Genomic DNA, 72,089 nt, shown 5'->3' with positions numbered 1-72,089 from the left:
CCACACAGAGTCTTTCTTTAGTAAATTGCTTAAAGGCTTACAAAGTGAAGCGCAATCTTTAATAAACTTTCGAAAATAGTTTATAAGTCCCAGAAATTGTCTTAGCTGGTGAACAGTTTTTGGGGTGGGAAACTCATTTATTGCTTTCAATTTACGATCACTAGGCCGCACCCCCTCTTGTGAGACCAGATACCCTAGGAAAGTGACCTCTGTTTGAAAAAATTTACATTTTTCCATATTTATAGTTAGGCCATTGTTTTCAAGGAGTTGAAGCACATTATCTAAGCAAGCGACATTTTCCTCTAGAGTCTCTGTGGCAATGAGCAAATCATCCATATAGCTAATGACACGCCCAAAACGCAAATTACCTAAGATTGTATCCATCAGTCGTTGGAAGACCGCAGGACCATTGCAAACCCCGAAAGGCATACGAACATACTCGAAGTGCCCATCACTCGTGACGAAGGCTAATTTATGGACCGATTCGGGTTTGACAGAGATTTGATGATACCCACTTTTCAAATCTAGCGATGTATAATATTTACAACCCCTAAGCCTATCAATGAGATCTTCGATTAACGGCATTGGGTATTTTTCTTTGACCGTGATCTTGTTAAGTTGTCGGTAATCGACGCATAAGCGTTTGGCTCCTGACGCCTTATTAACAAGCAGTGCGGGACTTGCGTAAGGTGAATTACTGTTACGAATAATACCACTTTTCAATAAATCATTACATATCTCGCGAGTGGTGGCTCTTTCAGACTCAGACATTCTATACGGTCGTTGACATACTGGTTTATCAGTTGTCAATTCAACATCAAGTTCAACACTGCTTGTTTTACCCAAATCTGTCAAGTCATTGGATATACATTTAGGGTATTTCGAAAAAATGCCCTTCAGGATAGATTCGTGCTCCTTACTGTTACTACTATTCAATGTATTAGTGTCAATATTGAGCACCTCCAATGACTGGACCGATTGAAATATTAAGTTATCGCCGAATCGAACGTACATAATCCTCTTATCTTCTGTAAAATTGCGACCTATTATAATATCGCCACCCGACAACGTGTCAATTACATAAAACGTCGTAATCAACGCAACTGAATCGACTTTTAAATTAACCGCCACCGCGTGAGTCACCTGAGCCGATAAATCATTCCTAAATCCGTAAAGATTGACAGGAGCATTTAACAGGAATGTATGCAAATTATTCCGTCTGACGAAATCTTCCGTTACAAGAGAACAAGCAGCCCCCATATCAAAGAAACCTTCACATTCGAGTTCGTCCAAAAATATTTTTTTGAAAAATTTTTGCTTAGAATCATTAATCATTTTGACTTCCGCATCCTTTTCGACTTTCATACTTGTTTTGGATTTGCAAGCTTTTTCTAAATGCCCCAATTTATTACATGAAGTGCATTTGACATTATCTTTAAAAGTGCAGTTAATTCTTCTATGCCCCGGTTCACCGCAACGATAACACGTAACACCGTTAGTTGCATTCTTGTTACTACTTGGCGTAGAAGTATCAGATGCACTACTGGAAACTTTGTTTTCTGTGACGGTTTGACTTAGAATCGTGTTATTCGATCGAAAAGGATGTTTGGTAGTCGTATTATTTTTGCTAGGAACGGGTTTCTCGAGTTCTGTGTAGGTTTTACCGTGCAGGAATGAAGCGAGCTCGTCACAGTATTTAAAACTACCCGCTTCCGCAGCGCTTATAATGTTTACATCGCCTATCGACCCAACGATAATTGATATCACGTCACGTTCTCGAAAACCTAAATGTAACCTGTCAATTTTGGCTTTTTGTTGAAAGTAAAATTCATACAACGACTGCTTAGGCAACGGCTTTGATTCTATCAATTCTTTGAGAAGTACATAGGTATTCCGTTTAACTTGAAACGTGTCTGATAACATACCACTCCACTGTTTCCATGTCCAATTTGTCCATTTACACTCATTCTTTTGAAAAGAATCTAACCAAATTTTACCGGTATTTTTCAATTTTTGTAGTGCTTGATATGTTATCATACTGTTTGACCACCCAAACGTACGCGCATTAGCCTCAACTACATCTAACCAACTATCAACGTCATCGATTAACGGATCGAATTCGGGTATCACTGACGATAAAACAATGTTTTGACTCACGGGCAGTGCATCTCGGCTTCGTTTGTTCTTTTGCCGTCTACGCCGCTTCCTAGCGCGGCTGTTGTCACTGCTCGACGAGCTGCTTGAACTGCTGTAGCTCGTAGATGATGATTCAGAGCTAGTAGACCGATGGCGCGATCTTCTTTTCTCCGCCTTTCTCTTCCGAGCACGTGGCATTGTGGAGGGCGCACGAGGTACGCAACACTTCTGATAAAATAAAGAGAGGCACAGTACATATTATATTTCCCGACTTCCTTCTTCGCAATTAGGTTTACTATTTGTAGCTGGTATCCCACGCTATAGCCTTACACGGATCTTAAGAGGGTAATTTAAAACGTTGAAATGGCAACACTACCCTCACCGCCATCGGGTCCCGACGGCCCGCAGCCCTCATTCTGTTTTTTCCGTGCATAGCCTTAACACGTCGTATCGAATATTCAAGTTCTCAAGATGGCGCATAGGAAGAGGAAAAGTGATTTGGATTCAGAACAAGAAATACGAGAAAAAATCAGAAGACTAGAACAACAACTTTCGCGTAAAAAAGATCGTCGTCGAGTTATTTTTACATCGTCATCGGATGACGAAGATGAACAAGGTTAGTACCCGTGGGTTAATCTACCCTCATTGTATATTTTTTTCTTTGCGATTCGGCGTAAACTGAGTTTTACGTAAATTAAATATATATAGATAATGAGTGTTACGTTCTTCCCGTATGGGGTAGATACTTTTACTCAAAATGTTCTTTTATGATGCGAGATATCTGAATGGGATGTCTTCTTCATATAATATAAGAACGTTTCATACCTACACGCATGGTGGTTTAATTGGCCACTAAATATGAAGAAATGTGATGCGTTCGTCCTGTATGGGGTCGATACTTTCACGACTATACTTCTTCGTTAAGAAATGCCGTTTTATGTTGCGAGACATCTGTATGGGATGTCTTCTTCATACAATCATAAGCACGCTTTGTCCAACTGGGGCTAAGCAATATAAGATTTACCTAAAAGAGCATTCGCCTATCGTTGCAGAACAAGTCTGTACTCGTTCGGCTGGAGCGGTGCGCACCGACGCGGCGCCGTCTACGGGGTCACGGGATTCGCGGGACGAGGTCGCGGCAGGAACGAGCGGCGTGTCGGCGGAGCCCGTGGCCGGCCCGAGCGGCGTATCGATGCATCGCGCGCGCGCGCACCCCACGTCTGCAGCACGGAGCCCCTCGCCGGCACCAGCGCGGGAGGCAGCGCCTGAGGTTCCTTGCACGTCAGAGGTCGCCGACCTTGCGCTTAACGAAGACGTTCTTTTATTACTGGGTGACGCGCCTGAACCGGAAATTGATTTCGGTAAACCCATACATAAGGATATAGCCTCCAGGTGGCAGGAAATCCTTATCAAGGGCCTACCTAAAGAAGTAATGGACAAATTGCTAAAGGAATATTTAATTCCAAAAAATTGTGAATATTTGGTCTCTCCTATTCTTAACCCGGAGGCTAAAGTAGCTTTATCAGACTTTATGGTAAAAAGAGATACTGCATTATCGGCAAAACAAAAACAAATAGGTATTGCTTTAGCTGCCTTGTCCCAAGCGGTTGAATTGGTAGTAAACAAGGAAACTTCGACACAAAAAATCCTTAAGCCATTGGGCGACGCTTGTCGCATTCTTTGCGATAGTCATTTTTGTGAAACAAAAACCCGTCGTGGGTTCGTTACTGCGGCCATTAATGCTGATCTTAAAGATGTTATTACCGAAAGTTCACGCGACAAATTTTTATTCGGTAGTAACATAACTGAGCAATTAAAATCTGCTAAAACTATTAAAGAATCAGGATCTGTTTTAAGGCAAGCTAAAAATGAAAAATCTCAGAAGTTCAATATTAATAACTTCACTAAACGTAAAAACCACAATAGCAACCAGTATAGCAGCCGTTTAAACTGGAGAGCAACGCCTCGAAGAGCCCCCAACAAACAGGAGTACCGGAGACCTTCGACGCGGCGTCCAGCGACGAGAGGGAGCTTTCAACAGCGGGAGAAGTCGGAGCGGTCACCGGCCCGGAGGTCCAGGAGGCGCTAGAGCCTGAGGTAAAATACTGCGGACGACTTAAGCATTTCGTTACGAACTGGTCCAAGTAACCGATGATCCTACAATCTTATCTTGGTTAAAAGGTTATAAAATACCTCTTACCACCACACCTGATGACAACTGCAAGCCAGTAGTGTATCCTAAGTCGTCCCAGGAACATTCGGATTTTATGAAAGCCATTAGTTCTTTAATAAAAATAAATGCCATCGAAAAATGCTCACATCGTTCTGATGAATTTCTGTCAAGTATATTTTTGGTTCCAAAACCTAACGGCGACAAACGGTTTATTTTAAACTTAAAACGCTTAAATAAATATGTCACTACAAGTCATTTCAAAATGGAAGATTATAGGACGGCTGCTAAACTAATTACAAAAAATTGTTATATGGCAAATATAGATATGAAAGATGCTTATTTTTTGGTACCAGTTCATCCTAGTGATAAAAAATATCTGAGATTTAAATATGACGGTACATTGTATCAATTTAATGTACTTCCTTTTGGGCTTTCAGTGGCATTTTTTGCATTGGACGAACTTATAATGAATGTTATGAAAATATCTCAAAAACAATATCGCTATTACAAAATCTGGGTTTTTTAATAAATTACGAAAAAAGTTGCCTTGTGCCTCGTAGAGAATGCAAGTTTTTAGGTTTTATGTTCAATTCAAGGGACATGATTATGACCCTACCTAAAGATAAAGTTATAAAAATAAACAAAGCTTTATTAAACTTCTCGCACCTTAAAAAATGTAGGCTCAGAGAATTAGCGAAATTTATAGGACTTCTCACTTCTACCTGTCCTGCCATTCAATATGGATGGCTTCATACAAAAAATTTAGAGCGTTACAAATATCTTTGTTTACTAGATAATCCTAACTATGATCAAAAAATATCGTTACCTCAATATTTAAATGCAGATATCTTGGTGGTTACATAACATTCAACATGGTCACAATCCATTGCGTCTCAATGAATTCAAAAAAGAAATTTTTTCCGATGCTTCTGGAACTGGCTGGGGTGCTTTTTGCAGTGGCCAGGAAGCATCAGGTTTTTGGAAAACAGAAGAAATCAATTTACATATAAACATACTTGAGTTAAAGGCAGTTTTTTTTCGCATTGAAGGTCTTCGCTGATAATATGTCAGACTGCGAGATTTTGTTGCGAATAGATAATGTCACTGCAATATCGTGTATTAACAGAATGGGTAGTATACAATACCCACATCTCAACAAAATATCCAGGGACATATGGAAATGGTGTGAAAGGCGTAGAATAATGATTTATGCGTCTTATATAAATACTAGGCATAACCATGAAGCAGATTTTTTGTCGCGAAGAAAATTTACAGATACTGAATGGGAATTGTGTAGTTCGGCGTATGAAAATATTGTGAACCATTTTGGAAAACCAGATGTTGATCTTTTCGCCAGTCGGTCTAATGCGAAGTGTCACACGTACATTTCATGGAAAAATGACCCTGATGCTTGGGTGGTCGACGCTTTCACGGTTTCCTGGTCGAATTTATCCTTTTACGCCTTTCCACCGTTTTCAATGACTTTAAAGATGTTGCAAAAAATAATATCAGATAAAGCTGAAGGTATTGTCGTTGTACCATTTTGGCCTACCCAACCCTGGTTTCCGTTACTGCAAAAATTAATAATTTCTGAAACATTACATTTTGGACCAAACATAAACCTTCTGACGTCTCCTTTCAGATCTGCTCACAGTCTACACGAGACTCTTATCCTGGTTGCCGTCAAATTATCCGGCAAGCGTTACTAAAGCAACAAATGTCTCCTAATGCTGTAGACATTATGATTGCATCCTTAGCGGAAAATACTTATAGACAATATGATTGCTGTATACGTGCTTGGGTAGATTATTGTAATTTGAAAAAATACAATTATTTTGATTGCTCTGTTATAACTATAATAGATTTTTTGACCCTTAGCTTTGGAAAAGGTGCAAAATATGGCACTATTAATTCATATAAATCAGCTTTAGGACTTATTCTAGGCCCTGTTGTTAATGATGAAAAAATCAAACGATTTATGCGAGGTGTGTTTAGATTAAGACCTACTGCTCCAAAGTATTCTTTAACGTGGAATCCAAATATTGTTTTGTCTTATTTAGCCGATAAATGGCCAAACGAAAGTCTTGATTTGAAAAATCTGTCAATGAAAACTTCTACTTTGTTAGCATTGGTGACCGCGCACCGCGTCCAAACTTTATCTTTAATTAAACTAGATAACATACAAGTCTATGAGGATTTGGAAATTATCATAAAAATCCCTGACATCATAAAAACATCGAAACCTAATGCTTTACAACCTGTGCTCAAACTCCCTTTCTTTAACGAAAGGCCTGAGATTTGTCCAGGTCGAGCTCTTGTATGTTATATAGAAAAGACAAAGTTATTACGCCAACGTAACCAAAACTTTTTGTTTATCAGTCATAAGAGACCACATGGAAAAATTTCGTCTCAAAGACTTAGTCATTGGATAAAGGACACTTTACATAACAGTGGTATAGATACTGCATTATTCAGCGCCCACAGTGCCCGGCACGCGGCCACTTCTGCGGCAAAGAAACTTGGTGTTAATTTAGAAACAATTAGAAAAACTGCCGGTTGGACTGATACGTCGTCAGTTTTTGCAAAATTCTATAATAAAGAAATCATTGATGATCCTAATCAATTTGCAAGGTTCATATTGTCCGGCAATGATAATGATGATACATTAGAATAAATTGTTCGTTCGTTAGTTTCGTTACTCACGCCAAATTTGATGTTAATTAAGATTAAATTCGTCATATTTGAGAAATAAGTAATATAAGTTTTTTCTCCGTGTACATTTTTTTTTATGTTGTTATATCCTCAACATCCTACAAATAGTAAACCTAATTGCGAAGAAGGAAGTCGGGAAATATAATTAGTGATTAAACGAACTTACCTGTAAGTGAAGTTCGATCACAATTATATGACCGACTTCCTTCGAAGCAATTAGTAATAACCCTCCTCATTCTAGTTTACATTATGTATGCCCACCCCTACACAAAAAAAAAAAAAAAAAAAAACAGAATGAGGGCTGCGGGCCGTCGGGACCCGATGGCGGTGAGGGTAGTGTTGCCATTTCAACGTTTTAAATTACCCTCTTAAGATCCGTGTAAGGCTATAGCGTGGGATACCAGCTACAAATAGTAAACCTAATTGCTTCGAAGGAAGTCGGTCATATAATTGTGATCGAACTTCACTTACAGGTAAGTTCGTTTAATCACTAATTAATACCTTTTATTTGCAACCATAAGTATAATACAGGGCATATATGTGAAGGTATGTTCTATTTAAATTAACGTATATATTTAATCACTTAGTGGTCTTCTAATATATTTATTTATTACAGTTACATATTATATCTGAAAAACGAATTACTAAAAGCAATGGGTACTTGACTAGATCAATGATTTACTAAATTACTCAAAGTTACTTTACCACAAATCAATATAAGCTTAGCTTAGGAAAGTAAATCAATTGGAGGATACAATTGTGACCGCTCACGACGCTGCTCGATGGCAAAGTGCTGGCCCGGGTCTTGATCATCACGTCCCCACCTCCGTTCCTCTGCAGTAGCGCCGCGTGGTGACGGAAGTTCGAGTGGTGGGAGGCCACTTCGTCGGTCCGATGAGTTACCACGTCCAGCTGTACTCCATAGATGGCGCTGTCGTCCAATAAATATGCCGGAAACGCTTGAGCGACAACAATATCGATAAACTATCGACATTTCTTGCAATTTTAATTTTACTTCAAAGGTTTAACGATACCTCAAATGAACAAAAATGCTTTTATTCTTTATTGTGGTTATCAGATCACAATTTTATCGTCACACCCCAGCAGGGAACCAAGGGAAAGTTCAGATATTTAATTAAAATACATAAATACCTACTAAAATATGTGTTCCGCAATAATAGAATTATTTATTATATTATAATATATTCATTATCCATTAGCATTTCAATTATGTTTATGTTTAACGCATGAAGTTATAAGATGGAGTGAACTGTCACTTTTTTTGTCATACTAAATTTAACCTTATCACCGAGCCAGAAAGACGTTCTTACCAGACTAGAGAAAACGGTCCACTTGAGATAGCAAAGGTGGGTCGCGGTGTCTCACTCGCACATGTTGCCAATGTTAAAAATATACCATTGTGTTAGTATTTATATCAATATACTACTGAAGTTAAATACCTTTAATAATGACGATGATGATATTTAGAGTAAGGATCTGATAGCTTTTAAGAAATCTGTATATAATTATGATGTCAATATTATTACCTGATTTAACCAAGCATGTGCACAACAAATAAAACATTAATTTTGATATGGTAGACATTGTAGTAACTTTGAAATTAATTGGTATCCCTAACGTGTGATGACATGTTATCAAAACACGTGAATGAAAAATTTCTTAAAAATGGTGAATAAATGTTGCGTTAAAGGTTGTAGGAGTGAAAGAATTTCTAATTGTGGAATATTGTTTCACAAGGAAGCCACAATTATTACATTTTGCGATAAAAATACAAGTCAACATTGTCAAACTCATTAGGGTGACCATGATGTCGGCACGATGAGAATCAGTGTTACACAATTCTTATTACGTACTTGAAAGTAAGTTTATATGAATAGGTATGTATTTATTTCGGCATGTTTAAATTGGTGAATTGAGAGCCAATACAGAATAAATAATTGCCAAAATTGAAATCCAAAGTCCTTAAACATTACAGACACATTTATACATTGTTATAATAATAAAAAAACACATTGATAATAAAAGAAAAATAGAACTTTATGGTAATTTACTGACTTTTGGGACGATACCAGAAACGTTACTGGGAATTTACCCTCTTTGGAAAATTTACTGGGAACGGCACATCACTAGTATCTTTACATTTCACGACTCTTCTCTTTTCGCACAGATAGTCTACCACCGTGAACACCGAGGTTCGCAAATTGCGGGCATCTTTCTCTTTTACTCCTATAAAGGAGTAATTACAGAGACAGAGAAATATGCTCGTCAAACGATGCAAACTTCGGTGTCTATGCTCCAGTGACAAGCGTCCTAGTTAAAAACTATAGCAAACGGGCGTAGCGGTCCCACGCGACCCTGTGGCAGTGGCGGATTTGCCCTAAGGCCGAGTAGGCCCGGGCCTAGGGCGGCCAGATATTTTAAGCGGCAGTCTATATGATGGGTGCTGAGAAAGGGGCGGCTAGTGCTTGCTATGAAGGGCCTGGGATCTAACGCGGCAAAGACTGTAAAAAGCTCTCAGGACAGTGGGGGTGTCCTGAGAGCCTACCCCGAGCCGCTTTCGACGTGTTGCCTCTTTGTAGCACTTTCGTACGTAAGTGTGACAGAGGGGCGGCACGTCGAACGCGGTTCGCGGTAGACCCTCTGGTTCTGTCAGCATATTTGTCTCTCTATCTCTCTCACTCATACCTGTATTCTTGACAGACGTTACGGCGGACCACCTTCCTGAGGATCGACCATGTTCGTGGTCCAGCATCTACGCCTATTAATAACAGTTTTTAGAACAACTAAATTAAGTACCTAAGGTTGTGTGGAGCGTTGTACAGAAGAGAAAACTACATCCATCCCTTTTTAGGCCATAACACTAGTACAGCGAAAATACAATATGATTCTTTATAACTGATATAACTATGCATGAATAAGAAAAGATCCTGGCCAAACTATATATTCAATGTTATCCTAATATCCCACATACATATGACTTATGGTCACCCTAATTAGAAAGTTCAGATATTTAATTAAAATACATAAATACCTACTAAAATAGGTGTTCCGCAATAATTGAATTATTTTATTCTATTATAATATATTCATTATCCATTAGCATTTAAATTATGTTTATGTTTAACGAAGATATTGAAGCTTCAATTAATCGCTATTTCGTTCCGCTATGTAGCGTTTATCGATATACGAGGGGTGTTCAAAATATTCTCGGTATGAGAATGAAAACAAACAAGTACGAAAAGTTTGATATTTTTATTTTTCAATATACTCCCCCCCTATGTTAATCCCCTTAAAAGATCGATCAATTTTTTTTTTTAATCCCTCATAAAAATATTTTTTATCTTTGGTGTAAAAATGCTCCTCCACTGCAGCCTTCAATGCTTCATCGTCAGAAAAAAAAATTCCACGCAGATCCTTTTTAAGATTGGGGAACAAAAAGAAGTCGCTGGGGGCTAAGTCCGGACTATACGGTGGGTGAGTAACAGTTTCAAACCCACATTCAACAATAGCTGCCTTGGCAATATGAGCAGTATGGACGGGGGCGTTGTCACACAGAAGCAGAACACCTTTGGTTAACTTTCCTCGCCTCTTTTCTTTGATTGCATCCTTTAATTGACGTAGAATGTTAGCGTAGTACTGTCGTGTGATATTTACACCTTTTTCTTTATAATCGATTAGTAATATTCCTTCACAATCCCAAAATATCGTGGCCATGACCTTGCCAGCTGAAGGGACGACCTTGAACTTTTTGGGATGAGCTGAACCCTTAATGTGCCACTGCATGGACTCTTGTTTACTCTCTGGGTCATAATGATGAACCCAGGTTTCATCTCCAGTAACTATTCTTTGCAGCACCTCATTAGGATTTTCACCGCACAGGTCAATAACATCGGAACAACACGCTACACGCATGTCTTTTTGAAGCCGAGTCAGCATTCGCGGAACCCATCTTGCACTTACTTTTGACATATTAAGATGGTCATGGATAATATCATGTACGATACCAATAGAAAGATTGGTTACTTGAGCTATAGATTTTACCTTCACTCGACCATCTTCCAATATAAGTTTTTCCACTTTATCAATATTTTCTTGTGAAGTAGCTACTACAGGCCGACCAGGTCTAGGGTCATCTTCAATACTCTCCCTTCCACGTTTAAATTCGCTTGACCACTTTTGAATGGTAGATAGAGAAGGAGCAGACTCACGGTAAACACAATCCATTTCCTCTTTTATGGTTTTTTGATTTTTACCCTGTTTTGTCGAGAATCTTATGACGCATTGATGTTCTAATTTAGTTAACATTGTCAATTCGCACATGATGTTCATGTTTGTTCAGCAATTGCAGAAAAACAAAAGAACATCTCGGTTCCAATTATATTTTTTTTTAATGTCAATGAATAAACCTTAGCGGCCAGTAACGAAAGAAATTTAAGAAGAGGTTGTAAGATATCAATACCGAGAATATTTTGAACGCCCCTCGTATAACATGATTAAAATCGACTTTTCACATACCTAAAAGAGCAAACATATACGTTTTTACGCACACATACACAACCTGGGTCTACCTAAAAAGGGGACACCAGAGGGGCTACCGCGAAAACCGATATTCGCAAATTGCGGGGATCTTTCTCTTTTACTCCAAGAAAGGCGTAATAAGAGTGACAGAGAAAAATGCCCGCAATTTGCGAACTTCGATTTTCGCGGTTATAGCCCTGGATTTGAAGTCCATCTTGTCAACAGTATGGTTGTCCTTTTTTGACAAACCGCATTTTTAAAAGAGCGAGGAGAGAAAAATGATACTAGTTGCTGCGCCGTCAAAGAGAACCAGCGATATGACATTACAGTATACATAGAAGGTAGGATTGTATAGAACTGGTATACGCGTGCCTCCGTGAGAGACAAAACATACGCAAATGCGACACTGTGATTGGTCGAATTTATTTGTTGCCCACCATTATCCATACTAAAAAAAAGGTGGGGAACAAATAAAACGTGAGACTGTGACAAGGACAAACAATAATAGCTCTTTCGCTGCTACTCCTACTGAAAGATACATAAGACTATCCCGTTCTGTCAGTTACCCCCACCACTCATGCCAGATCCTAGATTCATGACAGCATAGCTGGGCATTAACTCGTTAATCCGTTAATCGTTAATTAACGAAGTTAAGTTTTCGAGTAACGGATTAACTTTTAAGTTAACTTTAAAAACCTGTAACGGACTTGTTAACTTCCGTTAACTTTTCTTAAGTCCGTTAATCGTTAATACCTAAGTACCTACTCACACCAAGGCCGCGCGCTGCCTCAAATATAACACTAGTATACCTTCGAGTGCTGCTGCGGAACGCCTGTTTTCGGCGGGAAAAGTTATTATTTCTCCAAAACGGGCGTCGCTATCAGACGACAATTTTAATATGCTCATGTTCATGAAGGGGAACATGCACCTTATGGCAGATGCTAGCGAATGATAGTTTTATTGGCTATGATATTATTAATTAGTAATGATTACCATGTTAATTAGTAGATTAGTCTTAATAAAAATCAAAAGGCCATAGTCGGTTTTCCATAGTAAGTTGGCCCTTAAGTCAATTTGATTCGGGTTTTTTTTGTGAGTACCTCTTATGGTGAAGGATATTTTTGCTGAGTATCAACATCCTACTGGTGACAGTTTTTGACTTATGATTTTATTAATTTTTTTCTTTAATGTATTGTTTTTCGGGATGTATTCAAGCGATTTGCTTTAATTTTTTAAATAGTGTTCTTTATTTAAGTATGCATCGATACTCAAAAAACAAATACCAGTTGTCATATAAAAAAAAGGAAAAAAAAGTAAAACAAAATTTAAAAAAAAATTATGTCGTGGTGAAGTAGTGACACCTCTAATTTTTTTTTCTAGTTGTAGGCCTGACATTGGCCTACTAGTTGCTGAAATATCAAAATTTTCCAAACGGTACTTCCTGTCAAAAATTAGCAATGTGTGTGAGTTCTGTTCTCAATCGGTGTTTTTCAATGTAGTATACGAACTCTTCGATTCTGTTTGCGATTTCTTATCAGGTTGTCGTATTTAAGAGTAAAATGCCAATGACAACTTAATGTTTGTATACTACATTGAAAAACACCGATGGAGTACAGAACTTGACCACACACATTGCTAATTTTTGACAGGAAGTACCGTTTGGAAAATTTTGATATTTAGGCAAGTAGTAGGCCAATGTCTGGCCTACAACTAGAAAAAAAACTACGGGTGTCACTACTTCACCACGACATAAAAAAAATGTTTTATTTTTGTTTTACTTTTCTTTCCTTTTTTTCATATGACAATTGGTATTCGTTGTTTCAGTATCGATGCATACCTAAATAAAGAACACTATTTAAAAAACTGAAGCAAATCGCTTGAATACATCCCGAAAAACAATACATTAAGGAAAAAAAATCATAAGTCAAAAACTGTCACTAGTAGGATGTTGATCAATGTTGATACTTAGCAAAAATATCCTTCACCATAAGAGGTACTCACAAAAAAAAACCCGAATCAAATTGACTTAAGGGCCAATTTACTGTGGAAAACCGACTATGGCCTTTATGATTATTTCTCCTTGTTTTATTTCTTATTGCGTATATTTACGATTTCGAGTTAAGGCGCTCTTATACTCGAGTTTTACGTTTTCAAGGGGGTGAAGCAGACGCGTGGTAGAACGGGCAGGCGGGCGCCCCGCGCGGCGCACCGCACCATTCCCGCGCAGCACGTCTACGTCCTTATTCTGACGACATCGGTATTCTGAATTGTCAGTTCCGGGATTTTTTCCGGCAATTAATATTGAATAAGATTTATTAGCAAATTCGTATTCTGATGAGTACTTAATGAAATTAAAAATGGTAGATAAGACGGGGAGTGTAAATAATTATTAATTATAAACAATATGAGTGTATACCGCGACAAACTGAGAATCTAGTCAAATGATGCCAAATTATTATGAGACAAAAACTAGTACTTACTAATAGACCTTAAAAATGTAATAGAGTTAGACCAAGAAAAGTCTGCAACGATTTTGATTGCACACGCAGTGCAAGTGTTATTTTAAACGTCAAACTTCTATGAAATTGTGAATAACACTTGCACTGCCTATGCTATCAAAATCGTTGCAGACTTGGTCTAACTCTAGCAGTCAATTTCGGGCAAGTAGGTAGGTAGTGAAAATAAGGTAGAATACTAGCAAAGCTAAGATAATTTGTGGGACTATTGAGTTATGCATAGCTGCAATAAGTAGATAAAATTAGCTATCTTCACAAAAAAGAATTATAACTCGAACTGTAATTACTTACTATTTTTCTAATTTTGAATTGACGAGTAAAAGTCAAGCATTTAAAGATTGTAATGGCAAAAAACACTTCTACTTCAACATTCGAGTTAGTTAATAGCTCAAGAAAATAAAAATAATCTGCGGAAATAATTCGTATAATTTTGAAAATTGGCACAGTTATACCTTGTAGTGTCCAGATAAACATACTTAAAGTCCTCGAGCTTAGCGGGTGTGCTGAGGGTGTAGGGGGGAAGGGGGTGAAGGTACCTTTTTCATATTTTTGCTCATATCTCGAATATCTGTACGAATAGCATACAAAATAATAACAAAAGTTTTAACATAAAATTCCCCCCCCAAAACACTTTATTGTACAAAAATCAAAACAAAACAGGAAAAATAACATTCATCATTAGTACAAAGGCGAACTTATCCATTAAGAAAAAAAAATCCTACAAATTTGGTTATTTTTATTTTTACGTTACGATCAATACTTTAGGGTCGTTAAAGTTAACAAAGATATAAAAAAATCGTTTTAAGAAAACGTCGTTTTTTCGTAATTGTTCATCATAAATCAAATTTTTAGTTTAGAATAAGCAAGAATATATAATTCAGTTACGCTGACAAAGTCATAAAATAAAAACAAAAAAAAATGTTTAATAGGGTAATAGCCAGCCTATTAAATATTTTAAAAGGGCCTTATATGAAAAGGGCATGAAATTGTTTTTCGCTTCAACCCTATAGTGTGACATGTCGTTGGATAGGTCTTTTGAAATAAATACGGTTTTTTACAAAACATTTTTTGATAAAGTAAATATTTTAGGAAATAATCGCCTCGAAAGAAAATGTACGTGAGGATTTTTTTTTCGTGTCAACCCTATGGTGTGGGATGTTGTTGGTCTGTTGGAAAGGTCTTTTAAAATGAATAGGAGTTTTAGAAGAACATTTTTTGATAAAGTGAATATTTTCGGAAATAATCGCTTAGAAAGAAACAAAGTGTGTGTGAAATTTTTTTTATCGCTTCAACCTTATAGTGTGGGGTGTCGTTGGATAGGCCTTTCAAAATAAATAGGGGTCTTTAAACAACATTTCTTGATAAAGTGAATCATTTCGGAAATAATCGTTTAGAAAGAAAAAAAAAAGTTTTCCCTTCTAATTTTTGAACCATATGTTCAAAAAATATGGAAAAAATCATGAAAATAGTGCTTATAAAACTCAATCAAATAAAATTAAAACAAATTTGATCAGTTAAGCCGTTTATGAGTTATCGCTAAAAGTCTTCCCTTCTTATTTTAATTAAAAGCCTGGCAACCCTTATTTGTGACCGGATTTTCGCAGGCAACCCTATACCATTGTACTTGTAATAAAATTACCATCATTTTGACGTATTCAAGCGTCAGACAGATGAGTGCAATTATCGATATAAAATCACCTCTTTAAACACGGCAACCACATAATAGTAACCGGAAAAAGATAGGCAACCTAGTTGATTTATGTTGTACAAGTTGTATACTTTCCATTGAAACTTATTTCGTTCGTCAGACAAATCGGTGAAATTTGCCGAAAAAAATTTTTTCCAGAAATATTAAAAATAGCCTTGACCATATTTCTTTAGGCAACCCTATTTATTTATGTTCTGGAACATATTTTCTTTCATATTTTCATAGTTTCATCCGTCAGACAGATTGGTGAAGGTCGACCATATATGTGGGATCTCCTACCATTTGAATCCTGTATATCTATGTTTAAAAATTAGTCAATTAATTGATTAATTTAATAGCCTTTTAAAATATGTTTATACAATTTATCCATCGTGACTGAATTTCGGATTGGTTAGATGGGTGTGTGCCTTTGCTGCTCAACTTGTTATAAAATGACAATATGACGGACGAATGTCTGAAATGTCACCGTATTTAAGAATTATTTTGCTTTTCTTCGTAAGTATGTTGAAAAACATTGTGTGTATAACATATTTGCATATTTATACTGTGATTACCCATTTTATGACCCGTCCGCTAAACTAGCATAGGTCCGACGCCGACAGTGGTCACGGGCGTACTGGCGTGAGGAATGGGCGCAAGGTATTGCCGCGTAGGGTGTAATTTAGTAGGCAAAATGTTGAATTCATAAAATGATGAATGAAAAAATTAACGTATCGATAAAAGGACAAGCAATAATGAAGATTTACTTAAAAGCTATCGACTGAAGTAAGTTTCATATACATTTTCGTCGTAGTACTTCTAACATAAGGAAATAAAGACAGTGTTAGGCATGTTTTCAACTTAAGATTCTATCGAGAAAATAATGAGCCGTCGTGTTTCTGACAAGCAATAACGTAGTTCAAGGACTGAAGTTATACATACCAGAAAATAATGCATGAAATCCTTGTAAATGTCTGTAAATATGGTGACAAAAAAACGCATTTTACTGCACACCGCGCCTTAACGATTAACGATTAACTTTAGCTTCCGTTAAAACTTTTGAAAAGTAACGTTTTAACGTTTAACGAAGTTAACTTTTTATTTAACGGATTAACGATTAACGAAGTTAACCTTTTGATTAACGGTGCCCAGCTCTGCATGACAGTATAGAAGGTAGGATCGTATAGAAGTGGTATACGCGTGCCTCCGTGAGGGACAAAACATACGCAAATGCGACACTGTGATTGGTGGAATTCGTTTGTTGCCCACCATAATCCATACTAATAAAACGGTGGGGAAGAAATAAAATGTGAGACTGTGACAAGGACAAACAATAATAGCTCTTTCGCTGCTACTCCTACTGAAAGATACATAAGACTATCCTGTTCGGTCACTTCTCCCCACTGCCGTGTCACACGCATCTCATGTAACTTTAAAAGTTGAGTTTTAAAGATTCAAATGCTGTTATCGTTGACGGTTCATCGTAATATTTTTATTTTTTCTTAAAAAATTAAAGGGCCTATACTGTGACCATATTTCCTACATGTGGATGTAGGAAATATGGTCACAGTATTGGCCCTTTAATTTTTTTTTGCAGAATTGAATAGTTTTCATTTTATTCGAATTAAATGGTTCTGCATGATCAACTCTTCCATACTAGTGGTCACACGAAGTCATGTAAGTCAAGTTACGCGTGATCAGACGTGACACGTATTACTTTACAAATATTGTTGTCGTAAAAACAAAGCGCTCGGCCAGTCATGCCTAAATCCGGTAACTTAAGAAACGATAGTGATATTTTGGTTGTGTCAGTCATGCAACTCAAGTTAACTGAGTTGTACCTGACGCCATCGGCAAAAAAATGAAGTTACATGAGTTAGTCATATGCTTTTCTCAGTAGAATGAAGATTTTCAAAATTTTCTTTTAAAAAGATATATATTTAATGGTTTTTAAGACGATTTAGACTGGTTATCCGTAACTCATGTAACTCGAGTTAACGGAGTTCGGCGTGACACGGCAGCCCACCCTAGCAGCGGGTCGTCTGACACTCCCCCTTTCTGGGGATGTGAGGTGGCCATGTCTGGGCTACGCCCATTTTGGCGGCTTCTGTCGCGGGCTGTGACGACAGCCCGGTCTGTTGTTGCCAACTTGGTTGGCGTTTTTCTCCTTCTTGTTCTTCTTCTTCTAGACTTGGTTGGCCATCATGGCTTGGAGGTCATGTTGGCCAATCTGCGGCTTTATGGTTTACGGCTCTAGTCATGTGGGACGAGCTCTCGCGGTTGGGCTCGTGCGCGGCGGGCATCTGGGGGGCGGGCATGGAGGGGGGCTATCCCTCTCAGCAGCTGGTGTCGCGACGAGTCGGCGTTGGCGAACATCTTGCACGCAAGCTGTCCCACAAACTCGTCCAGTCTCTGGAGCTTCAGGTCTCTGAAGATGGTCGCGTTCCGCACATAGCGTGGGGCTCTAACGATGGTCCTAAGGCTTTGCGTCTCCTGCGCCCTGAGTCTCCGCCTGTTAGACTCTGCCGTCCTGGCATATCAGGCGGGAGACGCGTAGGTCAGTCTGGACCGTACGTAAGCCTTGTAGATCCCCAGCTTTGTGCGGATCGGTAGGCTGCTGCTGAGGACTGGACGGAGTTTTACGCGAGCGGTCTTCGCTCGCCGTACCACCTCGTCCACGTGGTGCTTCATGGTGAGGCCCCGGTCGATTGTGACCCCCAGGTATTTCGCCGTGTGCTGCCACTGGATCTCCTCCCCGAAGAGTTTGAGTGGCGGCGGGTGCTCCTTCGCTCCTGTCAGGAGTGCCTGTGTCTTGCCCACGTTCACCGAGAGCCTCCAATTGGTCAGCCACTCGGGTAGGACGTCAAGCTGTCGCTGTATCTTGATGGCTGCGTGTGCGGGTGTGATGGACGCTGCGTAGTACGCTGCGTCGTCCGCGAATAGTCCCAGCTTGACGTCGCCGACCACCGGGATGTCATCGGTGAACCAGGCGTAGCACGCTGGGGACAGGCAGCTCCCTTGAGGAACTCCCGTGAGGATCGGGCGCTCCGTAGAGATGGCATCTTCCACTGCCACGTGGAAGCGTCGCTGGGTCAGGAAGGAGCGCAGTACGCGCATCACTCGACTTGGGACCGAAGATGTCGACAGTTTGTCCAGCAGGCCCTCGTGCCAGACTCTGTCGAATGCCTTCTCCATGTCGAGGAACACTGCTACTACGTGCTCCTTCTGATTCATCCGCTCTGCTATGTATGCCAGGACCCGCGTCAGCTGGAGTGTCGTCGAGTGCTCGGTGCGGAATCCGAATTGCTCCGGTCTGGGCTCTATGTGGGGTTGGAGCCTGTTCAGGAGCAGTCTCTCAAACACTTTGGAGAGAGTACTCAGCAGCGAAATGGGTGATGGGATGGGTGGGATGGGATAGCTGTCTGGTCTTCTCCTGTCCTTCCCTGGTTTGGGGATCATGATGACCCGGCCAAGTTTCCAGGCGCTTGGGAAGTGTCCCGAGCGCTTGATCCCATTAAACAGGCGCGTCACCGCCGCGATGGTGTGCTGCGGCAGGTGACGGAGTGCCTCGTTTGGGATCAAGTCGGCGCCCGGGGCCTTCTTGGGGTTGACTCTGCTCAATGTCTTCTTAACTTGGCCGGGCGAGAAGAAGACCATTTCTTCTTCCTCGTTCGGCTGCTGCTGGAAGTATCTCTCCAAACGTGTCTCCACTTCCCTCGTGTGGTCCTCGTTGAGAGAGGGGAACGGCTGGAACTGTCGCTCCAGGCTATCCGCGAACAGTTCCGCTCGTTCTTCGGCTTTGTAGCGAGGGGCCCCTCCCTCGTCGATCAGCGGTCTTATCGGGTCCGTGGTCTGCCCAAGCTGCTTGCAGAGACGGTGGATTGAGGGCAGTGTGCCGTCAATGCTGGCTATGTGGGCTTCCCACTCCTGTGCAGCATGGTTCCGGAGCTCCTCCTTGGCTCACTCCACGAGTCGGTTGAGCTCGGTCTTCATGGTCGGGCAGCGCGTGTGCTGCCATCTCCGTCGCAGCTGGCGCTTCTGTCGCAGAAGGTCCCTGATCGCTGCAGGTAGGGGTTTGCACCTCTCTCCTGCAGGGATGGTGTGCGATGACGATTCCAGTGCCAGCTGGATGCTCTCGGTGATGGCTGCTGTTGCTGTCTCTACCTCCTCGGCCGTGGAGACGGGCCCAGTGAGAGGGTTCACCAGGGCTGCCGAGAAGGCCTCCCAGTCCGTCTTCCGCCTCGCCTTCCTCCTCGGGGCGGAGCTTGGTGACGTGTCCAGGGTGAGCAGGATCGGCCGATGGTCTGACGGCAGGTCGGGGAGTACCTCCTGGGCCATGGCTGCAGTCACGTCCTTGTGGACTACAAAGTCGATGATGTCGCAGGACGAGTGAGCATCGGGGAAGTGTGTGGGCTCTTCTGGTCCTGATAGGTCGAAATTGTAGTCCACTGCTGCGCTGTAAATGACCCGTCCAGGCTGGTCATTTCTGGAGGCGTTCCAGGCCACGTGTTTGGCGTTCCAGTCCCCTGCCACGATGGTCGGCGTTGGGTTCTGGAACAAGGCACGCAGCTCTGCCTTCAGGTGTGCTGTTGGAGTCGTTGGTGGCCGGTAGATTGTGTACAGCCGGAGGTCTCCATCCGCCACCCGGATGTCGACGCCGAGCGCCGTGAAGGAGTCACGGGGGACGAAGTCGACGGGCTGGTGGACGATGGTTCTGCGGACCATCACGGCTAGACCGCGGAACGGGTGTCCCAACTGGTTTGTCTCGTTCCGCTGGTACACAATGTAGCCTCCCATCTTGAGGTCGGTCTTCAGATGCGTCTCGCTGACCAGCATGATATCCATGTTCTGCTCGCGGAGGAAGTGGCGGAGCAGAGCTATCTTGCCGGTCAGGGTCTGGGCGTTCCAGTACACTATCCTCAGCTTGCGAGTGAACTTGCCGGTAGGGATAGTGCAGTCTTTGTAAGAGCCCTTGAGACCGCTTCCGGTCCCTGGGCAGCCGCTGCCTGGAGTAGGGCGGCTATCATGGTTGCCAGGTCTTGGGTCGCTGCGGTGGTTTTAGCGGCCTCTGGAGCTGGGGCTTCTTTGTGGGAAGCGAGGGCAGCCCACCCTCATGCCAGATCCAGTTTTAATACTAGGTTCATGCATTGCAGCTAATCATAAATCTAGTATTAAACTGGATTGGGCATGAGAGGTGGGGATAACTGACAGAACGGGATAGTCTTATGTATCTTTCAGTAGGAGTAGCAGCGAAAGCGCTATTATTGTTTGTCCTTGTCACAGTCTCACATATTTTTTGTTCCCCACCGTAAATTTAGTATGGATTATGGTGGGCAACAAATAAATTCGACCAATCACAGTGTCGCATTCCGTATGTTTTGTCCCTCACGGAGGCACACGTATACCACTTCTATAGGATGCTACCTTCTATGCAGCTAGAGTCGGACCAAGAATAGTCTGCAGCGGATTTGATAGCCCACGCAGTGCTAGTGTCATTTATACGTCATTATTTCATAGAAGTTTGACGTTTAAAATAACACTTCCACTGCGTAGGTTATCAAATCCGCTGCAGACTATTCTTGCTCTAACTTTAATACTCTAGAGCGCGGTAGGGCGCCATTCATTTATTACGTAAGACGATTTTTGGCAGTTTTTGACCCCCTCCCACCCTATGTAAGAAAAAATAAGAATAGGCTGACCACCTCCTCCTATATGCTAAAGGAAAAATGCTTACACTTTGGGTTTGTTTTTATACTAATATAGAGGATTATGGAGGATTTGTAGACTGAGGCGGAGTCGGGTAGAAAGGGTAGTATAATGGTACGGAATAAATAGACCAGAGTAGGTATAGTAAAGAGCGGCTTTCTTTGTTTGCTTGCCTATTTTATACATATGTAGTTATGCTTACACAAGCAATATGCGTTTATGTTACAGTAAACCAGAGTGTTACTGTTAAATACTAAAAGTGGCTAATTGCCATATTACACCTCCCCCGAAAGTTCCTCTCACCGCCGGGGTGGCAGAAGAAAAAATTTAAACGCATGTTACTTGTTTACAATTTTTTTCTGAAATCAATAAAAAAAATTAATAAATTTATATAAATGCAAACAATCTTTATTTAGCTTGATTTTATGTGTCGTAGGTGTCGTAGTCCTAAAAAAAATCGTTGTCTTTTAATAAGAAAATAATATCTCCACTTAAAATGTTATCATCTCTCAAACGTTAAAATATTGATTAACTATCTTCTTCTATAAAACATTTACCTACTCTTCACCTTTAAAACATTTACTCTTCAACTGTAAAACATTTAAAAACATTTGGTATTCAACTTTAAAATATTCACTCTCGCTGTTTATAGTTACGGTACCCTATAAATCTCGTAATAAAAATAACTTAAATAACTAATGCCGAATTAAGACGGAGTCCTATACTCCTAACAAAATCAATGGGAATGGCATGGGCATGGTCACCCTATATTCATAACTATACGTGGGATTGGTTACCCGAGGGTATGGTCACCCTATAAATCAACAATGGGCTACGCTCCCGTGCGTACCCGTGACTAACTATCATCTCTCCACAATGAGCCATAGCGGAATGTCTGCACTGGGAACAATACGATAATATCGGCATATCAGGCCAGGCTGTACGGCTCTGCCTGTACCTAGAGACACAAATACATTAAGACAATAAGTCTCCTACAACTTTCACGGAGGATACTGTATATCACACTATGATCAAGTACGAAGGACTAGTGCTCTAGCTAAAAGGTCACATAATACGAATGTGCCTATAACTCCTAAAAATACTCCTATCTATGTACCGTTTAAAAAAAAAACTTTGTTACTAATTAAAAGAAATAATAATTAACCCTTCGCTGCGTATCAGATGATCAGTCTGATATGTGGCTAAGGTATTAATCATCCCTAAGAACCAACTACTGTTATTGTTGTAAAATTTTCTAAGTGTGGGTATCAAATTTCATTCACTGAATATTTAAACTTGCTATAAATCGACGCGCGGCACGCGTCCTACTTGCGTTTTGCTGACTCGCGCACCTATTACTCGGCGCGTGTTGATGATTGCGACATAATTAATTGAGGACACTATTCGACACCTACAATTTATAATTTATGATCTATTATGTTAGAAAATGTATTTTATATATTTTTCATTTTTAGAAATTAATGGTTTGGCGACATTATGAAATTTTTACTACCAGCGATAACGTATTAAGAAAATTAAAAAAAAAGGGATGCTACAATAGTATGCTTTACGAATTCTATAATTTATTTTGATTTATGATAACTAACGGAACTTACTTGATGAGTACTTAACGTATGAAGACTTAACGGTGAGGTTTCCCTATAACTCTGTGGTTTCCTCTGGGAGTGGTGGACTCCGGGGGGTCCACACTCGTCCTCTGTTGGGATCGTGTGGCGCCGTCTCTTGGAGGGCTTGGAGATGGCCGAGGTGGTACGCCTCGCTGATGCTTCGCCGGGTGGCCTCGTGTGGTGGTCTTGGCGGTGCTAGACGCACCGTCCTCATCCATCATCGGTGTTGGGCGCGGGTTGTCCTTCGTTCCTCTTGGTTGCGCTGCGCTAGGCCTGGTTCCTCTGGGTTGCGCGGTTCCTGCCGTTGGTTCCGCGGTTGCGGCGCGACCCTTTGCGTAGGTCGGACGATTAGGGCGGCGGGTATGCTTTCTTCTGTTACGGCTGCTGGCGTTAGGTTTACTGTTCTTTCCACCGTCCGCTCTTGCCCGGTGACGGTGATGCGCAGGCTTTGGAGAATTTGTATCGGCCCCACTACGTGGATGTTCACTCCTTCGACGGTAAGCTTGATGGCGGTCCCGGTCGTGGCGTTCATCTTCTTTTTTAGTCTTCTGGTTTTTGTTTGATCTGATCTGACTGCGTTTCGTTTGTGGCAGGGTCGCCATATACTAATATAGAGGATTATGGAGGATTTGTAGACTGAGGCGGAGTCGGGTAGAAAGGGTAGTATAATGGTACGGAATAAATAGACCAGAGTAGGTATAGTAAAGAGCGGCTTTCTTTGTTTGCTTGCCTATTTTATACATATGTAGTTATGCTTACACAAGCAATATGCGTTTATGTTACAGTAAACCAGAGTGTTACTGTTAAATACTAAAAGTGGCTAATTGCCATATTACATTTTAGTGTTCACTTTTCAAAAAAAACATTTTTGTTATGCTTATTTGTACCTACAAAGGTACTAGAGCCCGTTTAAGCTAACTCTGCACCGTGTTTGATAGAATAGTGTGCAAGTATTATTTAAAACGTCATAATTTCATAGAAAGTAAAAAAAATCGCATCTTTATGATCTTACGTAAGAACTATGAATACCCGCTCTGGCTTGGTCGCATGCAATAAATCTGCCATTGGTTTGCTGAAAAATGCCAATACCCGACGCATTGCCATATGGAATCTGGAATCTGAGGTCATAGAACCTCAAAGCCGGTTGTCTTCAATGGCAATCAAAATATATTATTGATAAGAAATAGACGATTTATACCATCTTAACCCCAAAATATTATTATTTTATCCTAACTGTTCCATCATCATCATGCCTCATCATGTAACTTAACCACAAGGTACCTTTTCTTTACATACAAATTATTGGTCTTTTTTAAGATTATTATGATGAAGAACGAATTAAATTTGTTAATATTTCTATTCATAAAAGATAAACTTCAATGTAATTGATGTTTTGTAGTGATGTATTATTAAATTTATTTCCATAAGGTACCTTTTCTATTTGTAGCCAACTATGTACCTAACTTACTTCAGGAACATAGTTTTTTAGGTGGCTAAATTTAAAACTTCTCTATTGTAAAGTTGCTCATTTTACAACATTATTTCTCTGAAATTATTTTCAGAGATATTATTATCTCTGTAAATACACAACTTAGGAGTTTGATCTTTTGTGTTATCGATAGCTTATTTATTGTAGATTACTAGGATATGCATATCTCTGACCATGGGACGTCACAAATAAGATATGTTCGACCCTCCTCCCCCTAAATCGTTTTACGTAATAAGTGAATGGCGCCTAGGCCCCGTTCGAGCAGTCGAGCAGAGATTTGTACCAAAGAGAATATAACTAGCAAAAAGCAGAGCTTTGTAAGGGCTCGCGGAGTTATTCTACCTAAACGTACCAGACCGCGACTTTGATCCAATCCGAGGCTTGTTTCATGTTCGATCGAGTGGGTACGAAAGGCTCCAGTACACAGTGGTTAAGGATGGTCATATTGGTGATATTACTTACTTTACTCTTTGGTCCATGCCAAGCCATGCTTTGCAATGCGCAACCAGGCTGACGCACTGCGATGAAAAAGTCGACGATTTGTTCATTCTCAACATGGATTTCGTACCAGTCGTTTGTCATGAAACGTGTCTTTAATATGCGGGTCTCTGATTGATATAAATCTATAAACTGAAAAGTCTCTTCATTGCTCCACGATAATGATATTTTGGGCTATCAACATTTAATCAAGCGGTCAAAAATTCAAGCTGCCAGTGATAAACTAAATAAACAATGGTGACTGATGTGTGAACACCACAGACCACGGTACGCCACGATTCCTTTGAAGTGTGCCAAAAAACCGACAACTTCCCGATTGCCCACCACGGCTGACAACTGACGGCCAGTCGTCCGCCATTGTATACCATTGCATTGCCCCCTGTACACAATGGCGATGGCGTGGCATGGCCCATCCTTCTCCACTGTGTACTGGGGCCTTAACATCCTACACGGTCGCCCAGTTCTTTTTGTAAGGAAGCCAACTTGCTTTCCTACATAATGTTGGGTCAGCGAGCCAATGTCCTTGAATTTATTTTTGCGTCCACACCACACAATTGAGCGAAAAACTATCCCGTCTGGACACCTACTGGCGGTAATCACGCTGCTCCGCAAATAAACACACACACACACACAATTCCACTAGGTACAGCCAGGGTTCAGCATCAGCTCTATCTTGGTTGGGTACTGCTCTTCTAAGTGCTCATTAAGACCAAAACAGCGTGTGCCTATGTTGCACCAAACCTGAGTTCCACTAGGTACAGCCAGGGTTCAGCATCAGCTCTATCTTGGGTACTAATCTCCTAAGTGCTCATCATCAAGACGAGTCAGATGACCCAAAAAGCATGTGCCTATGTTGCACCAAACCTGAGTTCCACTAGGAACTTCCAGGGTTCTGGGTCATTTTGTTGAACTGCACGCCGACGACGTTGCAATTGGCGTACAGTAGGGCTTCCAATACCGGGATCCCGGGATTCCGCAATACCGGGATCCCGTCTGTTTAAACGCATTTTTTAATACCGGTATTTTTTAATGCAATACCGGGATCCCGGTATTTTCAAAAACAAGGAAAATGTGCCGATTATACCGTTTAATATCTATTAAAATGATTGAATTCGGCTGTATTAAGAAGATTACTACACTTCAGACGCATTTAACTGGCAGCATGACCTTATTTAATTGAAACAAGATCTGTGCATATGCGTTAGATATATATTTGGTGATGAATTCTGATGTTCAGGATATAATATTAATATAATAAGTTCTTAAAATTATATCAAAAAGTATAAAGAAATGAGAAAGGAATTGAAGTAAGGCAAACGACTTTTTGGCGGCAAATTTGAATATAGTGGCTGGTTTATTAGGTTGAACTAAAAACTTTGACTGGTGAAGTCAACAAGGCGGATAAAATGATTGCCAACCTAGAGGGTGAAATGATAATTATTGCAGATGGCGATTATTGTTTAATATCCTAAGCTAAGGACATACACATACATAACTGGTGTTACAGTGAGCCTTTTTTAAATAAAACTCAAAAAGATTAAGCAATTTATAGTCAATACCGGGCTCCCGGGATCCCGGTATTGATGAAGACAGTTTCGGTATTAATACCGGTATTGAATGGAGTCCGGTATTTGGAAGCCCTAGCGTGCAGTCGGCGTGTAGTTCCCCTACAAGCTGCAGTCGTAACGTGTATCGGCCTTAAGTCACTGAAGTTTGTATTAATATGCTTATCTTTATTTATAATTTTAGCAGTTCCAAGCAATAGTAACACCAAGTAACACTAAAGACGCCATTCATTAATTACGTAAGACAATTTTTGCCAGTATTTGACCCCCTCCCCCCCCCCCATATGTAAGAATAATAAGAATAGGCTGACCCCCTTCCCCTCCCGCCCCCTATATTGCCATATATTACGTAAGAATCTAAAGGAAAAAATGAGTTCACGTTTGGTTTGTTTTAAATAGTGTTTATTTTCCAAAAAAATATTTTTATGGATGTTTATTTGTACCGTACAAAGGTACTTGAGCTCGTTTAAGCTAACTCTGCACCGTGTTTGATAACATAGAGTGTGGAAGTATTATTATTATTTTAAACGTCATAATTTCATAGAAATTAAAAAAAATGCATCTTTGTGATCTTACGTAAGAACCATGAAAACCCCCTCCCTCCCCCTTGTAAGAAAAATAAGATATGTTCGACCCCCTCCACCCCAAAATCGTCTTACGTAATAAATTAATGGCGCCAAAACTGTTTCTCGAACTGAAAATACCCGATTTAAGTTTGCTAACACAACATGACTGATCAGTTCATCAGCGTCACAAAACATATACGAGTAAATTGACCTCCGCAGTGAATATACCTACAGCAAGATTGATTGTTCTTTCTAGTAGGTATTCACAGAAACTTAATTGCTAAATTGGGAATCAAACCAAGCGAAGCGAGATGGGTCTGAATCCAAAATTTTAACCCACATCGTTGTTCATGGCGTAAGCGCCATCGACATTATTGAAATTGAAAACACCACATAGGTATCGTTGTCTGAGTACCTACCCACAACACGAGCCTCCTTGAGCTTACTGTGGGGCTTAGTCAATTTGTATAAGAATGTGCAATATTTATTTCTTTATTTACTACTAACACCATCTGCTAGAGAAATAAATAATTAAAATTAGCACGAATGTTAATTCATTATTTTGCCAACAGATGGCGCTAGTAGTAAAACAAAGTGTTATTACTTTATTTTATTTTATTTGGTTTATAAAATGATATTTTTTATGTTTGATAACACATCTAGACATGAATTTAAATTACTATGTTAAATCTCAAACCTAACGCTGCAGTAGTTTTTCCGTAAAGTGTACCACAAGAATGCATAGTTTGTCGAATAGTAATAGGGCTCGATTCGCTCGCCCTAATCACTCCGTTTTAAGGCCTGTCCAGACGGGGACAATTTTTCCCCAATCTGATTAAATTGTCCGATCAAATCAGGTGGTGCCTCGAATGAAATGATACTCTTTAGTAGTAGCCTACAGCCACAATATACTTACTATTTGCTTACTATACTCTTTGACGGCCACCTTAGTTAACTCATAAATACATAGTTCCAATTTCGATTTCATATGTGTCATAAATATTAGACATTTTAGAGTTTTTTAAATTGGAATAAATATAATGGGCAAACATTTCGGCGAATTAGCGACTATTCGCGGAATAGTCTACTACAGACTGTCTCCACATGAATTAAACCCTTTAGCCGGACTAATACGTAGGGGACTTCCAAATATTTGGCCGAGGACTACTGCTACTATACTTACCTGGTTGCCACGTAAGTGTATTTTACAGATAACAAACAAAAAGAAACGAAAAGACCCACATCCACATTGCTAATCATCATTTCACATTTATGTACAACGGTCTCAACCTTTGGACTTGAAAAGCCCCCTTCGCGCACGAGTGTGGACTTGTGTAGGGGGTTTAAGTACAAACAGCAACTCTCCTAACTGTACATTGGTGGACCTTATTACAAAAGGCATAAGGTCCATCGATGTACAGTTCACAGTGTGTAGTGTAGTAAATAAAGGCAGTGGACCCCGCAGTAATTCCTCAGCCTGAAAAAACTTTACAGTATGATAAAGTATCAATAAATAAAAAGTATTGTATAAATTTCCAATTGGACTGAGGAATTACTCTGTTCAATATATAATCAGATTTGTGTTTTTACCTAACTTAGGAGTTTTTTTTTTTGATATTTATAATGTTAATCTCGGCTCATACTATACAATAACCAAGCTAAAATTCATCGACTGAGAAATTAATGCATGGGTCTCCATACAACAACTTGCTTCATTTACTACCCTAGTGGGCGATGGTACAGTCAAGTGTAAAAATGTGGGTGCATACAACTTACTCAAAAATATGTCCCATAGTTCTTAATTCGCTGACATAAGAGCTATGGGACATATTTTTGAGTACAATTAGTGCACCCATATTTTGACGTGAAACGTAGGTGAACGTCTTTAAAAACCCGTAGAGGGGCTCGGATCAAAAACCGATGTAACGAAAAAGTGTTATGGCGCGGCGGCTTATACCTCCGAAACTATAATACCTATAAACATAGTTTTGATATAGATATATAGAGGAAAGTAGCCATTACTCGGAACAGCACGTGCCGCTGACATAGATAGCGCTGATTCTGCGCTAGACACGACGTATTCGGAGCTAAAATGGCCCCTATTCGGTTAATGGGCTGATGAGTCATTACTAAATGAACACTGAAAATAGGCTATTTTCAGTGTTCATTTAGTAATGACTCATCAGCCCATTAACCGATTTCGGTAAAATTGGTGTCATATGATAGATCTTATTTTATTTTAATGAAATATGAGTAAAATAAAGCACCCGGAATTATAATAAGCGGCTAAAAAATAAAAATGTGACAGTTTTTACAGAATTTTTACAACTGCTCTTGTTTGAGGCCACCGTGTGCGAAAATAAGGGCACAAAACTGACGCAATATACCTGAAGTAGTAAGATAAAGCAAAAACGGTTCTTTACATACCACTTTTACCCTAGTAAAACATGCTAATCTCCTCAAATAATGTATTATAGTTCGTTTTCTTTAGCATTAGAAATAAGGTAAACAATCTTGATGTGTCTTTTAATTAAAAAACACATTTTAAAAATAAGTTACGGCAAATATGTAACAATGATGAATCTAAAACGATCATTTATGTTCTTCTGCTTTCATAAGTAATAGTTATTGATTTTTAAAAAGCGTTTTTCAATTAAAAGACTTTTCAAGATCGCTTACCTTCTTTCAAGTTCTTTCTAATGCTAAAATAATTTTTAAGAAAAAAAAACTGACTTCTATGGGGGCCGGTGAAAGATTATTGTAGATTGTGCACTATGTAGAAAAGGAGGTAAAACCACCCACTTGTCTACTACTAGCATTTCGCTTCCGTAAGGGTCGTAGTTCTAGCCTAACCTAACCCACTTCTCTGATAGCAGTTCGGTTCTGTAAGGATCGCAGTTCGAACATAATTAAACCCACTTTTCAAGTAGCATTTCGTTTCTGTAAGGCTCGCAGTTCTAACCTAACCTAACCCTTGTTCGGTTCTGTGAGGATCGCAGTTCAAACCTAACCTTACCCACTTCACGGCGCATGCGGTGCGGTGTACGGGGGTTTGAGCGGGAGGGGCTAGTAAGATTGGCATCATCATACTTTATACCTACATTTTATGGTAGGTAATCATAGTGGTTTATTTAGTTAAGGTATCATAGTGGTTTTTCGGGTCAAGGTCCGGGTCCGAGTCTGGGTCCGAGTCCGGGTCCGAGTCCGGGTCCAGTCCGAATCCGGGTCCGAGTCCGGGTCCGACCCTGGGTCCGAGTCCGGGTCCGGGTCCGAATCCGAGTCCGAGTCCGGGTCCGAGCCTGGGTCCGAGTCAAGGTCCGAGTCCGGGTCCAGTCCGGGTCCAGTCCGGGTCCGAGTCCGGATTCGAGTCCGGGTCCGAGTCCGGGTCCGGGTCAAGGTCCGGGTCCGAGTCCGGGTTCGAGGCTGGGTCCGAGTCCGGGTCAAGGTCTGGGTCCGAGTCTGGGTCCGAGTCCGGGTCAAGGTCCGAGTCCGGGTCAAGGTCCGACTCCGGGTCAAGGTCCGGGTCTGAGTCCGGGTCCGGGTCCGAGTCCGGGTCCGGGTCCGAATCCGAGTCCGAGTCCGGGTCCGAGCCTGGGTCCGAGTCAAGGTCCGAGTCCGGGTCCAGTCCGGGTCCAGTCCGGGTCCGAGTCCGGATTCGAGTCCGGGTCCGAGTCCGGGTCCGAGTCCGGGTCCGGGTCAAGGTCCGGGTCCGAGTCCGGGTTCGAGGCTGGGTCCGAGTCCGGGTCAAGGTCTGGGTCCGAGTCTGGGTCCGAGTCCGGGTCAAGGTCCGAGTCCGGGTCAAGGTCCGACTCCGGGTCAAGGTCCGGGTCTGAGTCCGGGTCCGGGTCTGAGTCCGGGTCCGGGTCAAGGTCCGGGTCCGAGTCCGGGTTCGAGGCTGGGTCCGAGTCCGGGTCAAGGTCTGGGTCCGAGTCTGGGTCCGAGTCCGGGTCAAGGTCCGAGTCCGGGTCAAGGTCCGAGTCCGGGTCAAGGTCCGGGTCCGAGTTCGGGTCCGAGTCCGGGTCCGAATCCGGGTCCGAGTCCGGGTCCGAGTCCGGGTCCGAATCCGAGTCCGAGTCCGGGTCCGAGCCTGGGTCCGAGTCAAGGTCCGAGTCCGGGTCAAGATCCGGGTCCGAGTCCGGGTCCGAGTCTGGATCCGAGTCTGGGTCCGAGTCCGGGTCAAGGTCCGGGTCCGAGTCCGGGTCCGAGTTCGGGTTCGAGTCTGGGTCCGAGTCAGGGTCAAGGTCTGGGTCCGAGTCTGGGTCCGAGTCCGGGTCAAGGTCCGAGTCCGGGTCAAGGTCCGAGTCCGGGTCAAGGTCCGGGTCTGAGTCCGGGTCAAGGTCCGGGGCCGAGTCCGGGTCAAGGTCCGAGTTCGGGTCCGAGTCCGGGACCGAGACCGGGTCAAGGTCCGGGTCCGAGTCCGGGTCCGAGTCCGGGTCTAGGTCCGGGTCCGAGTCCGGGTCAAGATCCGGGCCCGAGTCCGGGTCCGAGTCTGGGTCCGAGTCCGGGTCAAGGTCCGGGTCCGAGTCTGGGTCCGAGTCCGGGTTCGAGTCTGGGTCCGAGTCCGGGTCAAGGTCTGGGTCTAGGGAATGCAATCTCGATCTCGCAATTTCAAGATCTCGCGAGATCTCGCACGAATATTCGAGATTCAATCTCGTTGACAGGAAATCTCGATTTTTAGCAATCTCGGTCGAGATCTTGTTTAATATTTTCGAGATCTCGAACGAGATTGAAATTGTGTGAATTACTTTGTTTTGAGTAATCTTTTTGACCTTAGGTTCATGTTATTCAGGCAGTGCTATTGTATCTGGCCGGCTTTAGCTGACGATAAAAGCACTGTGGCACGCTCTGTGCGCTCCGCTATTATCTTTATCTTTATCTTTACCCGTAACGTAGTCACAATTATGTATGATTTTTGCTCGCATACTCTACATTTTTTTGTAAGTTGCTGAGTGCTTGTCAAAAATATCAACTGAGCATGTTACTGCCTCTGCTTACAATTTTGTAAAGTTTAAAATAATTATTACCACTTTTTAATAATTACATGCAAATTAGGGCATACATATTTTTTTTTTTATAAAAGTAGTTTTTTTATTAAATGTTGATTAAATTGTTGATCTTCAAAATAAAACATGACGTACCTACTCTAAATTAGTAGTATATACGGAATTCTTAGAGATTTTGCTCAAAATAACACATTTTTAGTTACTTTATCAAATCTCGATCTCGTCGAGATTAATCTCGATCTCGAAAGTGTGACGGTCGAGATCTCGAATCACCCTATCTCGATTCAGATTTTTCGTGCGAGATCTCGAATCGCCAATCTTGGTGCGAGATTGCATTCCCTATCTGGGTCCGAGTCTAGGTCCGAGTCCGGGTCAAGGTCCGAGTCCGGGTCCAAGTCCGAGGCAAGGTCCGGGTCCGAGTCCGGGTCAAGGTCCGGGTCCGAGTCCGGGTCAAGGTCCGGGTCCGAGTCCGGGTTCTGTTCTGGTCATCATCAGCAGTTCCACTTCATCAAATGCCACAGTTTTTAATGTAAATGCTTGATTTTATGATGAAAAAATACAAAAAAATCTATACGTATGCCTTTAATATTTGAGGAGTTCCCTCGATTCCTTATGGATCCCATCATCAGAACTCGAGCTTGACAAAAATGTGGCTTAAAAACTTAATTTGCTTAACAAACATAATGAAGAGGAAAAATCGCCAAACGTGAACTATGCGTCGTTGAAGAGTTCTGTTCTGATCATCATCAGCAGTTCCACTTCATCAAATGCGACAGTTTTTAATGAAAATGCTTGATTTTCTGATGTAAATACATAAATCTCTATACGCATGCCTTTAAGATTTGAGGAGTTCCCTCGTTTCCTCATGGATCCCTTCATCAGAACTCGAGCTTGACAAAAGTGTGGCTTAAAAACTTAACTTGCTTAACAAACATAACTAAGAGGACAAATCGCCAAACGTGAACTATGCGTCGTTGAAGAGTTCCGTTCTGATCATCATCGGCAGTTCCACTTCATCAAATGTCACTTTTCTGGATGTATATTGGTTGGATTTGTTGATAAAAACCCAAAAATCACTATATGTATGCCTTTAAGATTTGAGGAGTTCCCTCGATTCCTCATGGATCCCATCATCAGAACTGGGTTTTAACAAAAACGGGACCAATCTGTATGCATATACATACAATCAAAAAAAAAGAATTTTCAAAATCGGTCCAGTAATGACGGAGATATGGAGTAACAAACATAAAAAAAAATAAAAAAAAAACATACAACCGAATGGGGTTGGCAACTGTCAAAGGTTTGCATAGATGGCGGTTTGCATAGATGGCGCCATCATAGATTGCCCCTTTTTCTATGAGATTTGGCTTAAAGGGCTGGCATCCAAGGTTTTAAAAAAACAAAAATTTGACACAATTCTAGGGATTGACAGGGCAAGCTATGATGGCGCCATCTGTTAAAAACTTCCACCGGCCAACCCCATTGATAACCTCCTTCTTTGAGATTTGGAAGTCGGTTAAAAAACGAACTATAGAATCTCTGGCGGCGCGGCGGCGCGAGACAGGCCATCGTGTGCGTAAATTAAGGCACAAAACTGACGCAAAATACTTACCTGAAGTAGTAAGATAAAGCAAAAACGCTTTACCCTAGTAAAACATGCTAATCTCCTCAAATAATGCATTAGAATCTATGGCGGCGCGGCGCCGCGAGTTACTTTGATAGAACACATAATTAGAACGTTGACGGCTGCTTGACAATCTCGAGTTCCTATTGCTAATTACTATCTTCGTTGGGTACTTTCTGATGTACCTATGGGTAAAACATATTTTAGAAAAGGTCACTTCTGTGGACAATACTATAAAAGGTAACGACTCTGGTACATACTCGTATATAATCCCGTTTTTCTCATTTGAGTCTCAAGTACTGAAAAAAATTATTCCGCCTGTAGGTAAAGGTGCTGCGTAAAAAATTGCTTTTAAAGTCTATTTTTTTATTCGGTAGACTAAAATGACATTTCATACTAAGAAATTTTAGTCTACCGAATAAAATAATAGACTTTAGATTCCCTTAAATTTGTGATGGCAGGAAAGACACGAACGAGTTTGCTATAAAACGTGTATTACCCGTATAAAATATCTATTCTCGTAATTTTGGAGTGTTATTTACAAAAAAATAGTACCTAATCGTTACATTCATTACTCTAAAATGAATTGATCATATTATGAAATAGGTGTGACGCTGTATTTAATTATTTTAAAACTACCCATCAAATGTATTCAAGTTTATTTAGATACAGTGAATCATTATGACCACAAATAATATTTACAGATAAAATTTAAGATATTACTCAAAATTATTATAATACATCAAGCATTCGCGAGATGCGCGACTTCGGTATTCAAACACAAAGCAATAGTACAAGAGTCTACTCTAACTAAATGCGAAGGCCGAAGGCTAAGCTCTGCGTAGGACCGATTCGAAGGTTCGAAGCGTCCGACAGACGCGCGCCTCCCGTAACTTTTCCAAGTATTTTAAAGTACAAGTGTATAAATCGCAAGATCCAAAGGCTGAAGTCGCGTAGGGCCGAAGGCCCGAAGCATTCAGGAGGTCAGTTCTAAATACAGGTCAATGATACAAGTATCTAAATGCGAAGGCCGACGGCCGAGCTCCGCGTAGGGCCGAAGGCCCGAAGCCAGTGGGGAGACACTCCTGACTTCGGTCGAACTCGGCTCCGTTCGGCTCAGCATTGCTCCGAGCAATTATTAGGGTTGGCACCACTTGACTTCCTTGTGCGTGCACGACCACAGATAAGATAATCACTTGAATTTTGACAACCCTAAATAGCCGAAAGGGATAGTGCTATATATTAGAAAGGGATAGCATGATTCGACCCTGAATCGCTGTCAAACTTCGGGTTTGTAGGAAGCTTCGAGCAACACGGAAGGGAGGCGGCATTCGCACTATTTCCCCTCTGCCGAGGTACAAGATTAGCGCGTCAATCTAATCTAGCGCGGGTAATAAAACTAGTTGCACTTGGATTTTTCACTAGACCGAGTTCAGACGCGCGCGTGAACACTGCTGCACAAAAATGCTTGTTTGCTCGGTTTTTTGTTATAAGAAGAGGTCGGGGACATCAAATTTACAAAAAGAAAGTGTTACATTTCACATGTAATATTTTTTTTTACATATCATACGTTTAATTACATTCAAACACAATTATTATATTTTAGTCTCATGTAATTGTTGGATTTATCGATTTTGCTCGCTCAGTACAAATTGCGGATCGGTCGAGCGACAAATCCGACTTCTCATCTCTCAGAATACAATAACATACTTCAACGAAAATGTGTTAGTGTGCGTGTTGTGACACTTGTCACTCGTCCGTACACAAAAAGAGATCGAGGTTGCAAGATTTGTCTTTGACGTGTGTCATTTTCTATGTATTTGTGTCGTCATTACAGATTGGATTTTGTATGTAAGTGTGTGAGAAGTGCGACTGTGTGCACCTTTCCCCCCGCGAAAAATGGCAGAAAGATTTGTACGGTGAGATATCGCTTGGGCCCCTCCCTTCCGATGTGTCGGAAGCCGGTGTTGCTCGAAGGTAGGAAGTGTCCTTTCTGTACGGTAGTACTATTATTTCTTCTGTGCCGAAGCGTCCAGGATGTCAGTGGTTAAACACAGAACTGACAGCCTGGACGCTTCGGGTTTTCGGCCCTATGCGGAGCTCGGTCTTCGGCCTTCGCATTTAGACACTTGTACTATTGTTCTGTGTTAAAAGCACTGACATCCTGGACGCTACGCGGAGCTCGGCCTTCGGCCTTCGCACTTAGACATTTATACTATTGTTCTGTGTTTAAGCACTATAACATCCTGGACGCTACGGGCCTTCGGCCCTACGCGGAGCTCGGCCTTCGGCCTTCGCATTTAGACACTTGTATTATTGTTCTGTGTTAAAGCACTAACATCCTGGACGCTTCGGGCCTTCGGCCCTACGCGGAGCTCGGCCTTCGGCCTTCGCATTTACACACTTGTGCTATTGTTCTGTGTTAAAACACTAACATCCTGGACGCTTCGGACCTTCGGCCCTACGCGGAGCTCGGCCTTCGGCCTTCGCATTTAGACACTTGGAGTATTGTTCTGTGCTAAAGCACTGACATCCTGGACGCTTCGGGCCTTCGGCCCTACGCGGAGTTCGGCGTTCGGCCTTCGCATTTAGATACTTATACTATTGTTCTGTGATTAAGCACTTAAATCCTGGACGCTTCAGGCCTTCGGCCCTACGCGGAACTCGGCCTTCGGCCTTCGCATTTAGACACTTATACTATTGTTATGTATTTAAGCACTAACATCCTGGACGCGTCGGGCCTTCGGCCCTACGCGGAGCTCGGCCTTCGGCCTTCGCATTTAGACACTTGTACTATTGTTCTGTGCTAAAGCACTGACATCCTGGACGCTTCAGGCCTTCGGCCCTACGCGAAGCTCGGCCTTCGGCCTTCGCATTTAGACACTTATACTATTGTTCTGTGCTAAAGCACTGACGTCCTGGACGCTTCGGGCCTTCGGCCCTACGCGAAGCTCGGCCTTCGGCCTTCGCATTTAGACACTTGTACTATTGTTCTCCGGTTAAAAAAGCACTGACATCCTGGACGCTTCGGGCCTTCGGCCCTACGCGGAGCTCGTCCTTCGGCCTTCTCATTAGCTGCCCACACCACGTTTCACGTCAACCATAGCGGCTGTGTCCCTGATACAGCCTACCTCCATTTTTTACACTTGATTGTACCTATTACGTACAGGCTGTGATTTTGGTTTTGGCAATATTGCTTTTGCTTTTGTTTTTCAGCATTCGCTATAGGCTACGCATGGTACGCTTACGTAGAGTATGCGTTTCTACAATCGAAAAGAAAAAATCCGTGTAACTACATAAATGAAGTCGACCCCAACCCACCGCCGCCCCCGGCGCCTGAAGAAAAGAGTAAGTGCCCGCCCAAGGAGAAGAAAAATAAGAAAATAGAGACTGTAGCGAGTGCAAAGTAAAGTGTTGTGAAAGGCTCGAGCTTGCTGAATTAACTGTTAATGCTTGGGAGTCTTTTAAGGGTCTAAAATATTCTGGTAAGGATAGAGTATGTGCTGCATAAATAGAAGAGTCGTGGAATGTATGGGAACCAATACATTTCACTCTTTCCGCACAGGCTCTAACGAAAAACGAACCATTAACTATTTACGCGATTAAATAATTAGGATTATGAAATACGGTAAAGGTCCTACTTATGTACAATTTTACAGTCGGCATTACCATTAGCTTAGCACTCCCAGAAATGCTAAGCTAATAGTTTTGCTGGCTATACCTACCTACTTATAGGTGGGGTACTTATTGCACTTTCTATAGTCAGACTTTCATACAACATAGGTATTTGTATTGTTAGGTACTTTTACCTGACTGTAACAATAACAACCTAAGTGTAACTATGTTTGGGGAAAAATCTTAATTTACGAGACGAGGGCGACTTCATAAGTAAAAGTAAAGTAGCCTTCAAAGGCCTCGAGTTTTTACACACTTTTATTTAGCTTCACTGCGTATATACCTATATCTCTTTGTATATATGGTGCTTCAAATCTCGTAACTTAAATTTGAACCACTTGCGGGTGTCTGATTGAGCTGAAATTTTGCATACTTCCATATTTCCGATGACAATGCAATAATTATGCTAACATGGAGCATTAACCAAACGTACTGTTCGAAGGAAAAACATAAACATATTGAGTTTAGGCTCATTTGAAAGGTCTCGAGAAGTACTTGATAGAAATGCAATTTAAAGGAGAGAAAGTACAGTCGGCAATAAAAGTGTGTCTCAAATAATATTTTTGACGGTTACTTGTTCAAACTCAAAATCCAAGCGTTTATTGCACACATAATGTAATACTTAGGTATTACAAATATTATGGATCATGTAAGGGGACAGCAATTTAGATATACACTGTGGCGAAAAAATAAGTGCATTCCCGTTGCCAAGGAGGTTTGGGATTGTATTATACTTAGCAACTTTTACTATGGGACCAACCCCGAAATCGAGAAAAAAATTTACCCTCCCATAGAAAATGGACCAGCCAAAATGTATGAAACATTCAAATTTTTTTCGCGATTTCGGGGTTGGTCCCATAGTAAAAGTTGCTCAGTATAATCCCAAAACCTCCCTGGCAACAGGAATGCACTTATTTTTTAGCCACCTTGTATATATTTTTAAGGCTTAGAAAGCATTAAGGCTCGTGCCTATAACACTCACAACACTAAAGCACGTGTTAAAAGAAGTACCTATTTGGTTCATATATTTATTTTTTGTATTGCTATTTGCTACTGCAAAAATTAATTGTATAATATGTTATGTCCTTGGGTTAAAAAAATAATAAAGAAGATACCGTTTTATACGGCAGGCAACCAGTTTTTCATTGAATAGCCTAGTAGTTAGTCTATTGCCTAATCGCAATAGGATATAATTATTATACATGGATGTATACATACATCCATGTATATATGTATACATGGATTACATGGGTGCTGTGCTGTCTGTGCGCGTCTTGTGCAAAATTGCGCGGTGACATTTTTCATAATGAAAAATCACATGAAAATTAACGCAAATTAGCGACGGGTGGGGGTGGTATTCCTCCTATCCAATTTCTTTGTCCAATGTGTATTGCGTCTCACATTTTGCTTTAATGAGAGAGTGAGAGGCAATGACATTGGACAAATTGGACAGGTGGAATACCACCCGTAGGTATGTACACGCTTTCTGTCTTGCATACTGCGCCGCGGACTGAAAAAGATTGATTGTTTGATTGAAAACCCTTTTCCAGGCATAGTACGAATTATCGACCACATACGCGCCAATAGTTTCAACTTTAGCACTGCGATTTAAGGTTCAAATTTGATTGCACTTTCGGGAAATGTGACTTGTCTTCAAATTAATCATCAGAGCTGGATTGGACTATATTTGGAAAATCTTCTACATTGGTACGGCCTGGAATACGGTTAAATTGCATAATAAAAGCATTTAATAGCGTTACCAGGGTGGATTTCAGCACAAAAAATTTCACCATACAAAAAATTAATTTTTTTTAATGTTTAATTTAACACGATTCTAGCTGGGTAAAGTAATGGGGGGCTGTATATTGAGGATATGTATGGTATTTATACAATCATTTGTGGCTTATATTTGAAGTTATCGCTTTCGGAAAATAAAAACGCAAGATGGTGATGACAACCATGGTATGGTAATGACTCTTTTATAGACGGTAATGACACTGCATGTACGGTAATGACGATTTGGGAACTAATTTACATATGTATTAAAAACGTATTAAAAAAACAAAAACTTTTTTTAATTGTAAGACTTTAGAACTTTAATAAACATTACAAATAACATGTTTTTGAACATAAGACTAGCTACATAAATTATTTTTAGAAAATTATAAAAAATACATTTTATTCATATAAATAAATATATAACAAGTATTTTTATTGTATAATTTTAAATAATTTATGTTCCGAAATAGGCAATTTATGTATTCATTAATTTTTTTGGGTTTTTTCAATGTTAAATCATATTAACAATATTGTACTCTTATTATCAGTTTAAACCCGCATCTTCTTTTATCTACTGCATAACTTGGTATTTATGTCATATTATAAAATTACTGGCTTACCAATGAGCTTAATTTTTATGATATATTACTTTTTTTTAATAGTTTGATTCATTGCACAAGTTTGTATTTTTGTTGTTTTATTAATTAACTTTAAAAATAGCTATAATGATTTAAATCCATATATATGTTGTTTAATAGCTAAACATTAATATATAATCAGTGTTTTATAAGTTGCAAGACCCCTACTTGTAATGCATGTCATAAGTTACAAAATGTTAGGTATTGGGTCCGGTGACTACCCAATGGTATAATTATTAATTGCTGTAATTATATACATCAATTAATATAATATTATCAAAAAACATAAAGCCATCACGATAGTGAGCCAGTACCGTAGCCTATGGTCGCTTAAAACTTAATATATGTTGCTTGTTTAAATACTTTGTTTTAACACGACTAACATGCAATTACAGACTCGAAGTTGCACGATTTACATTATTAGATTATAAAAAAAAACATTTGTATGTTCTAAGTTCTAAATGACCTAAATTTTGCCTACTTCAGTCAAAATGTTAATTAATAACTAAGCATCCTCTAGTGTGAAAGAAATAGTTATATCTTCTTCTACATTTATTCTACATTTATAAGGTAGACATTATATAGTGTTAGAAGACATAGAGAACGTTTTTCAAACATACAGCCTAATTTCATAATGAATTATAGCAAAATAACTAGAAAAGTTTCTGAGAACCGTCATCACCATACACATGAAATCATCACCGGTCGTCATTTTTTCCCGGTGATGATGGGTATGGTGATGACGATTTGAGAGTTTCTTGTTTTTATTTCTAGAATACGAATAATAGTAGTTAATGTCTATGCTACACAATAAACTTCATGTAGTTTGCCATTCATTTCAGTAATTATTTCTAATATATCATTTGTAACTTTTTTAGACCAAAGCATAACGGTGATGATGCTCTGTTGTGACAAACTACGTTTTACAAATTTGTTCGTAATATTTCTCACGATTCAGTGATGTGACTTTATAGTGAAATCATTTTTGGCATTCTATACTAAAGTGAAAAATAGGGCAAGGACCTTTAGCGGTATTTCGTTGTTCATACACTGAGATAAGCTCACATTGACATTACCATGACGGTGTTGACGAATATTCGTGACAAAATTTTAAATATTTTTAAATGTACTTTCTCGGTGAAGGAATTATTGCATATTTTTTCATGTGTTAAACAACAACATGGAAAAGATATAAGTAAAAGAAAAATCGCAATCGTACGATAGGTATGCTATAATTTTCACTGCAAACAAAAAGGTTCAGATTTTTCCGGTCGACGGTGATGATTTTAGACACATAAAACATTTTATATAAAAAACCGGGCAAGTGCGAGTCGGCCTCGCGCACGAAGGGTTCCGTACCATAATGCAAAAAAAAAATCAAAAAAAAAAGCAAAAAAAAAAAAACGGTCACCCATCCAAATACTGACCACTCCCGACGTTGCTTAACTTTGGTCAAAAATCACGTTTGTTGTATGGGAGCCCCATTTAAATCTTTATTTTATTCTGTTTTTAGTATTTGTTGTTATAGCGGCAACAGAAATACATCATCTGTGAAAATTTCAACTGTCTAGCTATCACGGTTCGTGAGATACAGCCTGGTGACAGACGGACGGACGGACGGACGGACGGACGGACGGACAGCGAAGTCTTAGTAATAGGGTCCCGTTTTACCCTTTGGGTACGGAACCCTAAAAAAACTATTAAGTTATTGGAGATGGTAATCGAAGGAACATGAAGATAATAGTTCTTAAAAACATATAAAAAAGTTGCAACTCGCACAACCTACTAGTTTTTTTTATAAAGACCGAACCATAAGTTTTCGCTGGATTTTGAAATCCACCCACCAACGATCTACTTTTAAAATAAGTATCAGAATGTACCATAACTACAAAGGTTTAATGAAATAAAACAGAGTAAGTATTGTTAAATCATTCATTTACTAAGCTCTTAACATTCAAAATGCACAAAATAACATATTATAATGGTTGAACCATTTGCTAGAATGTAAATTATAGGCCAATGGACCTTTTCCAGTGTGTTACGTTGATAATGTTAAGTTAAAAATACTTTAAGCACACATTCAAACATACCCGTGCTAACAAAAAAAAATAGGATCACCTAAACATTTTGTAGGCGGTTTGTAAAGTGAGAATATTCTTATTGCGAATATTGAGATACTCACTCACCAAAACCTAAAAGGGAAAGAAGTTAAGAGGTATCGAAAACGAGACCTCTCTTCTCAGTTTATCTCGGACGTTTATAAAACATCACACTAATTTGCTCTAAATCCCAGTGTTTAGAAACTCTAGTAAAAAATAGTACTGCGGTTTCTCCCACTATTAAATGCTGTGCATTTATCACAATATATAGTGTATAAAACACATGTTAAACCGCCTCATACTAATGAATGCAGACTTGTCTGAACTGACAAATTACAGGGTTTCACAACGTACATTTATGGGTACTCGCAACGTGTCAATATTGAGACGAAGCTCCCAAGTATTCAATCTTGTCGGGTGTGGAAGGAAAAGTCCAAGACAAAATAATGACTATTATTTCATCACAGAAATAACTCAAATAACCACAATAATAAGAATTAAGAAAATAAATGCTATGAGACACACAACGAATTTGAATCCTGCGAGCGTATGATGGTCTTCTGTATCACTAAAATTAAAACATTCTTAGAAGTTGGACAAGTTAAAGTAGATAGTAATTATGGTTTTGTAGATACGTGACCATCATCTCTTGTTTTTGTACAGTCGACGTCAAAGATATGTTTATATTTTTCGCCTTATCACAAAGGAGTAAGGTGCAAAAGTGTAAACATATTTTTGACGTCGACTGTACATGGTCCAAGAGTCCCTACATCTATTGACTGGTATTTATATACTATAGAATTGATTTCTTGCAATAATTACATTCAAATTTGTGGACTGACGTGCTGGGACTGTTTCACTCTTATAAAAAATGTACGCTTTCATTTTACATTTACAAAAATTGTAAAATAAAACCCAACATAGAAAATAAATGCGTGAATTAGCATCATATGATAATAATCAAGCCATGTGACTTGTTAATTCAAGTTTTACTTTTAATTTAAATTAAAAGTATTTAACTTAAAAGAGTAGGTACATAGCCAAAGTGATTATTTTAAAGAAAGTTACCTATAACATGGTATTACATATAAATGCGCTAACTTTGTAAATATTTTTGTCAAATATGAACTTCACTGTAAAGTACATACGAAGCCGTAATTTTCAATGCAGCGTCAGACTATAAAAGTATTCTCAGTGATCACAATTTCACAATTTGAACAATATGCACTTGATTATTCCACGAGAAGAGTAACGCGAGTCACCATTATATTGCGCGTTTCGTTTTATTCATGATGCTAATAGGCCTGTTGCAAGTAACAAAGAATCATGGAAATAATGGTTTCAACGAAACATATATGTTAATATGATTCTAAAAAATGGCCCAATCTCAGTATAAACTGAAGGATTATTAATATATTCAATAAAATAAAAGTGCAAAATTCTCCAATCGGCCATTTTTACTGAAACGCCAATCAGAAACGTTCCAAACAGTGACGTCATCAATCCATAACATATTTCTTAGAGCAACATAGACAACCTCATTGACCGAAATCTATACGTGGGCACGTGGGCACCAAAGAGTTCGAAAGGTGCAAAAAAAATGTTATTTCGCCACTAAACATTTATTACGTCCAAAAAATATTATTACACGATATAAAGTAGATATCTATTTGTTATTATTTAAATAAAATGCTAAATAATACGATATTTCAACAACAAACTTTTTTAATTATTTGGCTGAATGGAACTATCATTGCCATGTTGGCAGTCGTAACTAGAAAAAATGAAAAATTAAAAAGTAAAAGCGGCGTTCGGTGATTTTCACTCAAAATTTACATGTATCTAAATAATTCATCTTAAACTGCAACCGTGTGAGAGTTTTTGTGTAAAATGAGTTATTGTGATAAATTTTTGTAATGTATTTATCATCCCTAATCGTAATATATGGTGCTGAATTAACAATATCATTCGGATTCAAGGGAAATTCGTAACTGTAAGTATGTAAACAATATCTACCACCAACTAAATGATGACGTCACAAATGGCATGCGAGGCGTTTTCGCGCGAAGTTTAAACTAGCTATAATAAAATGCAATTATCTATGTTAAATCTTATGAGTATAACTGAAATATAGTGTTTTTCGGAACTAATACAAGTGTACCGACGATATTAAAAGGGTTTTCAAAATTTGTCATCAGGCCTATTGTGGTAGTTTAACTCTAGAGTCTCTCTTTTTATCCCATTCGTTATATTTACACTTAAAGTTACATCATGAATAAAAAAACACGCAATGTAATGGCGACTCGCGTAACTCGCGTTACTTTTTTCGTGAAATGTCCTTGGTAAAACGAAATCTAAAGGCAGCACTGATTTGAAAAACTGTGCTGGGGGTGTGCGGGATTTTAAACACAACCAAAACCAATTTCATATCCATTAAAATCCAGTTACATTTTATAAGTTATACTTTAACTAAATAAAATTACGCTAAACGATATTTAGAGCATATTAAACAATACCTCACTTTCCAAATCTTTAATAACTATCTCACAATCAACAACGTAATCATTAATCACACGAGCGGACTGCAAAACAACGGTACAAAAGACAATCATTCACAATTTAAAATTAATAATATGTGACGTTCCACGGGAAAAGGTACCTTATGAGGGTTTCTAGTTTCGGAGATATTAAATGTTTTGTAAAGAGGTGAAAAAATGCTCAATTTTTTTTTATTGTGTGATCTGAAACCTTAATGCGTAACGTTTGTTTACCTGTTTTTATTTTTGTTATAAGTTAGTTATAAGCCTAGTAATGTCGTCTCAGAGTTTAGTAGAAAAGGTACCTTATGGAAAAAAGATTGAAAATTCCCAAAAAAACTAGCCAATACGGGAAAAGAAGTTTGGTAGAGAACTGTATTAGCATTCTGCAAAACTAATTTGATAATTTCAGTTCTGGTTGGGGCGCCTCGCAAATATTATAACCGTACATAGACCGACATCACAAATCCAAGTAGACTGCTATTATACCAAAGTTACTCTCGTCAAGTCTTTCTTAACTAGAATAATCTTCATTTGGTTTGGTCGCATGCAGTAAATCAGCCATTGGTTTGCTGAAAAATGCCAATACCCGACGCATTACCTTATGGAATATCTGAGGTCATTGAACCTCAATGCCGCTTATCTTCAATAGCAACCGAAATATATTATTGATAAGAAATAGACGATTTATACCATCTTAACCTCAAAATATTATTAGTTTATCCTAACTGTTCCATCATCATCATGCCTCATCATGTAACTTGACCACAAGGTACCTTTTCATTACATACAAATTATTGGTCTTTTTTAAGATTATTATGACGACGAATTAATTAAATTGGGGGCAGTTTAATGTAAATTAATATTTTCTATTCATAAAAGATAAACTGTAATATGATTGATATTTTGTAGTGATGTATTATTAGATTTATTTCCATAAGGTACCTTTTCGTAAATGTATGGAGCAAATACTGTTATTGTTATGTAAGTTTAAAGTGGCATAAGGGGTTAAATATAGTATTTAGTTGGGGTTTTAGGATTTATTTCATTTGAATGACAGAATTTCTTTCATATGTGCTCAGAAAAATTGATTGTGTGTCACATTAAAAGTAAAAATATTCAATTTTGTGATTTTATATGAAAAAGTCAGAAAATACATTTTCACCTCTAAATCGGTATTGTTTATTGCTTAAACTGTCTGTCAGTGTCGTTTTCTAATAGATAAAATTTAAATCTTGAGAGCTCATTGCAATCAATCGTGAAAATGAAATAAAACCTTATTTTCAAGAGATTGGTTAGTATACACATAAATCAGTCGATATCAAAAGTTTCTATTTGCATTACAGAACAAGTCGCAATATTTTTTTAATCTCACATATATAAGGTATTATTATTTGTAGTCAACTATGTAACTTACTTCAGGAACATAGTTTTTTAGGCGGCTAAACTTAAAACTTCTCTATCGTAAAGTTGCTCATTTCACAACATTATTTTCAAAAAATCATATCTCTGTAACTACGCAACCTAGAAGGTTGATCTTTTGTGTTATCGATAGCTTATTTATTGTAGATTACTGGGGTATGCATAACTCCATACCCGCCATAAGGTACCTTTGACCGTGGGACGTCACATATTAATGGTTAATGCTATTCAGCGTTGCTTCAAATATAATTATTGTTACTGTAAAATCGTGTTAGCCATCTAACTCCAATAGAAGGGCATAACGGCAAAAATACCCTACGTAGATTGTCTATTTTAATGGAGGCATACACAGCATCATAGCAAACAAAATTTTGCGGTCGGCTAACAAAATAAATATTTTTACTTTAAATTAACTTCAGTGGCTATGTTGAGAGCCGAAACTCGCCCGATACATATAATATCACATATATGACCTATACAACATACAAGTGAATCGTTAACGTTTCACCCGCGCTATCGTTCCAGCAGTCTAGTAGGTCGCTGCTCAACATCCGTGATGATACAGAATTGGTCCTTGTATACCCTAAGTTTGTTGTGTAACTCGTTGCACGGATAACGTTCGAAACTGGGCTCGACCTGTTTATTAAATTCTATATTTTTGTAATGTACAAGTTTATTATCAAGACAGACTCCATTTTAATATATAGATATACAATTTTGCTAACTTTACTAATTTATAACAACGCGGACGTTGAAAAAATGCTCTTTAGTAATATAATACAATTACATAATACATACAGCGTTCCTAAATTGATTCCAATCAGATAGTATCGTGCAATCATTTCAGCTCTAGACATTTATAAGAAATATTAAGCGACACGTGTTCATATAGACAAGTATTATTTTCCGCAAGTTATCGAAGGATGTCGGTTATGGATTTTTGTTCCAACAGAAAAACCTGTCACATCGAACGAAACATTTAAAAAGACGAGTCGTCAGGTGAGGTGTCGTGTCGTGTTTGCCATAACCGACAGCGATAGGCCTTATGACGCTCACGCATCGCATCAGAACTGAATCTTAAAAAAATAGTGACGCATTATATACGTTGGCGCGCAGCGACCCGCGCTGCGGCCACCGGGGAGTCCTAAATCTTTGTTCAAGACCTAACGTGACGCCGACACCACATCACTACAACTAAAAGGAGTTATACTGGCGTGCTCGCGCAGATGTTATTTTCGTATAGTGGGACATCGGCTAGGTACTCAAACCGCACGTCTCTGAAGTGCCCCCCGTGAATACGGTACGGTTTAAATTGTAGGAAAATGTAACATCGTCACGGTGATAATGAATATGTGAGCCTTAAATAATTTCGTAATATATTCACTGTGAACAGTCATGAGTGAGTAGGTGTCGCTGGAGCGGGGTGGGGGGTGGGAGGTGTTCACTCGACGTCCATGCGGTCGGGCTGCGGCGCGTCGGGCTGGGGCGCCTGGCCGTCGCCGGTGGGCGCGGGCGGCGGAGTCTTCTCCTTGGGCTTCGGTTTGTTGAGGATCGGGTTCACGGTGCTCTCGAAGTTCTGGGAGACAAATTTTTAGTATTGTCAAGATATTGGTAACGGTTTAGGTTTAGAAACGCTCAGGTTACGGTCCGTATGACCGGGCATCCGCGGCGGGCGGCGTACCAATCGTGGGATGCGTTTTAAGTTCGTATCCTTATAGAAAAATAGTTAAACCAAATTTTTGGGTGCGGCTTTTCGGTAATTTGGAAGTAGTGTGGACATACCTGCCGCTCCTGGCGGATCTGGTGCGTGGTGTGCGCGGGCGGCAGGTGGCGCGGCGCGCGCTGCAGCGCCTGGCGCGCCGCCTCCACCCAGGCCAGCGCCGCCGCCGCCGCCTCCGACACCGTCGCCATGTCGGCTTCCGACAGGTGGTTGTATTTACTGTGTACATACCTGCCGCTCCTGGCGGATCTGGTGCGTGGTGTGCGCGGGCGGCAGGTGGCGCGGCGCGCGCTGCAGCGCCTGGCGCGCCGCCTCCACCCAGGCCAGCGCCGCCGCCGCCGCCTCCGACACCGTCGCCATGTCGGCTTCCGACAGGTGGTTGTATTTACTGTGTACATACCTGCCGCTCCTGGCGGATCTGGTGCGTGGTGTGCGCGGGCGGCAGGTGGCGCGGCGCGCGCTGCAGCGCCTGGCGCGCCGCCTCCACCCAGGCCAGCGCCGCCGCCGCCGCCTCCGACACCGTCGCCATGTCGGCTTCCGACAGGTGGTTGTATTTACTGTGTACATACCTGCCGCTCCTGGCGGATCTGGTGCGTGGTGTGCGCGGGCGGCAGGTGGCGCGGCGCGCGCTGCAGCGCCTGGCGCGCCGCCTCCACCCAGGCCAGCGCCGCCGCCGCCGCCTCCGACACCGTCGCCATGTCGGCTTCCGACAGGTGGTTGTATTTACTGTGTACATACCTGCCGCTCCTGGCGGATCTGGTGCGTGGTGTGCGCGGGCGGCAGGTGGCGCGGCGCGCGCTGCAGCGCCTGGCGCGCCGCCTCCACCCAGGCCAGCGCCGCCGCCGCCGCCTCCGACACCGTCGCCATGTCGGCTTCCGACAGGTGGTTGTATTTACTGTGTACATACCTGCCGCTCCTGGCGGATCTGGTGCGTGGTGTGCGCGGGCGGCAGGTGGCGCGGCGCGCGCTGCAGCGCCTGGCGCGCCGCCTCCACCCAGGCCAGCGCCGCCGCCGCCGCCTCCGACACCGTCGCCATGTCGGCTTCCGACAGGTGGTTGTATTTACTGTGTACATACCTGCCGCTCCTGGCGGATCTGGTGCGTGGTGTGCGCGGGCGGCAGGTGGCGCGGCGCGCGCTGCAGCGCCTGGCGCGCCGCCTCCACCCAGGCCAGCGCCGCCGCCGCCGCCTCCGACACCGTCGCCATGTCGGCTTCCGACAGGTGGTTGTATTTACTGTGTACATACCTGCCGCTCCTGGCGGATCTGGTGCGTGGTGTGCGCGGGCGGCAGGTGGCGCGGCGCGCGCTGCAGCGCCTGGCGCGCCGCCTCCACCCAGGCCAGCGCCGCCGCCGCCGCCTCCGACACCGTCGCCATGTCGGCTTCCGACAGGTGGTTGTATTTACTGTGTACATACCTGCCGCTCCTGGCGGATCTGGTGCGTGGTGTGCGCGGGCGGCAGGTGGCGCGGCGCGCGCTGCAGCGCCTGGCGCGCCGCCTCCACCCAGGCCAGCGCCGCCGCCGCCGCCTCCGACACCGTCGCCATGTCGGCTTCCGACAGGTGGTTGTATTTACTGTGTACATACCTGCCGCTCCTGGCGGATCTGGTGCGTGGTGTGCGCGGGCGGCAGGTGGCGCGGCGCGCGCTGCAGCGCCTGGCGCGCCGCCTCCACCCAGGCCAGCGCCGCCGCCGCCGCCTCCGACACCGTCGCCATGTCGGCTTCCGACAGGTGGTTGTATTTACTGTGTACATACCTGCCGCTCCTGGCGGATCTGGTGCGTGGTGTGCGCGGGCGGCAGGTGGCGCGGCGCGCGCTGCAGCGCCTGGCGCGCCGCCTCCACCCAGGCCAGCGCCGCCGCCGCCGCCTCCGACACCGTCGCCATGTCGGCTTCCGACAGGTGGTTGTATTTCGCGTCACCCGCTCTAAAATAATTAAAAAATGGTTATTTTCATTACACTAGCTCGTAAAGGCTCTATTTATAGTTAAATAACTGATGAGAAAGTTGCATTTTATCCACAAGAATGGCAAAGTAATTTTATACAAATTATAATGTGATTTGCATGACGTCGTATCCATAAGTTTAATTGTGTTTATTTGTCGTATTTTCTCGGAAACTTGCGTATTTGTCATGCTACTTCAGTCAACCTCAGTGCTTTTTGTGCTGAGACTGACTGAAATTGAAACAACATGACATGTTCGTACGTAGGTATCGGTAGAAATACAATGGTTAAGAATTATGCACTACATCTGTACAATAGTCTTTTTGTAGCATTATTAACGTTATGTTTTCATATAAATCGATAAAATGTTGATCTAAGCGATGCCTATAATTGTATGATCACCTAAAAGTAACGCAATGAAAATATTATTGATTTATGTTTGTAATTGTCAGTGTCATAGGGAACATCGTATAGAAGTATAATACTGGGCAAAGAGTGAAAATAGTAAAAACAAGAAGTGTTACTTGTACAAGTCGACGGCCTTCTTGACGAGCTGTACGGCGAGCGAGTAGTCGTCGAGCGCGCCGGGCCGCAGCTCGAACTCCAGGCGCCGCTGCTTGATGGGCTCGCCCTCCGTGCGCAGCTCCGTCAGCTTGTCCACGTACACCTGCGTCGACCAAATGCTGTGCTTATGACGATCTAATACAAACATCCATACTAATTCACGTGGCTCTGTCTACATGTTGTATCTGTTACATTTGCACGACTAACCTATCGAACCTATTTCGATGTAACTGATTGAGGATGGACCTATGTCTACTTTACTTTTTAAAGACCGGATCCAACTCTGGCAGACCAATAGGCACAGTTAAGCCTCCTCCACACTCGTGCGCGAATCGCGGCGCAAAGCCGCGAACGCGAGTGTGGAGTCCTGAACGCAGACCTGCGAAATCGACTCCACACTCGCGTTCGCGGCTTCGCCCGCGATTCACGCGCATAGTCTGGAGGGGGCTTATGATGTTGAATTGTTAAGGCGGGATTCCACCAGTGTGCAGTATGCGGTACAAGCCAGCGAAATGCTATACATGGAAGTATTCTGTCCGCTCAATTATGACCCAACGCAAACTACCCCGCGATAGGCGGTACTTACAAACTGCTCGATTGGCAATCTCAGTACCACCGAGATGACAGTCAGTGACAAATGGCTAAATTGATTTATAAAAACAACGTTTTTTTGTAATTAAAAATATATTCATGTGTTGTGAAGTGGTGCAGAAGTTATTTTAGTTCATACCAAGGACAGTGGAATCACTTTTCACTTGTAGTAAACAGATAACTTCAGTAGAATTTGGAAAAAACATGACGATTTGTTTTCAATACTACCGTGCTAAGCTAAAACGTAACAACTGCATACGACTTTCATAACAACATACGACTTTTTAAATTGCGAGGATAATAGGAATGGTGTTATGCTAAATGAAGTAGACTATTTTATTAACTTGTGTTTGGTTTAGGTATTTTCTATATAATTATAAATGTAGTAATAAATTCCTTCTTACAGATTTGTATTTTCCTTTTTTATTTCATGAGATGGAGCTATAAAAAAAACTACCTAGTTATTTCAAATTAATAATCAAATTTGGTATTGTCATTTTACATTACTTTCCATTCAGATTCCCACAAGATGCTATTCGCAGAGAACTATGGAAAAAAGCTGTCCAATTAGAGAGACATGAAATTGAGTGGATGCCTGGCAAGATATCTAGAATATGTTCTATTTATGAGATATAACCCGTGAGATAATCATACCCGGTTCCTATATGTAGATACATTTTTCCTATCATGCTTTCACTGAATTAATTTAACAAATACACACATTATCTGAAAATGTTGATCATTTGAATCCACCCTCTACTGTCACATATATGTAGGTTCTCTCTCAAGCCATTTCCGTCAGTAGAAAAGAGCGGCAAACATATTAACTCACATTATAGACGGGTCTAACGCGAATTATATTCAATTACCTTGATTTACCGACGTAAATCATATGTAATATGTGTTCAAAACGCGAAAGTTTAAAATATTATAAGAGCGGCAAATTTAGAAAATGTAAGCGCGCGAACGGCTGTGGTCCTATACAAAATTTTAATTTTGCACCTTTTTCTACTGACAAACTTGCTTGACCGGCTATATACATATAAAATATTCTGAACTGAAAGTGGGGATTTATTGTGACTCCGCCTGTTCAAATATTTTTGACCCGATTCGTGTACCCATGTAAATTTTGCAGACTGTATAGCCAGTCCGATTTCTAAGATCAAGTTCGCCATACATTTAATATGGCGTACTTGATCTTAGAAAAACGGACAGACTATACCTGAACGTGACTTCGCACTGCCATGCAGATTGATAATAAAATATACAAAATACTTATTATAGCGGAATACATTTATACAACAATGATATATTTACTTATGTTGAGTTAGTCTGTCATGTCATAACAACATTTTAACTAGTTATCTTTTAATCTGCATTAAATTATTATACGTGAATTATTTGACTGGTTCTTCACTGTATGGCATAAACCTATCCCTGTCCAAGTCATATTCTAATCAAATATGAACCGCGAACTCTCAGCGGCCAGTACGTACAGCAAGAAGGTTATTAGCGGATTAATGTCGCTGATTGGTAGTTATTGACATTATATGCATTTCATCTACACTTAGCTATGTACCATTAGTGTAATAAAGATGACTCTTATTTTGTTTACGAGCTTTGATTACAGGCTCTGTAAACGCGTCGTCTTATTTGAATGTAGGCGTAATTGTGTATGTGTGCTAATTTGGCCCGAGAATTTGAACGGTAATGTTCCTAAAGGCGGTATCCATGGTTATATATGATCGCAGGGTACAAGCATATTCAGTACAAAAATGCTTGTGCCTCACACTGGTGGAATCGCGCCTTAAGACAAACCAATTGTATCATTCAAAATACCGCATATAATAGGGAATATTAGGCAAAGCTCTGCGTAGATGGCACCTTTGTGGCACATACAGTAAACAAACCACATTGACACATGGCCTACCGCGAAACAAGAAAATCGAAATTTCGTTATCTAATCTCTCTACTACTCTTGCATATTCGAGCGATAAAGAGGCAGATAACTAAATTTCGATTTTCGCGTTTACCGGTAGGCCCTTGTTAACAAACCGCCTTGATGCATTAATGTCATATTTTATTGTCTGTGAAAACTTGTCAAAAAACAGTTTAAGGCTCAGTCTGTATAAGTTAGTCTATGAATTTACTGAGTCGGTAGTGCTGCACTCTGGCGGCAGAACATTGCAGTAATATCCCCTATTGGGACGCTTAAAAACAAACAATCGGCCCTTTTAAAGACCAATCATTCAAATAAACGACATATTTTAAGTTTCGTAATATTCTCCCTCCATCTAAGGTGCTTAGAGCCAGGCCGAATTAGATTCTATTGTATTATACAAACGAATGGCCTCATGAGCCGCTCGGCGTAATAATGCGTACCTGTCTGTTCTGGTCCTCGCCCTCCTCGTAGAGCCAGGCCTCGAGCGCGTCGAGCGCGGCCACGAGGCGCGCGCGCTGCGCCGGCTCCACGAACTCGTGCAGCGCCTCGCCCGAGCCCAGCTTGCCGCGCAGCTCGTACACGTACTCCTCCAGCGCGTTGTATAAAGGAAGGGCCTCATGAGCCGCTCGGTGTAAGGCGTACCTGTCTGTTCTGGTCCTCGCCCTCCTCGTAGAGCCAGGCCTCGAGCGCGTCGAGCGCGGCCACGAGGCGCGCGCGCTGCGCCGGCTCCACGAACTCGTGCAGCGCCTCGCCCGAGCCCAGCTTGCCGCGCAGCTCGTACACGTACTCCTCCAGCGCGTTGTATAAAGGAAGGGCCTCATGAGCCGCTCGGTGTAAGGCGTACCTGTCTGTTCTGGTCCTCGCCCTCCTCGTAGAGCCAGGCCTCGAGCGCGTCGAGCGCGGCCACGAGGCGCGCGCGCTGCGCCGGCTCCACGAACTCGTGCAGCGCCTCGCCCGAGCCCAGCTTGCCGCGCAGCTCGTACACGTACTCCTCCAGCGCGTTGTATAAAGGAAGGGCCTCATGAGCCGCTCGGTGTAAGGCGTACCTGTCTGTTCTGGTCCTCGCCCTCCTCGTAGAGCCAGGCCTCGAGCGCGTCGAGCGCGGCCACGAGGCGCGCGCGCTGCGCCGGCTCCACGAACTCGTGCAGCGCCTCGCCCGAGCCCAGCTTGCCGCGCAGCTCGTACACGTACTCCTCCAGCGCGTTGTATAAAGGAAGGGCCTCATGAGCCGCTCGGTGTAAGGCGTACCTGTCTGTTCTGGTCCTCGCCCTCCTCGTAGAGCCAGGCCTCGAGCGCGTCGAGCGCGGCCACGAGGCGCGCGAGTTAAGGGTGCCAGCACCCCTAATATATCTTTTGTCAGCGAAAGCTAATTAGAAGATTCAGCATTGCGTAACTGGAACATGCGTCAATGCTGAATTGCATTATTTAATTATAAATACTAGCTCTTAAGTCATTTTAATTTAGAATAATCTTGATTGTAAGCTAAGTGGTTACTCTGTCAGTTTAAATAAATATATTTTTTTAAACTAAAGTCCTTGTCATTATCTTAATTGGCGCTGAGGACAGGATACCCGTCGTTTTCCTGACACGTTCAGAAGCCGATCAAATATCGCGAAAGTACCGTGCCGGACTACGTACGTTTCTACGTTTCAACGGGTAGCCGAACAAATAAATTTATTAAGAAATATCAAGAGGACCTGCCGCAGAAGAAACCAGTCAACCTAGCTGTTCCAGGAAGCTGTCCATCTCCAGCCGACCGGAAGCAATCCTGAGTATTCCAGACCATCTGTAAGGTGTCGTGAAAGCTACCGGGAGGAATGTGAGTCAATCTTTTTCATCATCCTTTCTGTTCCTTTTATACGTATCCTTACTTGTTTTAAATATATGTGTTATTAAGGATTAGAAAACGCCGTAATAACATTATTAGGTTAATTTTTTTTGTGTTATTAAGGATAATAAAACGCCGCAATAACGCTAGTAGTTTAAAATATTGGGTATTGTATATTAAGGATAAAAACGCCATAATATCATTCCCAATTTAGAATATCTTCGCGTTATTAAGGATAACAAAACGCTATAATAACGATATTATTTTAGAATATTAGGTATTCGTATTATTAAGAATAAAACAAAACCGTAACAACATTTATTTACAACGTCAGCGAAGGTATTAAAGTCCACGTTCAATTGACCTACTTCGGTATTTTGCAATCAGTTTATTTTAGCGTGTTTAAATTTTTTTAATTCCTGAGAATGTAATTAAGATGATTCCGATTTTCCGAGGGGAAGTTAGGGAACTGGCGGTGTATATTAATAAATGTGAATATGTCATAAATAAATTTAGAGGAAGTGCCGAACAAAACGAATATTTATTTCATGTATTAACTAGTAGACTCGCGGGTCCCGCAGCCGTCTTAGTCGGAGAAAGGGACAACATTTGTACTTGGGACGAACTTAAAACATTGCTAAAGGAACATTTTGGGGACCCCAGGACAGAGAAATGCCTCCTATTAGAAATGCAAGCCTTGAAAATAAATAAGGGCGAAAGTTACTTAGATTTCTGTCACAGAGTTCAACAGTTTAGAAGCATTTTGTTAGCTAAGGTCGCAGAAACCATTGAAGATGCCACAATACGAACCGCGAAACAGGAAATCTATACTAATACTTCCTTCGATGTTTTTCTTTATAATTTACCACAATATTTAGTTAAAATGATCCGTTTAAGAAATGTCAGCACACTAGAGGGTGCATTGAAAACCGTTCTAGAAGAAGAAAATTTCAACACCGTTTATAACATGAAAAACCCTTTTAGGAGTCCAGTAAATAATAGACAAAATCAAGGTAATGCTAGACAGAATCATAATGGTTATAATTATTCGCATAATACCGAGCCTCAAGATAGAACTCTTAACAATAATTTTAACCCCCCTAGACATAACTTTAGCCAGAGGCCACAGAGTAATTTAAATTCGTTTAACGGTTCACAGCAGATTAGAAATAATAATAGACCACAAAATAATTTTACTAATAATTCATCTAATATGCGTAATCAATGGCAACCAGTAACATCGCAAACGCAAAGTCAGCAACACGCAGGTTATTCACCACAGTCTTACACGGCGCAAAATCAAAACGTGCCGGCCCGTAATATGACGTCGGGTAATAATACTGATGTTACTATGAGGACAGCCAGTTCAAGACGTGTCAATTACATAGAAAATAATGACGCGGAACCAATATATCTTGAACCGAGTTATGAACCAACATATCTTGAGCCGAGTTTCGAACCAACCCCGGGTCCAAGCACCGAAGTCAGAAATTTTTTCCTGGCGGCCTCGAACAGAGGACTAGAATAGTATTAAATTATAGCCGAAAATTAAAACTTCCTCATATTGCAGTTCCTGAATTACAGGCTCTCTTTATGATTGACACAGGAAGCGAAAGGTCATTTATGAAACCGGAATTAGTTGAAAAATATTTTAGTAATTTTAAACACCAAGAAATTTTTGAAGTAGTAAGTACCCACGGCCGCAGTACACATGACACGGTCATTTATATTCAATTACCCAAAATTTTTAAAAGTGAAGAACGTCATAAGTTTTATGTGTACGACGTTGATGATAGGTATGACGGTTTAATAGGTAGCGATTTATTGGATCAGTTACCTGCAAGTGTTAATTACAAAACTCGCATGCTGGAGACGGATTCAACGCAGATACCAATGCTGTATACTCCGCCTATTAAGGAGACTTTTGAATTGCCTCCTCGCAGTGAGTGTAGAGTTAAGTTACCAGTAACGTTATTAAATGGAGATGCGATTTTAGAATTTCAACAGCTCTCGGAAGGGATAAGAATGCCCGCCGCGCTGGTAAAATGTGTGAATGGATACGCATCCACCGTCATTCAAAATTGCACATCAAAAGGCATGACTTTAGTAGTCACAGCCCCGTTTAAAGTAGAACCATATTCGAGCGAAACATTTGTTAACGTAAATTTCACCGCGGACGCAACTTCAAATGATAGGTTGTTGTCTGAAAATCTCTCCAAATTGAGATTGGATGACTTGAATGAAGAAGAAAGAAAGGCGATTAGTCAGTTATGTGAGGAATATAAAGATATATTCTATTGTGAACACATTCCGTTATCATTCACTAATCAAGTTAAACATAAGATCCGTACTACAAATGAGGATCCTGTTTTTATTAGGGCACATAGGATGCCTCCTGTTCAAGCACAAGAAATAAAAAAGCAGGTAGATAAAATGCTGAAGGACAACGTCATTCAGGAGTCACATTCTCCTTGGAGTGCTCCAGTCCATTTAGTCCCAAAGAAGATGGACATGTCAGGTCAGCAAAAGTGGCGTATGGTGATCGACTATAGACGTCTTAATGACATCACAGTCGACGATAAATACCCTCTACCAAACATAAACGACTTATTCGATATGTTGGGTAAAAGCACATACTTCACAACACTAGACCTGGCCAGTGGATACCATCAAATAGAAGTCGATGATGCTGATAAACCTAAAACCGGTTTCAGCACCGGATTCGGGCACTATGAATTTAATCGTATGCCGTTTGGACTTAAGACAGCACCTGCAACCTTTCAGAGAGCAATGGACAACGTCCTAAGAGGTCTACAAGGAATACACTGTCTGGTATACCTTGACGACGTAATAATATTTTCTAAAAGTCTACAAGATCACGTCCAAAAACTTAAGGCTGTATTCGATAGATTCAGGGAAACTAATCTTAAAGTACAGCTAGATAAGTCCCATTTCCTCAGAAAGGAAGTCCTCTACCTTGGACATACCATAACGAGCGAAGGGCTAAAACCAAATGACGATAAGATAAAAGCAGTTCTTAATTATCCCATACCTAAAACCACGAGTGATATTAAAAGCTTCTTAGGTTTGATAGGTTACTATAGAAAGTTTATAAAAGATTTTGCAAAAATAACTAGACCCATGACAGCATGTCTGAAGAAAGGAAGAAAGGTAATTTTAGATGATGAGTATAAAGAAAGTTTCGAACTTTGCAAGAAAATTTTAACCAATGCACCATTATTACAGTTTCCAGATTTTAAAAAACCTTTTATCTTGACTACAGATGCGTCAAATTACGCGATAGGAGCGGTTCTATCACAAGAACCAATAGGGTCAGATAAGCCAGTTGCCTATTTTAGTAAAACTTTAAGTGACACTCAAGTAAGATATAGTACAATTGAGAAAGAACTACTTGCTGTTTTAGAAGGAGTTAAGCATTTTAGACCGTACCTATATGGCAATAAATTTTTCATTTATACAGACCATCGTCCACTCGCTTGGCTGTACTCCCTCAAGGAACCCAATAGTAAACTTACAAGATGGCGTTTAAGGTTACAGGAATATGATTTTGAGATATATTATAAAAAAGGGAACCAGAATACAAACGCAGACGCAATGTCTCGTATAAGACTAAATATGACAAACGACGACAATGAGTCAATGGTAGTTAATGTAGATGAAAAAGAAAATAAGTTACAGAAGTACGTACAGTCACTAACAGATCAAATTGCAGAGTTAAGTAGACCAGAATCAGAACCAGAAATGGAAGTGGTAGAAATCTCCGATTCAGATGACGGAGCTACAGCTCATTCCATCTCTAACAGGGAACACGAAGGTATCCCAATATTAAATGAAGCTATAGATTTAAAACCAAAACAAATATTAGTATATACATGGTTCAAAGACGACATTAGCGTTAAAGATTTATCAAACAAAAAACAAGATCTTGGAAGTACATATGCCAATAAATAACGTACAATTAGTAAACAAATTTTTAAAAGAGTATGTAGACCTTAAAAATAAATATTTTATCTATTTCGAATCACCAGAATTTAGAAAAACTTTCAGTAATGTCGTAACGCAACTTTATAAAAAAGGTACACAAAATTTAATCGAATGCACAGAAAGAATCATAACATTAACAGATGAAAATGACATAAAACAAATAGTCATAAAATATCACGAGGGCAAAACATGCCATAGGGGCATTAATGAAACGCTAGCAAAACTTAAAAGAGATTATTGGTGGAGTAATATGAAAGATACCATTGCAGCTATAATTAATGCGTGTGAACAATGTCGCAAGATGAAATATGAAAGGAAACCCATGAAACCGTATATCCAATTAACACAGAGTCAGGAATCACCATTTCAGGAAATATTTATAGATCTTTTATTTATCGAAAGTAGATATTATTTAACAGCTGTAGACGCGTTTAGCAAGTTAGGCCAGGCAATAAGTATACCCAATCGAAGTACGCCGGAAGTAGTAAGAGCTTTGATTAAATATTTCAGTATGTACGGCGTTCCCAAAAAGATTAGCTGCGATTCGGGTACAGAATTTAACAATGAACTTATGAAAGAACTATTAAAATTATATAAAATAGAATTGCACATAGGAACTCCGAACAATCCTAATTCAATGGCCGTAGTAGAACGATTTCATTCTACAATAATCGAAATTTACCGTTTAGCGAAGTATGATAGAAGTGACCAAGATGCAGCATCAGTCATGACGTATGCCATAATGGCTTATAATAATTCAATACACAGTGCCACGACATTTACCCCTTTCGAATTAGTTTTTGGGCACACAGAATCAGGAAATACATTCGATACGGATAGAGAGCGAAATTTAATGCAGAAATTACTTATAGATCACAGAAAAAGGTTAAAGGTATTGTACGAATACGTGAGTGAGAAATTAGTTAATGATAAAATTAAAGTCAGGGACAAGAAAGGCGGTGAAGTACCACCAGAAATTAAAGAGGGTGATACCATTTACATGAAAGATACTAGAATCCGTAAGGCTAAAGAAAAACCTAGATACGAAAAAGCCACAGTTATAGGTAAACCGGACAAAAACATAATTCCCGTACAAGTTAGAAAAAGAAATACTCGTGTAGCACTCAAAAATGTCAAACGACCTCCACAGGTGGCGAGTGATATTACTGATGGTCCTGGTACATCAGGGATGCAGTCTCAACACCCAAAACCTCGAGCGGAATCCGGGGATAGCTCCAGTCAGGATGGGCACAGCTCTGATGAGGACTAGCTCCTGGAGCATTATTAAGACTATAGATTTAGAGTCAATAAGTTCACTATTAGAAATAAATTTAGATCAGTATAACAAGTTAAAACATATAATTGATAGTAATATAGATACAAGAAGAGAACTAATGGGTTTAGAAGTACAAATAAATTCATTTACCGAACTATCCCGAGATAGACTTTTACAGATCTTACCAACTGCAAGAACTAAAAGAGGTATTCTCAACCCGTTAGTATCCATAGTTAAGGTAATAACAGGTAATTTAGATAATAATGATGCTATTAGATTTGATGCGATAATAGAAAAGATGAAACATAAGGAAATATCAGTAGAGAATAAGGTAACATTACTCCAAAAGGCACTTGATAAATTAACAAACGTTTCGAGCGACATTAATTTTAACGTTAAACACTTGGGTTATAAAACCAAACAACTAGAGACAGTCCAAAAAGACGAGACAAAACTTTTCAATTTAATTTCCTTAATGAATAGCATGTATCAGATTCTAAATAACTTTCGCACTATTTACAATATTATACAAGAGATAGAAACAGCTATTGCTTTTAGTAAATTGTCAACCTTGCATCAATCCATAATAAACTCAACTGAATTCATTAAAGTCCTTTATGAAGTAGAAAAACATGCAACCTTAGTTTATCCCGTGTCAAAGGAAAATCTAGTTAAGATAGAACGTAGTATAGACCTTAAGTCATTTATTAGTCATAGTCGCTTAACTTTTATACTAGATATCCCATTAATTGAGAAAAACACATATATTTACTACAAAATTATACCTGTTCCAATTTACAACCCCGAAACCAAAAAGACACTTACCATTATTCCCAAATACCTACCTTATGATGAATAGATTGAAATTCCGACCCGTGGCAAGATACTGCGAGGAAATCGAAGAGGACAAACACATCTGCACGGACAACGATGTAGTACAACATCCAGCAGCAACATGCATAGAACAACTGATGTTACTTAAAGATAACATATCGAAATGCAACCAGCAAACCATCAAAACAGAAGACACAGTTATACAGAAGATTACATCTGACCATTGGCTTCTTTACACCAGAAAAAGAACAGTGATAACCGAAACATGCGGAGACGAGGTTTCGAAACACAATTTGGAGGGAACCTACATATTGACCCCAGCTAAATACTGTGAGACGCAGATAGAAGACATCATCATGAAAGCAGTAACTAACACTACAATTACCAACTACAATTTACCCCCTGTTGTACTGCCGGAACTGCAAGCAGAGATCCAGAAGAACGAGAACGAGGTAGATCTGCGAGGCGTGGACTTCAGCGACGTAAAAGACATTCTCAACAGCGTAAAATATAACAGTGAAAGTGATTACAGTGAGAGTTATATCATTAGTAATAGAGTCAGTGTCTGGACCATCGTTTTATATACCATTTTACTTGTAATAGTAACTATATACTTAACGTATAAACTACATTCTGTATTTTTCAGACGAAATTCTCTGAAGCCGACTTTGCCACCTTCAGATAATTTCTCTCTTAAGGAGGGAGGAGTTAAGGGTGCCAGCACCCCTAATATATCTTTTGTCAGCGAAAGCTAATTAGAAGATTCAGCATTGCGTAACTGGAACATGCGTCAATGCTGAATTGCATTATTTAATTATAAATACTAGCTCTTAAGTCATTTTAATTTAGAATAATCTTGATTGTAAGCTAAGTGGTTACTCTGTCAGTTTAAATAAATATATTTTTTTAAACTAAAGTCCTTGTCATTATCTTAATTCGCGCGCTGCGCCGGCTCCACGAACTCGTGCAGCGCCTCGCCCGAGCCCAGCTTGCCGCGCAGCTCGTACACGTACTCCTCCAGCGCGTTGTATAAAGGAAGGGCCTCATGAGCCGCTCGGTGTAAGGCGTACCTGTCTGTTCTGGTCCTCGCCCTCCTCGTAGAGCCAGGCCTCGAGCGCGTCGAGCGCGGCCACGAGGCGCGCGCGCTGCGCCGGCTCCACGAACTCGTGCAGCGCCTCGCCCGAGCCCAGCTTGCCGCGCAGCTCGTACACGTACTCCTCCAGCGCGTTGTATAAAGGAAGGGCCTCATGAGCCGCTCGGTGTAAGGCGTACCTGTCTGTTCTGGTCCTCGCCCTCCTCGTAGAGCCAGGCCTCGAGCGCGTCGAGCGCGGCCACGAGGCGCGCGCGCTGCGCCGGCTCCACGAACTCGTGCAGCGCCTCGCCCGAGCCCAGCTTGCCGCGCAGCTCGTACACGTACTCCTCCAGCGCGTTGTATAAAGGAAGGGCCTCATGAGCCGCTCGGTGTAAGGCGTACCTGTCTGTTCTGGTCCTCGCCCTCCTCGTAGAGCCAGGCCTCGAGCGCGTCGAGCGCGGCCACGAGGCGCGCGCGCTGCGCCGGCTCCACGAACTCGTGCAGCGCCTCGCCCGAGCCCAGCTTGCCGCGCAGCTCGTACACGTACTCCTCCAGCGCGTTGTATAAAGGAAGGGCCTCATGAGCCGCTCGGTGTAAGGCGTACCTGTCTGTTCTGGTCCTCGCCCTCCTCGTAGAGCCAGGCCTCGAGCGCGTCGAGCGCGGCCACGAGGCGCGCGCGCTGCGCCGGCTCCACGAACTCGTGCAGCGCCTCGCCCGAGCCCAGCTTGCCGCGCAGCTCGTACACGTACTCCTCCAGCGCGTTGTATAAAGGAAGGGCCTCATGAGCCGCTCGGTGTAAGGCGTACCTGTCTGTTCTGGTCCTCGCCCTCCTCGTAGAGCCAGGCCTCGAGCGCGTCGAGCGCGGCCACGAGGCGCGCGCGCTGCGCCGGCTCCACGAACTCGTGCAGCGCCTCGCCCGAGCCCAGCTTGCCGCGCAGCTCGTACACGTACTCCTCCAGCGCGTTGTATAAAGGAAGGGCCTCATGAGCCGCTCGGTGTAAGGCGTACCTGTCTGTTCTGGTCCTCGCCCTCCTCGTAGAGCCAGGCCTCGAGCGCGTCGAGCGCGGCCACGAGGCGCGCGCGCTGCGCCGGCTCCACGAACTCGTGCAGCGCCTCGCCCGAGCCCAGCTTGCCGCGCAGCTCGTACACGTACTCCTCCAGCGCGTTGTATAAAGGAAGGGCCTCATGAGCCGCTCGGTGTAAGGCGTACCTGTCTGTTCTGGTCCTCGCCCTCCTCGTAGAGCCAGGCCTCGAGCGCGTCGAGCGCGGCCACGAGGCGCGCGCGCTGCGCCGGCTCCACGAACTCGTGCAGCGCCTCGCCCGAGCCCAGCTTGCCGCGCAGCTCGTACACGTACTCCTCCAGCGCGTTGCGCGCGTCCGCGCGCTCCTTCTCCTGCCGGTCCTGCGCCTGCATCTTGCCCTGAGGGGACCGATGTGAGGGGGAACGTTTAAATAGGGTATGGAAAAGTCAATATATTTATACTCTGGCGAGCAAGCTTTATTACTGAAATAAGCAGGCAAATTTAAAAAAGTAGTAGTAAGGTCGATTTACATGCAATTTTGAATTTCGCGCCTTTTTCTAATGAAGTTGGCTTGCCAGAGCATACTCGTAAGTCGTAATTTCACATAAACCTGACAGTAACATCGAGCATTTATATGGCAGAACTCTTTATTTTTATCATTACTAAGGATGAAAGAAGACAGAAGTTTACCTGACACAACAACGCGCCCTGTTTCTAACATTTTCTTTAAGTAATTGAAAAATCAGTCGTTTTTCTAAATACACGTTTATTTACCTCTTGCTCCATGTAGGAGTTGAGCTCGGGCTGCGAGAAGCCGTGGGTGCGCGCGTCGATCGGCAACTCGACGGTCTTCACTAGCACTTTCTTCTTGTCTTTAGACTTGTCCTTTTTATCGTCAGATTCCTGTAATATTTACACGAACGGTTCACGTCTTACATAGACATATTCCCCCATCACCGACGCTGCTTGGAAAAATGTTTAGGTAATGTTTGTTGCGGGTCTAGTGGAGCTTAATTGCCCATAGGATAAAAATCGGACGTTAGTTTTCCAAGCGGCGCGGTGCACCCATTTGCACCAGAGCTCTTCCAAAATCCACACAAACTACTAAGATAAAAGAAAGCTTACTTCACTACGTCTTCATCTGAAACGCTGCCAGAAAAAAGTTAGAAACAAATATAACCGTAGGTAAGGACAAAAACATGCGCGGACACAGAGACAGAACTGTAAAGAAACTTCACTTGACGAATGCATGAAAATAAAAGGAATTAAAAGGCGATATTCAAAAGCCTTATGAAAGTACTGTGCAAATGGGGCCTCGGAGCGAGGAGGGGGATGACACAAAGCATGGATGTCTGCTGGCTCATTCAGGGTTACTACAATAAGTGTCTAATAATACAAGAATAAAGTGAGAAGCTAAAGGTCTATTCAATCTTATTGCTTAATTTAATTCAATTAACTAACATCAATAGAATTAATTTCGATCAGTTATTTAACCAATTAAATTACAGAGTTGCAATCAAAACCTGTGGGAGCGTTTTAACTGCCGCAGTTTTGTGAAAGACTATTATTGCAAAATATTCTTATTAAAACTTGATGAATTCTTAACACACGTTTAAAAAATTCGTTACGTAATAATCGTTTGCGGCCTTATTGGCTTTATCATACTGCATCGAGGCATGAGCGTGGCGCGACGCTTGCACACCCCGCCACGTACAAGCTGACCGAGAGCGTAATGCTCGCGACCAGCTGCAGTACGATGAAGCCTTATTTTCTAGGCTAGGATCAGTTTTATCGTTTGAAAGTGTTGATATTAAGTACATAAGGTAAAAAGTAAGATTGAATAGACGTGAGAGCGTGAATAAGTCAGCAAACATCTCGCAAATCACTCGACACTCGCGCTACCGACACGTACCCCGCTGAACCACGATCCTACTCTCTGTGTCCACGACTGTCTTTGCTGAGGGTCCCCTTGCATATCGTCTTCCCTCACCTCTTGGTTCTCGGGCCCATTCTGCTGTTGCTCTTGTGACCCGTTAGTTTCCATGGGCGTTTCCTGGTTGTTCGCGTTCTCGTTTTCCATTTCTATGCTGTCACTCTGGGCGTCCGCTTTCTTTTCTACCAATGACGCTGACGCGACAGTGACGATTCCGTGAATGTTCACCCTCACTTTCAATTTAACTTTCTGTGATTCGCCCTCGGCGGTCGGCTGAACATCCTTTATGTTCCATTGACCTATGGAAAAATGTTTTCTAGAGTACTACTTACTATTACAAAAGCTTTGTAACTAATAAAATCAAGAGAAAAAACTGGACATAAAGATGTTTGAGGCCACTTACCGATGAACGAATCGGGATAGGGCACGGGGTCGGTATAGTAGGCTCTGACTGAGAATGGTTCCTTCCTGTAGAATGTCAGCATTTTAGAGAATGGTGCTGGATGGAAAGCTGGGAACACCTGGAGAGGTAAAAGATATTATAACACCTAACAAACAGCTAAATGTAGTATAATTACGAGTTATTGAAAAAAATTTGAACCAGTTATTGTTTAAAATTTAATCATTGAGGCAATTGCATTGCATACTTATTTACACATGTTAACTGGCAAAACAAAATAGTTTTTGTACTACGCCAAAAGTAAAATACACGTTCAGAATGCTCAGAGCGGGGCGATGATAATGTCGGCAGCATCACATTTATTGCGCGCGAGTCTCTTGTAAGCAAGAGACGGATAGGCATGAGAATGAGGAGTGGTACACACCTCCAGGTCGCCGTCCTCGCCGCGCGCCGCGTCCCAGGCGAGGCGCACGGCGTAGGGCTGCACGTCGGTGACGCTGAACTCGCGCACGCGCACGGCCGGGCTCAGCATGGCGCACTGCAGCGCGCAGCCGCGCGACACCGCCTCGTCCTGCGGGCCAAACACGGTTAATCAACATTCCATATCGGCCCTTACAATCAATTTACTATGGGCGAAAAAACGACAATTTTGTCAATGCAGATCGATTATATTTGGCTGGAAAACTTCTCAGTAACTAGAACAAACCCAAGTGTGTAACAGAACTGAAATTTATCTTACTCACCTGGTTAAGTGTTGTTGAAGCAACTTTCCCAAAGACTTGTTCAATCAAAGCTTTAACGGCGGGGACTCTGGTAGAGCCACCCACAATCTCCACCGAGTTGATGTCCTCAGGACGTAGTTCTACAAAAAATAAATAAATTTTACGACATTGTCTGCATAAACATGTTCTACTAAATAGATTGGGGTGTCTTATTGATTTTAAAATTAATTTTAAATTGGCAAAGTGGTGAAAACTCACTAGCATTGTGGAGTATAGATCTAAGGGTCCTCTCAACACGGTTGAAGGTGTCAGCACAGATCTCCTCCATCTGCGAGCGCTGCAACTCGCCCGACACATCTCTTTCCTCCATGAAGCATTCAACATGGAGAGGCAGTTTAGTACTGTTTGCTGACATCTGTTTCTTCAGCTTCTCTACCTCTTGGATCAAACGGAAGAAAGCCCTGAAAAGTTAAATCAGTCATAACTCTGCCCTTCCCCCTTTCTAGTTACTTACTCAGGACATGAATGGCTTGCCTCGACTTGTAAGGCCCTATGTGCATTGCAATGTACACTCCACTTCAATCTAATCAAAACCTTTTCATAAACAAAATAGATCCCAATTTACTAAACAAAAAGATTCAAATTAAAGATAGAGAAAGTTGATATGGTAGCCTTTACGAGGCTAGAATGAAACGCAGAAGAAGCTATTAGTATTAAAAACTGTTTTTGTACTTTAAATGTATATTTAGGGACTATCATTTAACAACCAAAGCAGGATCTTTCCATGAGCTTTTAAGCTAAAACCATTATTATTTCCGTAATTGAAATTGGCGCAAATCTGAAAGACAAAAACAACTAAATATATGCGTGGGCGTGTGTGCGTATGAACGAACTATCCTTTTTTTTGTATACTTAGTTAATATTATTGAATAAAGTCTGGGGTAAATTAAAGCTATAAAATAAAAATAAAAATTATTACCTCTGGTTTTTCCTAGCATCTAACTTAAGTCTAGTTAGGATATCCTGGGAGAAGTATTCAGCCAACGCCATGTCTATGTCGCGGCCTCCACAGTGGGCGTCAGTGGCGGTGGCCAGCACACGCAGCTTGCCCTTGTTAAAGGCACATGCGGACACCTATAAACAACATTTGAATACAACATTTAATGAATGTATGTGCCTTGTATTATAGTTAGATTTTTTAGCATTAGAAAGAAGGTAAGCGATCTTGACATGTCTTATAATTGAAAAACGCTTTTTTAAAATCAGTAACTAATACTTATGAAAGCAGAAGAATATAAATGATCATATTAGATTCATAATTGTTATATATTTGCCGTGACTTATTTTTAAAACGTGTTTTTCAATTAAAAGACATGTCTAAATTGTTTACCTTTTTTCTAATGCTAAAAAAACGAACTATAAAGTAAAACTAAAAGGTTTTATAATCTCACAGACAGGATTAATAGCTGTGTCTGTTTTCAGTTTTCTCTTTGTTTGCTTTTTATATATAAATAAACTGATAAGAGTTAAGATAAGTAATTAGACAGACCAGTTCCACTGAGATTATCTATTGGAGTAATAGAAGTTTAAATAAAATAAAAATATATTCATTTACCTGCAGAGAACTATGTCCTAAGTCTACAAAAACCACATTTCTCGGTTTTTCTTCAGGGGCAGGTAGATCTTGTTTGTAGATACCATAGGCGAGAGCAGTGGCAGTGGTTTCATTCATGAGTCGCAGCACATTGAGCCCTAGAACCAAAAAACATATCATCGAGCAATATTGCAGTGAAACTGATATTCACTTGTGATTAACTATTCAATCAGCCACATGTGAATTCAGTGATATTATTTTCAATAACCTGTGATGATACAAAGTGTCGAATATCAAAATGCTATGCAGGATATTTTTCCTTGATTAACTTTGGGCTATTTCAATTTATAAAAACAATGTGGTTTGTTTTTCAAATACATAAAGCCATCTCCATATTGCGCGGCAAACTATCGAACATTGATCGAGTTGGCTCGCGAGCCAACCCGGTATCCATTGCGCGCGGCTGCCTCGCGAGCCAATGTTCGATAGTTTGCCGCGCGGTATGGAGATGGGGCTTTATAGTAATCATTTCCATAGAGTTTTAATGGGCTTCAGTGAGTAGTGTAGGGTGAGCTTTATGACCTTGATCATAAAGGTCCCAATGGCTCAAAGTTAGCTTTCAAACAATCAACAATTTATTCAAACATAAAGAAAGGTGTTCACATTCTCTGCACATTCTCTTCTCACAAGTCAAAAGTCTAAACCTCGACATTGGAAGAATCCACCTTGCTAAAATTAGCGAGGAGTAAAAGCCATTTATATAAAAAAAAGAAAGGTGTTAATTACCAGAGATGGCAGCAGCATCTAACAGAGCATTTCTCTCAGCATTGGTGAAGTAGCTGGGCACGGAGATGACACAGTCATTCACTTGAGTGCCGAGGGCTGTAGCTGCAATATCCTTGAGCTTTGTAAACAACATTGCAGTTATCTGGAACATAGTATATGTAAAATGAAGATAAACATTGAGAATTCAATTTCAGTTTTTCTTAATCTGGATCAAGTGATAAGATTCTTCTGTGTCTTGACACAGAGAAGTGAAATAATGTTTATTATTATGCTCACTTAAATCTTAAAAGAGAAGTGTTTTGACATTTAGTCATTGTTTATTGCAACTCTAGGCTTGCATTGTAAATAAAATGTGGATTTTATTTTGTACAGGCATTGACAGTGGCAGATATGCAATGTGGGCCACCCTAGGCCTGACTGATTACTAGCCGCCACTTTTTCAGCACTAAACTGCCCTAGGCCTTAAGGCAAATCCCTAACTCCACTATAGTCTCCTCTTCTAGACATTGACATAACTTGATGTAATTTCAAAAAAAAAACTATCCTCCCCCACAGAAAACAAGAACTCTCTTGTCAAACATAATGGTCTAAGAGCTAGCCACGGCAATAGGTATGCAATTTATAGAGCAACGAAATCCCTCTAGTTAGTATGCCATACTATCATTATTAATTGATCCGGGCGCCTGGCAGCTGTTTAGCGGTGGGTGCGGGAGTGGATGGGCAACAAAGAGGTTGTAAAATCAATTGAAGGTGTGCAATTTATAGAGCTCTGAGTTTGGTGTGATATAATAGCTAATTCAAATATAACAATGCCAGGCGTTTTATTTGGTGGAAAAGTAGTGCCAAGTGATGAAAATACACAATCACTTGTGCGCCTGCAGGAAGATCACGAGCAAATTTCACCTGACTCACAATTGCTTTATGCACAGTGTCGTATGTCTTCTACTTTTTAGGGTTCCGTACCCAAAGGGTAAAGCAGGACCCTATTACTAAGACTCCGCTGTCCGTCTGTCCATCCGTCTGTCACCAGGCTGTATCTCACGAACCGTGATAGCTAAACAGTTGAAATTTTCACAGATGATGTATTTCCGTTGCCACTATAACAACAAATACTAAAAACAGAATAAAATAAAGAATTAAGTGGGGCTCCCATACAACAAACGTGATTTTTGACCGAAGTTAAGCAACGTCGGGCGGGGTCAGTACTTGGATGGGTGACCGGTTTTATAGATAATGGTACGGAACCCTTCGTGTGCGAGTCCGACTCGCATTTGGCCGGTTTTCCTAACACTTACCTAGGCGTAATTGAACAGAGTAGTACTGTTATTTATTCTGTGACAGAGTACAAAAAGTAGAAGACATATACATCACTATGCTTAAAGCGATTGTGAAGTCAGGTGCAATTTGCTCGTGATCTTCCTGCAGGCGCACAAGTGATTGTGTATTTTCATCACCTGGCACTACTTTTCCACCAAATAAAACGCCTGGCATTGTTATATTTGAATTAAATACATAATTAGCTATTATATCACACCAAACTCGGAGCTCTATAAATTGCACACCTTCAATTGATTTTACAATCCCTTTGTTGCCCATCCACTCCCGCACCCAGTGCTGAACCAGCCAGGCGCCCGAATTAATAAATAATGATAGTATGGCACACTAACTAGAGGGATTTCGTCGCTCTATAAATTGCATACCTGGTTCCGTGACTAGCTCTCCGGCTATAATAGATTCCAGTATCCAAGGACAAGCTAGTACTAACAAACAAGCATAAAGGTCAAGGTTAGGTTTTCCATTCAAGTCTAAATAACTTTTCAGTTTAATACACTACTAACTAATGACATTCAACATAACCTTAACAAATAACCTTTACAGTACATATGGTCCTACTTTCACGCACTAGTGCATATATGTCAAAAGTTTAAAGGGCCATATGTACTGTAAAACGTTGTACATGTGGGAATAGGTAATTCGCCACTTGTTTCGAATTTCCTCTTTTCTGCACTTGTATCGTACATAACTATTGTATTGAGGTTTTATGCTCTAATCAGTGACTTCAAATTCTAACTATTATGAATAAAAAGACAAAGTAACATCTTCATAAAAGCCATAATAATTTTAACTAACCCTTCATTTTTAGGTGAAGGAAAAGTAAAAACATTGTGAGGGAATCAGAGTAATTCCAATAATGCCTAGTTTTTCCTCTGGGTTGGAAGATCAGATGGCAGTCGCTATCTTAACCTAGTCCCTATGCCAATTCTTAGGATTAGTTGCCAAGCAAACCCCAGGCTCCCATAAGCCGGGACAATGCTAGGAAGGTGATGATCATACCTGTTCAGGGCTGAAAACATTGTCTTCACCTAGATAGTGGACCCGGATACCAATTCCATCATCAGGTCTTTGTTCCACCTTGAAAGGAAAGTGCTTCAGCTCTTTTTGCACATGTGGGTCCGAGTACTTCCTGCCTAACAATCTTTTGAACCCAAAAACGGTGTTTTTCATATTTGTAACTGTCTGATTCTTTGCAGCAACTCCCAGTATTCGATTTTTTGATGAAAATGCAACACATGATCTGAAATGACAAAAGAAAATCTAACCTCAAAAAGATAACAGATCAACCTATTGACTTGTATAACTCAAACAGATCAAAATCACGACGAAAGTATTTAGAGATTTGAGAGTGACACAGCATAATAACCACAAAAATATAATGAAAAAGTTAATGGCAAATGTCAAAACTGATAAAAATATTTATTTTCAACGAATTTAAAAGTCTGATGAAATACGTTAACCATATAAGCTACTCTTACTTCCATACAAGGTATCGACATGAACATGACGTGCAAATCATCAAATCCTTGAGTGAGTCGAGTGAATATCACGAGGATAATTAAAATGAAAAGGTTTGTAGTTTTCATATCAAAAAGTGAATATTAAATTTAAAAAATACTTACGGTGTACCTCGAAGACTGTAATCATTAGCTATTGTTTCAATGCCACCTGCTTTTGCCACAGCAATGTAGCAAGATTCATTGCCGAAATCAATACCTATGACAGACATAGCAGCCATTGGAACACAAATTTATTTAAATGATGAATTGCAAAACTAATGGATCTCCCTCTCGAATTCACAAGCACGAAAAACACGTCGGTGAAAATCACTTTCAATACGCGCTGAACAAATTGCCGGTTTGTCGCTGAAGTCTATCGCGATCGCTAGTGGTTTGCTGTGCGGTGCGTGCCCGAATTTTCTAGAAATTGACAGAAATAAAGTGTTGCCAATTAAATATATTTTTTTTCAATATAAATTTACTACAGATGCGTGTTTTTGCCGGAAGATGAAACAACAACAAACAACAAACACAAGATCCATACCATCACATCACAAATGGCTGGCACCCAAGCTCGGTAGCTTCTAAAGCCCCACATTCACACTCCTACCTTGTAGTCCGCCACGTAGACCGCCGCGTACGTTGGGTAGGATTGTGTATGGGGGTTGCGGACTACTAGCCGTCCTACAAACGGCTAAACGGTAGGACGGCTCGTAGTCCGCAACCCCCATACACAATCCTACCCAACGAGGCGGACTACGAGGCGGACTACAAGGTAGGAGTGTGAATGTGGGGCTTCAAGTTCACCCTGACCTTGATCCTAATAGCCGGTTTAGACTCTCGCGCGAGCCACGAGACGAGCCGCGAGCCGCGCCACGAGACGCGAGTGTAAGCGGTGGGCTCGCGGCTCGTCTCGTGGCTCGGCTCGCGCTCGCCTGGCTCGCGTGGAGGAGCGGTTTTTTAGGCACGAGCCAAAGGGGCTCGCGCGGTACGCGCGCTTGCGTTCACACTCGCGTTCGGCTTGTCATTCAATTA

General features: G+C 41.2%; 1 protein-coding gene across 2 annotated transcripts; it reads right to left on the bottom strand.

The window, feature by feature from the left end:
• Nucleotides 1–46,746: 46,746 nt before the first annotated feature.
• LOC134806804 (97 kDa heat shock protein) lies at nt 46,747–71,481 on the bottom strand. Of its 2 annotated transcripts, XM_063780184.1 has the most exons (15): nt 71,178–71,481; nt 70,555–70,795; nt 68,221–68,362; nt 67,456–67,592; nt 66,820–66,974; nt 66,099–66,301; nt 65,862–65,980; nt 65,543–65,689; nt 65,122–65,239; nt 64,776–65,017; nt 63,560–63,688; nt 62,974–63,183; nt 50,176–50,318; nt 49,465–49,633; nt 46,747–47,568 (listed from the first exon to the last, which is right to left on the bottom strand). In XM_063780184.1, exons 1-15 carry the CDS (start codon nt 71,291–71,293, stop codon nt 47,434–47,436), a joined length of 2,406 nt encoding a protein of 801 aa, XP_063636254.1. In that variant the 5' UTR covers nt 71,294–71,481; the 3' UTR covers nt 46,747–47,433. The 2 variants fall into 2 exon arrangements, with proteins under 2 accessions (XP_063636254.1, XP_063636253.1); XM_063780183.1 differs by lacking the exons at nt 46,747–47,568; nt 49,465–49,633; nt 50,176–50,318 and having other exon boundaries at nt 62,929–63,183; nt 63,560–63,670; nt 64,698–65,017.
• Nucleotides 71,482–72,089: the final 608 nt, after the last annotated feature.

This window comes from Cydia splendana, chromosome 3 (assembly GCF_910591565.1).
Source record: "Cydia splendana chromosome 3, ilCydSple1.2, whole genome shotgun sequence".
Classification (NCBI taxonomy): domain Eukaryota; kingdom Metazoa; phylum Arthropoda; class Insecta; order Lepidoptera; family Tortricidae; genus Cydia; species Cydia splendana.
Note: the sequence above shows the minus strand (reverse complement) of the source record. Positions and strands in the feature narration are given on the sequence as shown.

What these genes read in the sequence shown, in the direction of transcription:
- LOC134806804 (XM_063780184.1), bottom strand. Translation starts at nt 71,293, where the DNA reads ATGGCTGCTATGTCTGTCATAGGTATTGATTTCGGCAATGAATCTTGC. An exon ending in GCGAGGACGGCGACCTGGAG is followed by an intron (nt 65,240 to 65,542) that starts GTGTGTACCACT and finishes TTACCTCTCCAG; the next exon opens with GTGTTCCCAGCTTTCCATCC. An exon ending in GCGAGGACCAGAACAGACAG is followed by an intron (nt 50,319 to 62,973) that starts GTACGCCTTACA and finishes TGGTCGACGCAG; the next exon opens with GTGTACGTGGACAAGCTGAC.